This window comes from Thalia democratica, chromosome 7, assembly GCF_965202585.1.
Source record: "Thalia democratica chromosome 7, ktThaDemo2.hap1.1, whole genome shotgun sequence".
Classification (NCBI taxonomy): Eukaryota; Metazoa; Chordata; class Thaliacea; order Salpida; family Salpidae; genus Thalia; species Thalia democratica.
In genome coordinates, this window is record NC_139171.1 from 27,980,835 (window position 1) to 28,052,923 (window position 72,089).

Consider the following 72,089-nt stretch of genomic DNA (forward strand, 5'->3'; position numbering starts at 1 on the left):
TAAGCTTAGGATAAGTTTTGCTTGAGGTCAGGATTACGATCTGTCAAGAAACTTATGTGTCTCAAAATTGGTGGAAACTAAAACATTAATTAGTTTTCTACAGTTTTAACAGCTCTAAAACACTTTAAAGACCTTTTATTAACAAACTCTCAGTTTTTTATTAAACTCTAACTATTGAGGAAGGCTTAGAGCAGGGGTCGGCAGGCAGTTGGTGCTTGCGGGCCAAATTTTAATTTTCCAAAGTCTTCGCGGGCCGCAGTTTTAGTTTTAGTGTAGTTTGAATAATCTTTTGATTTAAGTTTTATTCACATTAAAGAAAGCTTTACTTTTATTCACTTTATTAATTTTAATGATATTTAGCTACACATAGAATGCCTATTTATAATATTTATCAAAGTAAAACTTACATTGACTAATATACTTAAGTCTTAATAAACTATGTACTTGTTAAACATAATTAATGCTTGACTACTCTAATAAAGTGTCTTATAAATAATTAATGAGCTTTTAACATGGTTTCCACTTTAAAAAAAAGTGCAAAAACTTGCAATTAATCAAGCTTAGACACCTAACTAGAATATAATCAGTATAAAAAATACATAATGTATAAGTAGACCAGAAAAAATTACATTTAGTAAACTACACTACAGTTACAAAAACTGTTCTGAGAATTCGAAGATTTATTTAAAGTGTTTGAAATAAAAGTTTAGCTGAGTGATTTTTAAATGACTTAAAGGGTTTAATCTAGTTTGAATTTTTCAAATTTTTAAACTAGACTGTATGTTTGGCAACCCTTTTTAAAATAAAGTCAAAAAATAAAGAAATAAAGAAGTTTATTAACAGTGACTTAAATATATAGCAAAAATAATATTTTAAGTCAGCTTAAATGGACAATTACATTTCTTAAACATTTTTAATAAAATTTAAAAATTACTAAGCCATTAATAAAATAAAAAAACTTAACTTTTTATTGAACATTAGAGCAATTTTTTATCTGCAATAAAGATGTTGTATTTAAAGAGTAAGTGTGAAATATAAGACGAGCTATAGAAATTGAAAAACGTTAATAGGAGTTATCGCGAGAAACAAAAAAAAGCTATAGTCAGTTTAAACAAAGCAAATGATTATCTTCAGTGATTACAGACTGATCAGAAAAAACTGTTAAGGCAAGTTATAAAGTAGCAAAAATAATTACTAAAAAGAAATACCTTTTAGAAAGAAATCTTTTTTTAAGAATTTATGTTCGCGGTAGTAGTAATATTTTTGTTTATTTCTTCAATGACAACAATAAGTCGTGTTTAGTAAACCTCTGAAGGTTATAAAATAGCACAAATCAAATTAGAACTTTAATAAATCTGTTAAGATGAGAGCACTTGTACAATAAATATTGCTCATCTGAGAGTTTTTATTAGAGGTAGTTTTACTGAATTTGATTTTTAAGAAGAGTTTCTAGGTTTAGTTCCAATGCAAAGCACAACAATAGGTAAAGGCATTTTAAAAGCAAAGATGCTATGCACTTACATAAAGTTTTTGAAAGTATAATTTTCTGCTTCTTTTTTAGTATAAAATTAAATTATGTGTAATAAAAAAACTGTCTTTAGTAATATAGAAAAACTAAATAGATACTGTTAAGCTACTTTTAATGTGTTTGAAAAAATTATATCGTAAATTTTCTTGTGTCAAATCGAAATTTCATTACTTTTCACGTAAAAATTGTTTAAAATTCCAGGTTTTTGCAAAAATTTTTAATTTCAAGGTTTTTCCAGAATTTTTAAGCAAAAATTTTAAATTGCAAACTTTTCCAGGATTCAATTTTTTTATAAACACTTATTGTTCACACTTCACACTTCACACCTATATGTATACTATTAATATAATTAATATTTCAAGTTTTATCAGCTGCAAGACTTAAAGTTACAATATACTATAATTCAAACCAAAACTGTAAATTGAACGAAACATACATCATAAGTTTTATTTGCCACTTATAAAGCAAAAAAGCCAGCCTAAATGACCAAAAACAAGCCTAATACTTTAGTATACAATAATTTATTTAAACTAAAAACTGAAAAAATGAATAAACTGACTTGACATTTGAATATACAGATAGTCATAATTTAAGTGTGTGGCAATGTTTAGTTGTTTATTTGCTTAAATTTGAACTATTTTGATTAAAAATATACAAACTTAATAAATTTACCATCTCTAAATTTAGTTTGTATTAAATAGGTAGTTCAAAAAAAACAGTAACTTTGTATATTAGTGCATAGAAATTAACTTTACTTGTCAAAAACTATTGTTTGAAAAAATAAAATGTATACCTATCAAAAAAAATAATTTATATCATGTATTGTTTTAAATGTGCCTTTATTTACATAGATACATGTATAAACAATAATTTTAGAAAATTATGAATCGACTAAACTTAATCTAATTTAAGTATTAATTAAAACATAGTTTAAAATGAGTACCGCTCATTTCCAACCCGCGATTATTTCCCACCCACAATCAAACCCCACATGATCAAATCCGAGAACCGCTTACCAACCAAGGGTAAGGGTTAGGGGTAAGAGTAATAGTAAAACATAAAATAATAATTAATAAAACAAAAGTATTAGAAAATAAAGGAATAAATAATTAAAGTTAAAAATATTTTCGAGTGAGAATTGTGCGCGGGTGGGATTTGATCGGTTAGGAAATGATCACGGGTGGGAATTGTAAGTATGCCGATTAAAATATGAGCATCTTTGTACATTGTGTGCATAGGAATTAGTTTAAATTGCTAAAAAAACTTATAAAAAAATCAAAAAGTGTAAAAATTAAAAAAAAAACTTACTATTATGTTATTTTAAATGTTTTTGTGCAAAATCAAATATAACTTTTAGTAATAAAACGTTTACAAAAGAAAGTTAGTTTTTACAAACATGTAAAAGATACCTAAACTTGCTGTTGTAAGAAGAAAGCTATGATGAAACTAAGAAAAAAACCTAGTGAAATGCTTATCTGTCTTTTTTACACTATAAAGCTGACACTGTAAAGTTTTTTAATTGTTTTAAAATGTTAAACAGGGACTTAAAACGAAATTAATAAAATTAAACAAAAAACCAAAATAAGTTTAACTAAAATTTTTTTTTGCTCAGCGGGCCACATTTACGTGCTTGCGGGCCACAAAATTTTCTTCCGCGGGCCGCATTCCATTCAAAAAAAAAACATGCTCGCGGGCCGCAGATTTACCCTTCGCGGGCCGCATTTGGCCCGCGGGCCGCAGTTTGCCGACCCCTGGCTTAGAGCCTAAAGGCAAACGATAAGTAGTATATAAGCTTAAATGAGAACATTAAATGTGAAACACACTCATCAGTTAGTTTTTGCGAGTCTATCGAAGAACAGTCATGTATTTTTTAATTCTGTTTTATTTTTGACAGGTAGCCTAAATAACTTGTCAAGTTTTTCAGGAATTGTTCAGTTAGATTGAGGCATTCAGGTTTTATTGTTTAACATAAAAGAATTAAAAAAATGTGTTTATTTCTGAAAATGGCTATTAGCATGAAATTAAAAAAGAAAATTCCTGTAGCTTATTTCTGTTATTATGCATATTGTTTAAAAAGCTAAGCTCGAAATAATAGCATAAAAGTTATGATATTATTTAAAATATTTTTTTAGTTTTTTATTTATTAACATTTATTTCTTCATTTTAATTGTTTATAGTATAAATTAGCTGATATAAAACTATGATTTATTTAAAGACACTATCAATACAGTCATTGACAGTGATTTTTTTACCCATTTAAAATAATAAATTTATGAAAAAACAAGTAACTAATTTAATGAAAAAAACAATATAAATAATAAATTTTTTAAGTAATGAAAATGGGTTAGAAATATGTATGATTTTAATCTAGTTTTAAGCAATGATTTTTTTGTAATAGTATATTAAATTCAAATGTTTAAAAAAGAGAAATGGCTTATGGTATATATTCGCCGCTAGTATAAAAATATGATGAGAGAAAATCTAAACACCTTGTTTTTTAAGCTCTTCATTATAAGAAACTTTTAATCTCTTACTATAATACGAAGGAGTACTTCCTACTGATTAAAAATACTTACCGTTTGTAAGAAAATAGGGTTTATAGTCTGAAATTAACTTCTAAATATTTTCAGTTTATACATGTACATCAATTGATTTACCACAAACTTTTAAATTAAACAGTGTCATGTTAATGTAGACAAGAAGCCTACTGATGTAGGATTTTTTTAGTTTAAGGCAAAACTTGAATGTATAGATTTTAAATTCATACTTTTTTGTTGCATGTTAAGCATATAACAATTAAGTTTCAATAAAAATAGTCATTTGTTACTTCAAACCAAGTTTAAATATAAAAGTAAAGAAAATCATTTAAATTTGTATACAAATTTAACAATTTGTTTTTTGTATTTTGTTGTACAATACTGTACAACAAAAATTAGATTAGAAAGAAAAAATAGTGCCAATTGAATTAATTTTTTCAATCAAACAGTTAGTACAACTTTTTTAAATAATATTTCCTTGCCAAGTTTTTCAGTGTGCTTTTTACTTAAAGTTTATAACTTTAAAAAAGGAAAAAAATAGGGAAATAATTTTTATTTCATCTATTAAAATAACAAAAAAAAATTAAATTTATTTGCTATTTTATTTGCATCCTTTAATAAAAGATTGAAAAAATGTTTTAATAGAAAAAGTAACTATTGTAGTTTGAGTTTGAACAAGATCTGTTGGAGATGAGTAGTTAAAAATATTTTTATCAAAGCCAAGCAGTTTAGGCATCATTTAGATAAAAGCATTTTAGATTTTGTTTATAGTTTAAAACTTTCCTTATTAAAATAAAAATTTTGGTAATACTCGTAACATTATGTTTTAAGTATAAATGTCTTCTGCAAAATTTTGCTAAGTTTTATAAAATATACACAAAAGAATGCTTTATGGTCGATCATTGTGGTTTAATGTTAATAAAATTTAGAAACTGAAATCCGAAAATATACTTTTTACTACTCTATCAATCAAAACACTACTACGTGTTTACACAAAACTATACATTAAGCTCTTCCAAATAAACATATTTCAGATTAATTTCACTAGTTTAAATTAAAATTTTTAAAGTTGAATTTAAAAAATGTATATATTTAACTAATATTAAAGATAGTAATGCTAAAAATTTTAAACAACAAAGTTATGTAATAGTTTTACAAATATTTCAGTTTTTATTTATTTTTTTCAAAAGTTCTTTTCTTTGTTGACCAAAGATGGAGAATTATAAAAGTTCTGCCGGCATGAACGACTCTTACAAGCGTCAGCTAAATCAAGCTGACACTCCAGCGACTTCAAGCGGCCAGTTTCACCCGCCACCTTCGAAAGTACAGAGATTAGAAAATGGAAGTTACAGAAAAGGAAGTGTACAGGCGATTCAGCAAACTTACCAAATGACGTCAAACAACAATAACTACGCGAGAAACGGCGCTGGCGTCAACTCTGCAATGGATCCGGTTATTTTTACTTTATTTTCAACACAATTGCAATTAAAACAAGAAAGTCAAAATTAAACAGCTAGTTATTACAACAAAAACAAATACTTACTTTTTTTTAAGTGCATCGGTAAATTCAATCAATACTTCATTTTAATTATATTCCAAACTCGATTTTAGTTTTTGTTTAAAAAAATTACCGATCACTTAATGCATTATTTTTGTTTTAATACTAACTATTAATTAATTTTAAACAGACTAGAAGTGATGTAGGTCAACATGATAAAGATAATACTCTATTGAAACTAGGACCAAGTAACAATTACAATGCTTATTTTCCTTCGCCCAACTTAAAGTATGTATTTATAAACGTTTATACAAATGAGATTAAAGCTAACACTTTAGTTACTATAATCTTATTTATATTCTATTCACGTTTAAATTTGTTTAAAAAAAATTATCTAGTTACTCTTAGTATTAGTTAAAATTTTTACATATTTTTCATACTAAATAATTCTTAGTTTACCTTATATTTTTACAACAACAAAATGAATTCACTTTCTTTATTGACGACAGGCAAAATATACCTTTTTCAAAATAATCAAAGTTCTACTGAATATTACATAAAAACTTTTACAAAAACTAAAACTAATTATTTGTTTAGTTTAGCAAGAAATTAGTTCTATCTCAATATAAGTTTTTACGTTTACACTGAAAAAAGAGAATGTTAATTCGTTTATGTGTTAAAATTATAAAAGCTAGTTTTAATTTTTTTTTCTATAAAAGGCTACTGCGCCCATTAAATATAACCCTAAGCAACGTTACCTCTGTTTATGACATAATGGTAAATAAACGGATTAACTTTTTTTTAGATTTGACTTTAATTTTTAATATTAGTTTAAAACTAGCAAAAGTAGTTGAAAAAATGATTAAAATTACCTTTTTTAAAATATGCTGACACTTAAAGTCTTTTTATCATTTAAGAAAATCATAATAACTTAATCAAGGGCAACTCTATAAAATTTATTTGTAAAATGTCCTACCTTACTCAGGAAATGAAAAAAAGAACTAACATTAAAACAGTGTACTTAGTTCTATTTCGTAGACTAAATGGTGACCTCAACAACTATCATATTTAAATGACTAAAACTGTATTCATAAATTATAACGTATAAGTAGAACAAAATCTACCACTGTTTTGAACAGTACTTGATTAAACATGTATTTCCTTTTTACATTTTCATACCTACTTTTATACATGTATAAAATTATTTTGTTTAAAGTAAGTGAGAAACTAATGTATATTTACCCTGTAATTAGTCCTGGACAAGACAATAAACTGAATTAAATACTGTACAACTCGATAGATAAAAGGTTTTTCGTACACAACGTACTTAGACCAAACTTTTTTGAGCTCTTTATTTTTGTTCCATAAACTATTAAAGTATTCAACAACCAGACATGGGTCTACTCAGCTTGTTCCGCAAAACCACTTCAACTTTCAGGGTTCTTATCATAACGTGTATATCCAAAATAGTTCGAATTACAATGGACGACAAAACTATACACAAGTTGTAAGTTTTTTTTTTCGACATTTGCACATAACTTAAACTAAAAAAGTATATCTTATTTTTCTTTTTTTTATAAAATAAAACTGTTGTGTAAACTTTTTATGAAAAAAATGTAAGTAAACAAATAGTTTTTTATAATATTTTGGGAAGTCACATTTCTTATTGAAAATATTACAATTAATAACAGGAGACAAAAAAGGATCTTCAACAACAACACCACCACCAAACACATCATCAACAACAACAACAACCACAACAGCAACAAACATTTCCACAACTTCAACAATTTCCACAACAACATCAACAACAATATCAACAACAACAATTACAACAACAGTTAGTTTCGCATACCTCAGAAGAATTTGTAACTAATGGCTTTAAGATTGTAAAAGTTCTTTATATTTTACAATAAATAAAAAGGGAATGTCTAGCAATATATGTTAGAACCATCTTAAAGTTTTTCTAAAATAGTTTATTTTGCAGAAGTTATTACCGGTTTTAATAAACAAACCGTACTATAACAGTGAACTCATTTGTAATTTGGTGTTTTAACTGTAGATTAACTTGGTATGAACTAATGTTTGTTTTTTTAATCAACTAATCTTTTATTAAACTAGGAAAATTATTGTTGTATCAAAAATTAATTTTACACCTATCAATAGTAGAAAGAGTTACAGTCAGCATCAAACGAACAATGAGCCTACTGAAATTCAAGAATTTTTTAATTCAGAGGAAGTTTTTAATAAAGTCCCGGGTAGACTTCGCTTGCTAAATTCAAGAAGGGAATACGCAGTTACGAATGCTGAAGTAAAAAGGAGACTGGTTGGTCCTGAGCGTCTTAATGCTTCAACGCTTGGCGCTTATTTGAGAAGGTTTTTTTTTCTAAATTTTAAGAGTTCAAGTTTTTTTCAATAACAGTTTAGGGTAGTAACTTTTAAGTTTTAAAACTTGTACGACTTTATTCAAAGTAGTTAAAACTCCAAAAGCGTGCATAAACTACATTTAGCTTTAAGGAACTTCTTAAAACGGTGTTTAACATTCTATTATAACATTTTTTTTTATTAATGACAAAGCAATTTTATAACTTTATAATAACTATACAAATACTTACAGAGCAAAATCAAGAGAATGCTTAAGTTGTCTCCGAGAAGAAATAAAAGATAGAATTCGAGTTGTTATGCCTGTAGGCAGTCGGAAAGGTCGTAAAGTAACACTGTTTACATCATTACTAGAAGGTAATTGTTTACTATTTATTTGAGTAATTCTTTATTAGTAGACTTATTTGTTATAGGAAATAAGTTTTCTGTTTCTATTAGAATTCTAGAAAGTTTTTGTAAAGGCAAACACACATTCAAATTATATATTTATAGATATATATAAAATAAGTTATTGTTATTTAAACTATTGTTATTTAAACTAAAACATCTTCTACTGAGCCACAATTGTAGGGCTTTTAGATAATTTATTAGAGAAATAAGATTTCAAAAAAACTGGTACACGTGTTTCATAAGACTAGACGCCTTAATCTTCAGCCAGCTAAATTTAAAATAAAAGCACTTTACTAAACATAGAAGCAAAACATTACGTCATACTCTTTTTTGTTTTTTTTTTACAACTTTTGCTTCTATGTTTAGCAAAGTGCTTTTATTTTAAGTTTAGCTTGCTGAAGATTAAGGCGTCTAGTCTTATGAAACACGTGTACCAGTTTTTTAAAGTATTTTTTTACTAATTAATTATATAATAATAAAACAAATGTTTAAGCACTGCTTTGGTTTATTACCTGGTTTCGGTTAGCGTTAGCTGACCTTGTCAAATAAATTCAAAACACTAAATAACATTTAGACATTGGCAGTAATGTGAATCTGAACTCATTGATGCGTAAAAAAAATATAAACAAACATTAACTATTCAAATTTTAATGAAAAATGCATAATTAGGTGAACCAAATATTGGTATTAATTAATAAATAAAAATAAATAAAACTAAAAAAAAAATAAATACAATATAAAGTAAAACACAACAAAATCTTAACAAAATTCTGAAAAAAACTAACAGATGATTAAAATGCTATTAATATTTAAATTATTAGGTTTTAAATTCATTCCAATAAAATAATAAAAACTTGTTTCTGTGTCTGCAAGAATTCATTACATCTGATCTTTTTATTAATATATATATATACACATAAAACTAAAATACACAAAATAAACTTTTGCTTGAAACAGCTGTTTCTTCGTTTAATACGCGTCTCAAGCCAAGTTTTGTTCAATGAAAAGCCAACTTGTAAAAACAGTAATAAAACAATGCAAAACTAAGTACTACGTAAAAATATAGTAGTTAGTTGATTTCAGACAAAATTATCAACAAAGTTTTTAGATAAACTGTTTTCGATAATGTATGCTTCCAGTTTGTAATTCGTTTCTTTTGTTTAGAGATTCAGATTTTTTAACTTTTAAAATTTCGATTTTTTCCGCATTGCACAATTTACATATATTTTTTAAATTATATTATTTTTCGTTCTTGTTAATATTTCCCATGGAATTTTAAAATTAACTTTTTGTATTTTTAGTTTTCAAATGTACTGCGATAAAGTTGTCGTGTTTTATGCTTATCGTGTTTGAAGCTGTACTTGTGCTTTGTGTAGTGATTCTTGAACGATAGTCCAGTAGAGCCAACATAAAACTTGGTCTTGTTTTAGGTTATGACTGTTAGTTATATATAGTATTTTCTATTAAGCAGTTTTTATTTACCGGGTATTCTTGTTTTTTTTTTCAGTCACACATTCGCCTCTCTTTGTCCTAAGTGTCTAACATCTTACGATTGTGTGCCATTTTAAGTTGTTTCATGTTTGGCATGCAGGAATAGGACATTTTTAGTGTTTTCCTGTTAAAAACTTTACAATATGGATGGTGTTCAGTAAAGTTGTTGTCCGCAATCTCTAGTAAGCTCTTCCCAACCCGCGTTGCCACACTTTAGCACAATGGAGCATTAAAATATAAAATATTTCTTCTTGTTTTTTTCTTGTTTTTTTCCTTCTCGTTTTTGTGGCTATAGGCTAACTCGTGATCGTTCCCACTTGTTTTATAGCTTCCTGGTATTGTTGGGTTGTTTCCTTGAAAATGCTTTGACTGCTAAAAATCTTTTGGAGGCGGTTATTCACTGCGACCGGTATGTGTTTTAACGCATGCTCTGGATGGCTTGTCTTGCCATTCACATAAACCGTATGCGCATTTGGTTTTCTACACGTCTTGTGGCTTTCATTTTGAAAATCTAAAGTTACATCTAAGAAGTCTGTTACAAATAGATTAGCTTCGATAGTAATATCAGAACCATTGTTTATAAAAACTTTTCTCAGATGTTTGACTTTTCTCTCAATATCTGGTCCTGGTAGAATGTCCACCACTGCTAAACCATCGTCATGGTATAAGCCAAAGTTACCATCTCTAAAGATCGTTTCCTTCTTCAAAATATCTAAAGTATATAGGCCAACCAGTTTGCATATTCTGCGCCATGGAAGCTTCCTATTGCTACATCAAAGCTGTTCTTGTTATGCTTTTCGACCATGGTTCACCTTCGTGGAGCAGTATTGATTTGCAGCAATGTCTAATTAGCTCTTTTTTGTTTTCTTGACTTCAGTTAGGCCTGCAGCAAAATTGAAGGAGTTTTCTAAAGTTGCTGCTGAGATGGCTAGATAAAAGCTAACTATATCAAATTTAATAAACCTTAAAGTTGATTTATTACTTAAGTTATTGAACCAGTCCAATACCTCATAAGGATTTTTCCATTGTATTAAACTACTTTTTGATTTTATAAAATTATTGATCTTATCTAAATTTTTTTTTGCAGGTTTACCAATAAAACTTTTGCCGGATTAATTACACTACAGCTTAGATATTTGGGAAGTTTGGTTTATGATCTTTTAAAGTAATGTAACATTGTTGTTGAGAAAGTTTGGGAATGTTACCTTTTGTTTTGTTTGTCATAACTATTTCCTTTGCTGCAATAATGATTTTTTCGATAAGACTGTTTTCCGATTTTTTGTATTTAGATGTAATGTTTTCTATAATTAAGTTCTTATATCTATCTGGACTAACTTTCTATAGGCTGTGGGATATATCTGCAAAAACAAAAACTTTTTTGGTAGCCCTTATTTCCTTTTAGTCTTTGTTGAATTTCGTGTAAAAGAATTTTGGTATTTTCGGAATTTCAATTTATTTATTTAATCGTTAAGGTCGTTTTCAAAGTTGGTTATGAGTTTATCATCGGGAGCTCGTTTTTTTGTTGGAAATAAACCGTCATAATCTGAAATTTTAGCTTCTGTGTTTTCATCCCTTAAATGGTATGCTTTCTATCTCATTTTGGTTATCAGTTTATCTACTTTTTTTTTAGATTTTAATTTGAACTCTTTATTACTACTTCTTATTAGAATGCATTTTAATGAATAATTAAAAATTATAGGTCTTAGGTGGTGCATACTTTTAATCATATTTTAAACTTTCGAGACTCTGCTTAATATATACAGTTACACACCTCAACTGAAAACATATCAAACTTAGATTTCAATGAAAATATAAAATACAAAAAATATTTTTTAATTAAAGTTTAACCTATCGTTTTAAGTACACTTTTGAATTTTGTTTACATTATATTACTAATTGGTGAGTAAAATTGCATAAAAACAAAACAATTAAAATCTATATATACAACACATATGTAACTAAAAACTAAACTAAACTGCTTTTTCTAACTCATTATTTGATAACTATCAGTAAAGTAAATGATCGAAATTCTTCATTAAACTTGTAGTTTTTAACAAAACAGTATTTTATAAGTTTGAGGACCATGTAAACAGAAAAGCTTTGCGTTTTTAATAACTGTTTTCTAAATTTAAAACATCAATTGACAATAAAACACAAACTAAATAGTTTCTTTGATTAATTTTCACAACAACTTACTTATAGGAGAAGCTGTTGATCTTGCAAAAGATTTTGGTTCCATTTGTGAGAAAGATTTTCCTGCAGAAGACCTGGCTAAATTTGTTTGTGAGAAACATTTTGATCCTCATACGCTACACACGAGAAAAAACATGATACTTACTACTAAGTTTGTTGCTTAAAGCATTATTTTAAATTTTCAATAAAAAAATGGTAACACCAATAAAAATTTACCTATAATGTTTCCACAACAATTTTTTTTGTTTTGTTTTAAATCTTCTGCTACAATAATTTATACTAATGTTATGATAGTTGACAGAACTTCGCAGAATAATTTATTTTTATTTATTATTTTATTAACTTTAAATTGATGGTAGAAATCGTTTTAAAGCCAAACAAACATAATTATTAACAAAGTCGAAATAAACAAATACATAGCCCATAATTATTTTAAAGCTTAAAGTTTTCATTAAATGCTAGAAGAACTTATTTTTTAATATTTCTATTTACTATAAATTATATATCTTTACGATTTAAAGTAAATAAACACTTCTATATATACCGTTTAAAATTTGTAAAGATATTTTTTTTTGATTCTTCATGGTTTTTGTGTTGGGACTTTTTTTTTTAATTTTCAAAAATAGTAAATTTGCAACAACCATTTACTTTTACTTATAGGCAAGTAGTCAAACAGTTACAAGACGTACTAGCGCAGGACAAATCACCAGTGATGAACAGTACACCAACACCAATATTAGAAAAAGAAATTCAAGAGTCTTTAACAAACTTTAGTTCAATTACCCATGGTTTTGGTAATCCTGCTTTTAGAAACATCCTGGATGCTTTACAGGTTGTTTGATGTATATAGTTCGTTTTTGATTTAAAATACTTTAAAGTTTTTAGCAGTCGTTAAAGACAAAATTCTTTATTTATACGATCATTTCCAAATTTTATAAATGGTTTTTTTAAAAAGAAACTCTCAGTAAGTTACTGTAAGGTAGTAGCATACTTCTTTTTATTAAAACTACTGATCTGGTTAAGTTGAAGATGAAATTGTTTTCAGATAATTAAAATGTTTAGTAGTCGTTTCTGATAGAATCTTCTTTAAAACGATTATTTCTTAACTTAATTTTTTTTATAAATACTGATTAACAGTAGTTTACGAATTGCCTTAAAAAACTACTATTAATAACTCAGGCTGTTAATTTTTAAGTTTTTTAACCTTGACCTTAACATCAGAGTATTTTTCAGAAGTACCTAGATGAAATGCTAAGGTTTCAAGCAAAACAAAGTATACCACCGCAGCATGACAGTTTACCCAAATATTAGCGATCCTTTGCAATCTGATAGCAGTTTAGAAATGATAGCAAAATACTAAAGCATTCAATAATGGACTCTAATAACAGCTCACAATAAACTGACATTTAAATATTTACTTTCTTCTCGAATTGATTAAAAATATTAGATTATTTATATAAACTTAGCTGAGTATATGTAAGAATTAAACTTAGAGTTTGTCTATTTTTTAATTAAACATAGTTTAAAATCCATATTATACAATTATTTTGCTTACTATTTTACAGTCAATAAAATGTCAGTACATATCTACAATATTTGCTTTTGTTATTAAATGAAAAAAAATACTTCTAGCTTTTTATACAGAGGTTCATTAAGTACTTATAAAAAGGTTAATGATTTTTAGTTTTATAATTTTAGGTTATATACTTCTACTATATTAGTTTTTTTGAGTTTCAGTTCAGAAACACAAGCTATAATAAAAATCTGTAAGACTATGACTATGGTTAAATGTTCTTTAATTTTAATTATAATATTTAGGCAAATGATTTTTATACTTTACACTTAAGTTTTTCTTTGAAACTACAGTTTTGTATTAATAGAATACTTAAAAATGAAATAGTGTTTGGGACTTCATAACCTTTATAATAGTACTTAATAAATTTTTAACAAAAGTAGATTATGAGTAAAATTTTATTTATTCGGATGTAGTTTTAGATTTAATGTTATTATTTAGCAAATGTAAAACTAGAGTTGTACCATTCAACATAGGTACTACAGTATATTTAAAACAGTTTATTAAACCTTTTTTTTAGTGCCGACAAATTTTTGTTTTATGGCTTGAGCTTATAAATTTTTGAAGTATTGTGACTTTTATTGTTTAAGTCGTGAGTCGTCTCTTAAGACTTTATAAAAATAGGTAGTACAATTATTAAAAAAAAAAATTTTTGGTTAGTTAAAAGTGGAATATTAAAGAGGCAGGTAAATTAAACGTGCAGTGACGATCTCGTAATTTTTTTTTCAAAAACCTATTTTTATTCCATAGATTAAAATGAAAAATTTATGATTTATTATCAAAAAAAAAACTTGAATTATTAAGAACGTTTAATATACCAATTGTAAAAATTTAAATTTATGTGTTTTTACTTCTTGTCACAAAAAAGCGTTTTATTTTTAATTGAAAATTAAAAAAATCATACATAAATTTTAATTAATAAAAAAGTTTGTTCAAAGTTTTAGTAAACCAAAAGTACTAAAAAGATTTAAAACAAGAAAATAATAAAGAAAATTCAGATAAAAACATTATCATTTTTGCGCTGATGTTTTTGTTTCTGGTAAAAGTATGATTGTCATTTCATTATAAAATTAAAAAAACTGTATACAGTTAGTTATTTAAAAATATAAGTTACTAGAATCTAGACCATAAAACTGCGCTCAACTAAAAAAAGTTTTTTCTTACAAAAACAGTAAAATTAAAAAAAAACATTATGTAACTTTATATTTTTTGATATTCATTTAGTGTAAAACTGTTGGTATTTTAAAGTCTTCTGTTTACTTATTTTATAAATGATGAAGTTATTTTTGTTTGAGTGCAATATTATTATCTAAATTTAAATTTTTTTTTCATATTTAGATATAAGATTATTTAAATATCATAATACAATACTAGAAAAAAAAATTATTGTACATTTAAAACTAATCCTACCGGTATACTATGAAAAGCTTAATTAAATCAATTAAATTAAAAAGATGACAATTAAATAAAAGTTTTTGAAACTGAAACAGTCAACAATGTTACACAACTTTCAGCATAACTGTTTATTTTGCTTAGTTTTTTTGTCTTTTATCTGTCTTAGACATGACGTAAACTGTATCAGTGATGTGTGACTCGATAACCGAAAAGTTTTTCGACCAGATCTTTAGACCAACTTTTATTTTTATCATTTAATAAGCAACCATACTAACCGTCGTTCTGGGCATGACGTTAAACTGTTCTGGTGTACGACTCGATAACCGAAAGGTTTTTTGTACACCAGGTCCTTAGACCGAACCTTTTGAGCGTATTTTCTGTCGTTCAATAAACAATATAAATGTAGAAGTTCACATTTTTAAAAGTTCTGTCTTATGAATTGCGACTTTGGAAATTTTTTTTGCCTCATTAGTTCAAGTTACTTTTTACTCAAGGATATCTTTCTGCTGTAACTTTTTAATTAATTTCTTACTAAAAAAATCTAAACCTCTCTTTGAATGGTAATAATTTTTTCTCAGTATGTTATAAATTGTTTTTAGATACTTTAAAGAAAAAAAATATGTTTTACCTTGTTTATATTTTTATTTAATTTATCTTATGTGTATAAACATTGATAACTATTGGAGTAGGGGTCTAATGATTGCGTAAAAAACTTTCTGAGATGCAAAATATAAAAACTACAAAAAATAAGTTGATCTAACCCTAAAAAAGAATTAAATGATTATTAAGAATTTTCAAAAAATGAATATATATCCAATAAACTAACCCATAACACTAGACACTAAGTTAGATTAAAACAGACTCAAACACTTTTTTTTAGAAAATATATTTAGATTACTTATATTGAGTGAAGTATTATTAATTTTGAGTATCTCCTCATTTAAAAAAAATACAAGATTTAGGAGTTTATTTATTCAACAGAAAAATATATAAAAATGTTATATATCATATGACAAGTTTAATACTTATTTTTTTGATAAAAGTATACTGTTAGTTTTGTTATATTTTAAAGTTATTAAATCATAATATTATAAAAAAATTAAATTATCTGATTTTATAACACTTTTATTTAGAAAAATGTTTAATTTAGGAGACAGAATATTTTTTTCTTTTCAAACTTTATAAAAACAGTTAGAAAAAAATAACGTTAGTTTGATAAATTGTATAAAGTCATTTTTTATATACAAAATACATTATATTTTATTTTGCAACTTAAAAGCAAACTTAACTGCTATTTTTTTGATTAAGTTAAAAATATATTTTTTTTTATGTTTTTATATTATTTCAAATTTTGAATACCTTTGTATATATAAAATAAAAGTTATTTCATTTAAACTACTAACCTATATTGATTACTAAGTATGCTTTAGTTTATTTATTAATCTTAACAACTGTTTTAAGTGAAGTATTATTGTCTTTCAAGTTTTAAGAAACGCATAATGCATTTTAAAAGGTTAGTAGGCGACTTAAATTAAAAAAACTTGCGTGGTTACTTTATATTAGAATTATAGTGTTAATACACCACCATTTTTAAAATACAACTCAAATTGTCTTGCACTAAATAAAATTTAAAACTATTATATACTACTTGTAAAAATTAGATAAGACATATAAATGAACATACCATATTTTAGATTTATTTGCAAACGCTTAAAAATGAATAACATCATACTTTTAAAAATAGTTTAAATGTAGTTAAAACAAGAATCAAATCTTAAAGCAATATACTTTGAGAATTTATAACTAAGTTGAGAATAAATTATATAGAAGTATAAATTAACAAATTAATTATAATAAATAACATTGCTAATAATAAATTGCTTATAATAAATAAAAAGAACCTAATAACACAAATATATAGTTTAAATACATATTAGAAGCAGCACAATGGTCTAGAATTTCCTCTCCCCAACTGATGAGTATTTATAAATGGCTGTGGTATGCAAATGCTAAATTGCATCGTTATAAAACGCGAACTTTCTCTTAAACGCTTAAATAAACAAACCTTTTCTAAAACTTTTATTTCAGTTTAAATAGTTATAAAATGCAGTTTGATATGCTGTTACAGCCGAATATATATTTGAACAGCATGTTAGCAGCAGCAAGGTGGTCTATAATGGTCCCCGCTTCAACTGATGAGTAGTTATATATATCTGAATTATGCAAATGCTAATTTGAAACAGTAAAATACGTGAACTTGCGAGCTTTTTCTAAAACGCTCTGATGAACAAGAACTTTCACTAAAAAATTTCTATTAAATTTAAACATTTTTTAAATGTAGGTTCATATCCTGTTTGTAACCCATATATAGTTGTAAGGATGGTTATAGCGTATTTTAAACACTATACCGATAACAAATAAATAGTAACATTAATCCAACTAATACTGATATTAAAAAATACCTAGGACTACTAGGAAATGTCTTACTGCATCTCTCTACTTAATTAAAATTAGCGTTATTAAACTTACTTAAATTTGGTTAACTTAATACTAAGGTCTGACTATGCTTGAATTATAATACATAGTTATGTCCAAGTAGATTTCTAATCAACACTAATCATATGTAAGATTTTTTACAAAAATTTACTTTTAAACTTGTAAATTAATTTAATTATCTTGCTAAATTATCTATAGTAGCTAAAGTGATAAGTTTTTAGCTTATTACACATTTTTCATTTACCAACTATATTTTTAATTAAAAATAATTTTATAAACTTATATAATTATGTTGTTTTAGATATTTTAGACTTTAAAACTAAATAAAAAAGTTTAAAGAATACAAAATTTCGTAATATAGTCTTGTAAAATCAAATATTATAACAGTATTTTAACATAAATAGTAAACATGTTAGGAGAAAAATGCTAAATTTTTTTGAAGTCCTTTGTTTATCTGACGTTAGAAATAAGCAATCTTAGCTAATTAGATTTTTTACTTATCTCTCTTTCTCTTTCTTTTCAATCTCGGAATCTTTACAAGGAATTAAACAAAATAGAAATTTTATAAACAATAAATATTATATATAGAAATAAAAAAAAATATTAAAATATTTTCTTAGGTACGGACTTTAGAGTAATTTTGTATCTAATATTAAATTCGCCATATAGATTGTTTATTTTTATATACACCCTTATGCTGATATCAAAATGTGTTCACAAAAGAATGCTAACAATATTAGTATTAAAAAATTATAAAAGTTAATAAGCTTGAAATAAATACTAATTTATGTTTAATTAAACAAATTTTACTTAAGTTTATAAAAAGTTTACTATTCTTAAACCAACCAATATAAAATAAAGAAAAAAATGTTTTAAAGTTTATAAAGTTAAAAATATACTTAAATACACTACATTCTAACACCCTCTGGTCAGCCTAAACCGAAGTCTTGGAATTCGGTTGTGAAAATGACTGAGATGTTTTTTTGCATATTTTAATATGAAAAGCAAGAAAGTTAATTAAACCTGTAAAGGTTTACAAGCAAAGACAAAAAAGTGCGATTAAAAACTTAATGTGAGATGATAAAGTAAGAAATCTGAGGTTAATCGTTTTAAACAATTACTTAATCCATACGTTAACAGTTGCTATTTTTAAGTTTTACAACAAGTATAAAATGATTTTTTTTAATTTGATTTTTAATTTTAATTAAGTATAAATAAATCAAAAAAATTATAACATTTAATAAGATTAGAATATCTATATATCTTTTAATGTTTGGAGATAATTTATTAATAAGGTGCACTTGGTGCTACGACTTAATATTTGAGCAAATTTTTTCGTCATTTAATAGGCAGTACAAAATTTGTATACTATTTATTTAAAAATTGAAACCAACAGATTATAATAAAATTTTTACTACTTTTACACAACCATATTGCATACAGATATTTTTATTAAAAAAAAAACGTTTCTAACTAAAAAGCTAATGTTATTTAATATATTTAGGTTTTATTAGGTAAGTAATTTTTAAAGAGAGTACATATATTATATTATTAGTTTTGTAACTTAAGGTTAATCAAACTAAAATAATCAAATCTTAAATCATATTACTGAACTTTGATAGTTATACAACCAAGTGTAGTTTTATAAATAAAGTTAAAGAAGTAAATATTAAAGAACTTATTGTTTATTTTCGGTAAGGGCAACATACGGATTACAGTCAAGTTGCTTACTTCTGATTGATTTTCTTTCCCGCAACATATTTATAATTAATATACAAATTGAATGAAGTAGTTGAGTTTTAAGTTTTTTAAAGACAAAAACAAAATGTGCTCTTATTCAATTTTTGCTAAAAAGTAATGCTCCACTACTTTACCAAAGTTATACTTATACTCATTTATATTTTTTTAACTTTAAAGTACACTTGTCAAGTTAAGTTAAGTGTATTTAGTATTAAGTTAAGTTTATATTATAAATAATGTTAATATCTTATAAGATTTGGCCCCAAAGCAAAATGGTGTATATTACACTATCATTTGCCTTGGCCATTACCTAGATAAAAAATTGATAAAAGGAAAAAAAAACAATTAATAAGAATGTGAATTACAACAAACTTAATTAAATATTTTAGTTAAATTAAATTTGTTGTAATTCACATTCTTATTAATTGTTTTTTTTCCTTTTATCAATTTTTTATCTAGGAAATGGCCAAGGCAAATGATAGTGTAATATACATCATTTTGCTTTGGGGTCAAATCGTAAAAGATATTAACATTATTTTTAAAATAAACACTTAACAGTTTAAATAACAAGCAAACTAAGGGAAAAAAATATATATATATATATATATATATATATATATTTGGTTTTAATACAATGATAATGAAAAAAAAAAAAAAACCTTTATTTTTGGAGGTACCCCAAACCAATTTTTTTTTTAAATTAAAGACAAAGGTGCGTTCTCTAAAAATAAAAAAAAATTGTTTAGATAGCTTTAAAGATAAAGAAAATAATTGACATTAAAGTTTTATGTTTTTTGAAAAATTTGTGAATTTGCCTATAAAATTAACTTCATGCTCGTAGGTGAGAAGTGGTAATAGTAAGCATTAACTTGATTTTTTAAGCTTATAAAAATTATAATTAAGTATCAAACACATACATATATATATATATAAATATATATATATATGTATAAATATTATAATATACATTTACTTACGAGTAGATTTGAACAAATGTTAAGTACTGAGGCTAATTTGGAAACACAATTATACTTTGTTACCGCGAAGCGTTTTTTAAAACTAAAAATTTGGTTTGCAGTAAAACAGTGTAATTTTGTTTCTTAAGATAATAGAATTAAAAATTTACTGCTTACTATTTGTATTTTATTTTGTCAATATTAATCACACTGGTTAACGTCAATATTAATGTTAAGAAACACGTTTTTAAATTTGAATATATTATTAAAAATAAAATTATTTCTAACATTAGTTTTTTTTTTATAAACATTAATCTTTGTAAACTTATGAAACTATTTTATTTCTAACACTAGTTTATAGTAGTTTTTTTTAACTTTTATAATAACCTATGAACTGTTTTTATTACTTTACACTATAAATAAGGCTTGCAGATTAAAAAATAAATTATCACTAAAAATTTCGAATTATTTTGAGATTTTAATAATAAAATTACAAGTTATGAACCTATTTTAGGTCTGTTAACATTCTGGCTTTTCTCCTATAAAAATACAAAAAAATTATTTTTAATATAATTTTATTTTAGCTTTATAAAGCCACTCTCAGTATAGCTTAAAATTTTTTCCTGAGAATTAAGGTTTAACCAGGTTGTCCTTTACAGGGTGAGTTCTATATTATTTAAACATTTTTATTTAAATCTTATTTACTGGTTTTTAAAATTATAACGCTATTTAAAGTTATACTTTTTTGTGTAGTTGTTATTGTTTTTACAGTTAAAATCCAAATTTGTTTATGTCATGTGATATTTTAAACTTGTCATGTTCTAGTTTAAATTTAATACTGCTTGTTAGTGTTTTAACAGATTTACAACCTTACATACCTTAGAACACTTAAAAAATAAAATTCTAAATAAAAAGCAAAAACACAGCAAAACCTAAAATTTAAACAAAATATGAAAAAATATTAGAACTGTGTACAAAAAACCATAGAAAAGCCTTTATTTTTGCAGAATTTTTGTAAAATTTCAAGTAAATTTAAACATTTAAAGACACAAAAAGCTTAGTACTTTAAAATGTTAATCTTTTGTAATGAAGAATATTACAGGACAAACTTAATAAAAGAAAGAAAGGCTTAGTTATCTACTGTAAAATATTTGTTGCCATAGTAATTTTTCATGTTTTAAAAATTGATATGTAGTATACTTTAGAATTTGTGTAAGAGAAGAGCTGTGAATAAATTAAAAATTGATTTAAAGTTTTGTACAGACTGCAATAAAACAAAAAGTGACAAAAAGAGTTTTAAATTATGAATATCTTTTTATGAAAACTTATTAATGTAAATGAAGGTTGTTAGAGTATAACTTTTTACAAAAGCAAAATTAATTGTAATTTTCAGCTTGAGTTAAAAATGTAAGACACTTCTTATTGAAATAAAAATAACTAAAATAGTTTTTAGGTACAGTCAGTTTTTCAAAAAAAGTTGAAATAAGTTTTTAAATAGAAGTTTTTTTTAGCTAGTTTCTTAATGTTTTTACACGGCTACCACTTACTCAAAACTTTGAACTGTCAGGTCTGTATTTTTTTTTTTTTTTTTAATCTCATGCCAAATCAGGAAACCTCAGTATTTTTTAGAGTTTTTTAAATTATTTAGATGACATTTAGATAACTCAAATTACTTGGGGTTTTTAATTATGGCGAACGCAGAAAACTTTGTTTATTTTTTTTTTAAAAACTGAGGATAGTAATTAGTATCCTGATATTTTTTTTAGATTTTAATTGAGATTTAATTAATTTTTATTTTATGTTTTGAGACATTTTATCATAAAATTTGTAAAAAAACTTGATTTTTCCTAGATTTGAAAAACTAGAAAAAAAGGGTTTAAGAATTTCACAATGAGTAAGGACAGTTGTTTTTTGGTCACCAAAAACAAATATTTTGACTAAAGGTGTGACAATTTTATTTGAAAAAAAAAGCTTAAGTCTCTTAGATAAAACAAAAGTAGTTTATATTTTTAAAAAGTATAATTTTCATTATTAACTTTAGTTAAGTGGATTAAAAAAAATATATATATCTTCTATAACTTAAATTTTAAAAAAACAAAAAATAATAAAATAAAATACAAGTTTTCTTCATTTTCATAATGAATTATTAAAACAATAACAAATAATAATATAGACAGTGTTTTTTTTTTTGTTCACAGAATATTTATTTATGATTACAAAACACTTTAAAGTAGCATTTAAGTATTTTTTCATATTTGTATACTGTTTTAGACAATTATTTAAATTTAATTTCTTTTTTTTTTAAGTAGACAGAAAACTTGTACTTTTAAAAGCCTTAAAGAAATTAATATATCTTATAAAAACTTATCAAAAATCTTTTGCAAACTTGGTAACAAGTGAGCCTTACAAATGAAAACAAATTTTAAAACTTTGAAAATGTATTGATTTTTTTTTGATTTGCTTTAACAAAATTATATTCAACAAAAGTATAAGCATTAAACTTTTAAACCTATCAAATTTTTTAATACATTTAAAAAAATCTAGTTACAATTTTATAAAGCATTATATTGTTTGACTGACAAAACTTGCATATTTTGTTTGAATAAAGCATTATGTACATTAAAAGTAATTAAAGTTTATACAATTTCATTCCTGTAGGTACAAAATTTTAATAAGATATAGATTATATGTTTAGGACATGTATAAATTACTTTATTTCCTTTTAACTCAAAAAGCTAAAAATATGCAACTTTTGAAGGATGTAACTATGTTTTTGGGGAGCAGTTTTTTTTTTCAAAATTTCAACTTTTTCTTTTAAATTTTCTTTAATTTTTTGAAATCTGCACAACTTTTTTGAACTAACTATTTTATGTAAAACAATAATCACTTAAAAACTATGTTTTTTTTACCCCATGAAGTATACATTGGGTTATTTTGTCTGTATGTTGATGTCTTAGAATCTTCATGAACTTTGAAGAAAAACTTTAGACGTTAACTTCCCATGTAAAACAGTTTAAGTTAAAACGCAAAGGTTACATTTTTTTATAAGCACCCTAATGAGTTAATGACTGTAGATTAATTTTAGAAGTAAAGTTTAGTTTTGCTGAAAAAGGAGACTAATATTTTTTTTTATATTTTTTTAAATTTCAAACTAAGAAAGTTTTTGTTTCACTAAAACTAAGATTTTATTTTTTGTAACAAATTATTTAAACTTTCCAACGTAAATTTACTATTTTTTTTTTATTCTCTTTTATAATATAGAACAAAAAGTGTTAAATCTTAAGTTCTTAGATTTTTTCATACGCCTAAAAAATTATTATTTTAAGTAGCAATTAAATACTAATATAAAGATATTAAGAATTCATTATTGACATAAATATTTTTTTAAAGAAATTGGTTCATATAAGTTATAAAAAATTCACAATTAAACAATACTTATTCAGTTTCGATTAGAACTCAGGAAAATGAGTAAATTGAGGTATTATTAGTATTATGTTAACACTAGTCTCTTAATCAGTTTTTTTATATTTTAAAACATCGCGAAATATTTTCAAATTAAATTTTTTAATTTAACTAAATTTAATATTTTTTGTTGTTTGAGAGTTTTCAGCTAAGTTTTCTATTTTTATTTTTCAAACTCGTTACAAAACTTATGTAATATACTTTTTGAACAATTTGTTTAATAAATAAAAATGTTTTTTGTTTAGATATCTTTAGACCCATTAAGTAGAAAGCTTGAAAAACTCTATCAAAATTATCTAACAAATCTGCTAAACATCATATATTAAAGTTTTTTAAATATAAAATTTATGTTCCAGGACTATTAGAAACATATAAAATTTTCTGAGTTAATACCTTTTAAAAAAATGTAAGACGGCCAAATTATTTTTTCAATAATGAAAAGATATATTACTTTTTAGTTTTAAGTAGTTTTTCAAAATTATTCATTATATAATGAAATACTAGTTTCACTATTTAGTCGAACATCAAGTATCATAAATTTGTAAATCACATAGTTAGTTAACATATAGCAAGTCTTTGTTTATAAGATATAAATAAATAAACCAGTCACAGTGAAGTTCTAATCAAGACCTACAGATAAAGTTCCAGAACTGAATTGTTTTGTTTTTTTTGTTTATTTATTTTTTTTATGATAATGCTTAATACTTATAATTAGTTTTCTGATTCTGATCATAAGTAGTTATTTTTTCAATTGAATATTGTTATACACTTTTATAGTAAAAACCTGACATATTAATTCTTGTTTTAAAGTTTTTACTACACTTAAATTATTTTCTAAAGTATGAGCTTCTTTTTTAGATATTAAATGTTCTTAAACAAATAATATAATCATTAAAAGTCATGTCTAGACTTTATAAGTAGTTCATAATACATTTATGTATCATTTAGTTCTAATTTAAGGTTAGATTTAGTTATATTTTTTAATGAGTTGTAAACTAAACTTTAATCTTATAACAGTAAAAACTTATACTAAAGATTTTTTTTTTCTAAACAATAAAATAAGATTGAGTACACTAAATTAATATAAGTTATTATGTAATGTAAACAAATGTAGTCTAATTAATATTTATTATTTTAAATGCTTAACTTAAACTTGAGTATTAATACTGACAATAAGTTGATAGCAAAACATTTTAAATCTAAAACCTATTAAGTGTTGTTTATTATTCTAATGTTTAAATATTATAATAACTAAATTTGTTTTTGAACTAATTTCTATAAAAGTTGTCTGCTTAAAACTAGAACTAAAAAATATATTCTTAAAGTTTGGTATATTAGCTTTGTTCTTTTATTTAAACAAATTTTAAAGTTATTCTACTACTTTATTGTAAAAAACTGCAATTCAGTTTCTATTAGAAAAACACTATAAAATAATTAAACTAAATCTATTTAATTATTATTTAGATACATTACTATAAAATTAAAATAAGCAATGGATAGTTCATCATCTGCTACAGCTAGTTCAGTTTTAGATAAATATTGGAGAAATTTTGGAGAAAGTAAGGTAAGTAAATCAAAAAGTATTTAATATAATTTTTTAACATTTTTAAATGTATAAAACATAACTATCTATATAGTATGTGTTATAAGTATATGATAACTTCGGTTCGCATATATAACATAAAAAAAACACTCAGGCTAGTCAATTTTTTAAATTGAGATATATGGTTTCTGTTTTCAATATTTGCTTATACTGTTTAAACTAGGTACCCTTTTAACCTAAATTTATAGTATTATTATTTAACAAACTTAAAGTTCTCATTACAATACCTAGGAAAAGGGTTTTGCTTTCTACAATGATTAATTTGTTACAACGTTTCATATACTCGTGACAGTATTTTAGTTTGAAAAAAAAAATAATTAAATAGCAACATAAACTGCAATAAGTAAATTTTCATAAAAACTTGACGTATGCTTTCTTGATGAATTCAAAGGAACCAGGCTAGTTAAAAATTACTCTAGTCAGTTAACTTTGTTTTCTATTTCAGTTTCTCCAAAACCTTATTTCACAAGGCCATTTTAAAATAAATAAATAAATCTACAGCCCCTTAAACAAGAATTCTCAAAAACATTCTTTTAAATATACACTTTTTTTATCTATCACCAGCAAAATCACAATAACTAGTGTAAGTACTACGTTATAGCCTCATAGCTTCCCTTTTTACAGCTTATGACCCCCTAAACTTCTAAAACATTCCAATATTGTCCAGTATAAGTTCTAAAATTATCGTTAAACTCAGTTAAGACTTTTTTTTTTGTTTATACTATCAACTCCAATTTATTTAGTATAAGTTTTAATTATGGCATCAGAGCCCCTTTGACTCCTTTAATGCATATGATCCCCTAAATTTCTGTAATGAACTCTATAAGGTCAATATGACTCACAGTGGGTAACTCTGGCCTAATAAGTGATTTTCTTGCAGTTGAGTAAAATAATTTATTTTTTTTTCATTGTCTTTATAACCACAGACAATAAACTGTTTAGAACAAGTAAAAAAATATACATCAACTAGTATTTTTTTTTATTACTGGTAAATAAATCTGATCATAATAACTCTAGTAAACATGCTTTAACTTAATACAAAATTTCACATCTAATATTTATCAATTTTTTAAAATATATTGGTTACCTATTTTCAAAGATAACAAAAACCTTAACACGGATAAGAATTTTGAATCTTTTTTAATTAAAAACAACAATGCCTTTTTAAGACTCAAGACCTAAATGATCCATTTACGTTTAGAAAATATAATGTTATAAGATATTGAAAATAACAGATATAAAATCTTTTTATCTAAGGCAGGGGTCGGCAGGCAATTAGTGGTCGCGGGCCAAATTTAAAGTTTCCAAAGTCTTCGCGGGCCGCAGCTTTAGTTTTGGTGACATTTGAATAATCTTATGGTTTTAGTTTTAGTCACACTAGAGAAAAGTTTTACTTTATTCACCTTATTAGTTAAAATGACTTTTAGCTATACATAAAATGCCTATTCAAATTAATATTCATTAGATTATGATTAACATTGACCAATATACATTAATAAATATGTACTAACATTTTTAATAAAATATGTACTTTCATAAGCACTTAATAAGTTAAACTTTATACTTTTTTAGTTTTACTCGCAACTTAACTCTCTATAAAAACCTAACTTGAAAGATAATTTATGGGTTAATTTTATACATTTGTTATATCATCAACACTTTTTAATATTTCTAAGAATATTTACTTGAAAAAAGTTTTTGCGAGTTAATTAAATTACACTCATTAAGAAATTTAGTAATTAGTTAACATATTAAAATTAATACTTGGTTGTATTTCAGAAAGCTAAAACAAATGATTTAACATAATTAATTTTCAAATACTTTAATAAAATGTTTTATTAGTAATTAGACTTTTACATGGTTACCACTTAAAAAGCAAAAATGTCTGAGTTGTATCAAACCAGCTTAAATTCATTATAATTTGAATAAGCTAATAAATAGTTGTTAATCAATCTTAAATACCTAGTTAAAATATCATCATTATCAAAAAGTACACACAGTGTAAGAAAACAAGAAAAAATGCAATTAGTAAACTACACAACAGTCATAAAAACTATTATGAGAATTGGAAGATTTCTTTAAAGTGTTTGAAATAAAAGCTTCACACACACCTGAGTTTTCAAGCTTTTAAAATAATCTGTTTGTGTAGCAACCCAGTTAATATAAAGTTCACTACATAAAGAAATAACAAAGGTAATTAATAGTAAATAAATTACATGCCAAAAGTATATAAGTCAGCTGGAATGGACAATTAAGTTTCTTAAACAAGTTTAACAAAAGTATAAACTTTTATTGAGTCATTAGCGAAGTAGAATTTTTTATTATTAAGCATGATAGCAATTCTTTATTTGCAATAAAAATATTGCATTTAAAAATATTAATTGTAAAATATAAGACGAGCTACAAGAATAAAGAAAGCGTTAATTAGGAGTTATTGCGAGAAACAATAAATAAAAATCACCAAAGTTATTTCCGACAAAGCACATTATTATCTTCAGTAACTACAGAATAATCAGAAATAATTGTTAAGGAAATAATAAAGTAGCAAAATTTATTACCTAAAATGAGATATCGTTTTTAATTGAAAACTTTTATAAAGAATTGATGTTGGCGGTAATGAAAAACTTTTGTTTATTTCTTCAATGACAACATGAAGTCGTGTTTAGGAAATGCATTAAGGTTATAAAGTAGCATAAATCAAATTAGGACTTTAATCAAACTGTTAACATGAGAGCACTGGTAGAAAGACTATTGCTCATCTGAGAATTTTTATTAGAGATGTTTTTACTAGATTTTCTTGGTTTGTTCCAACGCGAAGCACAACAATAGGTGAAATTTTTCAAGTAAAGCTGCAATATACCAATACCGAGTTTTTGGAAGTACAATTCCTTCTTTTATTTTTAGTATAAAGTCTAATGAAAGTTTAAAAAATGTCTTAAAACATTTATCAATATTGAAAAATACTGTTAAGCTACTATAATATATTTTTTAATAAAAAAACATTTATTCGGTAATATTTTTTTAAGTCAAATCGAAAATTCATTACTTTAAATGTAAAAATTGTTTGAAATTCTAGGTTTTTTCAAAAATTCTCAAATTCAAGTTTTTTTCCAGAATTTTTAACCGTAAATTCACAAATTCAAAGCTTTTCCAAGATTCAACTTTTTTGGCAACACTGATTGTTCATTCTTTAATGTACACAACAATATAAATAATTATTTGAATTATATCAGCTGTAAGACTTAAAGTTTTACATATATTTAAACTCAAACTAACACTGTGGATTGAGCAAAACATACATCATAAGTTTAATTTACCACTCTTTCAAGCAAAAAAGCCAGCCTGAGTCAACAAAAACATTCCTGATATTTTTGTATACAAAAAGCAATTCTAGCCAAAAACTTAAAAATGGCTTAGTTGGTCTGAGATTTGAAGTCTTCAAATAGTGATAGTCTGAGTGTGTAGCAATGTTTAGTTGTTTATATGCTTGAATTTGAACTATTTTGATTAACAATGTACAAACTTTATAAATTTACCATCCCTATATCTAGTTTATATTAAATAGGTAGCTCCAAAAAACAGCAGTTGTGTGTATTGATATGCAAGGCATAAAAAATTAACTTAGCTGGAAAAAAACAATAGTTGAAAAATGAAACGTATACCTAACAAAATCTATATTAACTTATGTCATAAATAGTATTTTAAATGTGTCTGTACAAATTTAGATATGACATGTATGAATAACAATGTTAGAAAAGTATGCATAAACTAAGCTCAAACTAACTAAAGTATTAAATAAAAAGTGGTTTAAAATATGAGCATTTTTTAAGTTGGTGTACATAGAAAACTTATAAAAAATTAAAATGTGTCAAAACAAAAATCAAATGAACCCGATTTCTTATTACTTTGTTATTTTAAATCTTTTCACACTAAAAACAAAATAAAGAAACTGAGGTACAAAAAAAATTGAAAAAGAATATCTGAGCTATAAAGAAATGACACTTTAGTTAATTATTGTGCATTACTTTTGAACAAAATCGAAAACATTTGCATTTAGTTTTTTTTATATATAGTTATTACATAACCAACTTATTAAATCTAAGCACTCCTAACACTCTTTTTTCAGATAATTACTTACTGTTGTAAAAAAGAAGTAATTATGAAACTGAGAAACATATCCTGTTAGAACTCTAATCTGTTTTTTTCACATTTTTAAACTAAATCAGTAATTTCTTGAAATTATTTTAAAATGTTATAGAGAGATTTAAAATCAAACTAATCAAATTAAGTCGAAATACCGAAAAAATTTAACTAGAAATATAATTTTGCTCAGCGGGCCACATTTACATGCTCGCGGGCCGCAAAATTTTTATTCGAGGGCCGCATTCCATTTAAAAAAATAACATGCTCGCGGGCCGCAGATTTACCCTTCGCGGGCCGCAATTGGCCCGCGGGCCGCAGTTTGCCGACCCCTGTTTTAAGGTTACCAACTACAAATCTTAAACAATAATTTTTTTACCTTATTTAAAGTTAATCCTGAAAAACTTAAAGCAATCACCCAGTTTTTATCTACTTTAGTTAACGAAAATACCAGTGACCAACAGGAATTGGCTTCCTCTTAAATCCGTACCTGGATTTTGTTTAACAGTAAATATTCTGCTGGATCCAAATCCTGTTTTAAAATTTAAACCAAGTCAGATCGAGATCTCATTGAAAAAGATACGATCGGATCCGGGCTTTATTTTTAAATTTGGATACGGTCGGATCCTAAAAGTTCTACTTTTTTTTTTCTATTTTAACAGATATCCAGAACATATAGTGTAGTTTTATATTTCCTTTTCATTATAGGTGAACTTTCAATGACTTTTAGGTAGTATCAACTAGTGTGACTTTCATCAACTTTTCCGTATTATTTAGTGCAACTTTCAAAATTGAAATGCGCCTAAGACCTTTGTTTTGCTTTTTTCAATGAACTTCAAAGAATCTAGTTTAAGTTTCATATTTTTCTGTGTTATCTAATATAACTTTCAAAACTTCTCTAAAATCGCCTTAAAATTTTTTCATGCTTTTTTACAGGAGCTCTTAAATATTTGATTTATCTTTTATGTTTTTATTAAGATTAAAAATTACTTCCAAAGTCTATATATCTATTAAGACATTTGAAGTTTTCCTGTAGCGTTTGATAGAAGTTTTAAAACTACCTTAAAATGCGTTCAAGATTTTTATTTTATTTTATCAGTATAACCCAAAAATCTATAATAAGTTTCAAAACCAGAAATACATCATTTACCTATTTTAGTAAAAGAGACTAAAACGAATTAAGTATTTTCAGAGACCTAACAGATCTTTTAAAGTAGGGTACATCTAGAATCGGTAAAAAAATTATAAATAGAGTACGGACGTATAGGGATATTTTAAAAATAATAATATCCGACCAGATCGGAATCAAAAAGGGCGTTATCCGGTTAGATCTGAGTACAAATACAAGTGTCCGATAGATCACTAAAATAAACCGTTGCATGAATTTAGCTAGTGATACTACATGCTGTATTAAGTTTTGAGGTTACTATTAAATGCTAAACCAATATAATAAAAAGAGTTTTCGAAATTTTTTTTGAAAAGATTATAAGTATTGAGTTGCAGTTGTTAAATTCAAACATATTTACATTTTCTCATGCTTAAATTTAAAGTAAATGTTAGAAAGATTTACTTGAAATGGTAATATTGAATCGTAGTTTTATACATAGTTTTGTAACTTGAAATTTGTACAAACTTTTATTAAATAAAAATTGTATAATACTCACTTCAACTAAATAACATAAATATTTTAGCTAAGTTTGGACAAGTTCCAACAGGATATTGAATTGATGTATCAAGCTTGGGAAAATTTAGTACAAGGTATCACTGACTCTGATCTTGCAGGGGTTCTATTGACTTTTATGGAATATCGAAGCTCCTGCTACACTGAGTATTCAAACAAGGTTAAGTGTGTAAGAGAGTATACTTTTCAAGTCGAAGAGGAACTGGAAGAGTTTACCGAACGCCTAGTAAACTTAAAAAAACAACACTTTGCATCAAAATTGTCAAAGAAACAAGCTATTATCCGACAAACTTATAAGCTACATATAATTAGAGTAAGACATAAGAACATTTTGAAAGCTGATTACAAACTATGGAAAATCTATGAAGAGTTTAAACAAAAGTGTGATGAAGCAGTTGATCGTCTTCGAAATACTTTTCTGAATCGACAACAAAGTAATATTCAAACTAAAGGTTTGTCTAAAGAAACAATTCAGACGTTCAATCTTTTCACAGCTGATAAGTCACATGTTCGTCATCAATGTAGTATTTGTATGGAAGACATAAATGTTGGTAGAAGAATGAAGCGCCTCACTTGCGATGGTCAGCATTGCTTCTGTCAGAAATGCATTGAAAGATGGTTTGATGACCACAAGACTTGTCCTCTCTGTAGGCACAAATTTGACTAAACATATTTTTACAACAATAAATGTTTCATGTTTTAAGTAGTTGTCATTAAGTACATGCTATTAAAAAGTTTAGCAAAGTTTCAATAACTCTTTGTAATCTTTATGATAAAATAATTTATATGCGGTTACTGAGTGTTGTTAAATATATTTTTGTTGTAGTTATCTATTCTAAAGTAAATTTAAAGAAAATATGAACTTTTTTTTAAATTTTGATTAGTTCATAAAAAAACGAAATGTTATGGCTAATAGTTAAAAATTGTTTTTTTTTTAGCTTTATTATTTCTGAAATAAATTAGGTTATGTTAAACAGATAAAAATGTTTATAATTAGAATAGGCTCTTTTTTAAGTTGTTTTTGCAGTTACTATTCGATTTTTATAAATAAAACTTGAACTAATTATATAGGACTTTTTATATCAACTAAAAAAATAGTTTTCATATAAATAGTTAAGAATTTTATCAGTTATATATACTAATTGTTGTGGAAAACAAATTGTATAAAAAAAAATATTATTTAGATATTAAAATGGTCTTCTTTTTCTTTGAAGCAAAATGAACTTAAAAACTAAGTTCAATTGAAGTCAAATTTTAATAATAAATTTTTATATTTTATAAATCGTTAACAATACCTAAAATAAGAATATGTGTCAATTTTTTATTTAAAAACTAAAAAAACAGTAGTAAGCATGAAGAATACTTTTCGACTCAATAAAAATTATTTCAGCATAATTGAAATTACATAGGTATTTATTGTTAAATATCAGACTACAAACAATAAATTTAAGTTTTTAAAAATTATCTCCTTTAAAAAAGATTAAAAAAATTAAGAAAAAATCAATAAACTTTTAATTTTAAAGGTTTGCTAAAAAATTTTGTTTCATAAAAAAAGTAAGCTATTATTAAAGCGTTCATAGGCCTATTCGTTATTGAAGTGTTATTACCTATTAATTTTGTTATGTCTAAAATTACAACTTAGTAGAAAATCAAAACAAGATTCAAAAGTTAGGTTTATAATTTAGTTTTAGTAGTACTATATTTTAACATGATATAAGTTTGTTAATTAAAAAGTAAAAGACAATAAAAATTTTAAGAGTTTTTTTTTTAATGTCAGCGTTTCTAAGATTTTTAAATTAAGTTTAAGTTTTTTAATAAACTTTTAGTAAGCTTTCAATTTCAATATTCTACATTTTGAATTTTTATATACCATAAAATCACTTAAACACAGTTGTAGTTGTGAAAAATTCTTCTTTATTGTGACTTAAATGTTTCAAGTTTATTCTTAAGTTTTTCAAGTTTTAAGAGTTTATAACTAGTATTTATGAAACTTATTTTAGTATAGATTTTTTTTACATCAAAGTAAATAGATATGTTACACCTAAGCTTATACTACTACGATTTTACTTTTAACATATTAGTTAATCAATTCACTCAGGCTAGTTTTAAAGGTTAGAATAATTATTATGAATTTCGCTACTAAGTAAAAAAAATTTCCGTAAAACAATTTCATTCAAAGATTTCGTCAAAATAAATCTAATTTATGACTTTTCGGGATCATTTCTAAACTCAGCCTTACTCAGGCTTACTTAAGTTTCAAAATGTAATTAGCCTGTATTTAATAGTTTATATATAAACGAGTCTAGATTTTAAGATTTAAAAGATGTACTTTCTTGAAAATTATACATTTTTAGTTTAAGCATTAAAACTTTTCAATTAGAGATCGTTTTAAGTGTTAAAGCATATGAATTAAAAACAAATTATCTAGTTTTTGCTTTCACCTGGTGTTTTTTAATAAGTTTAAGCTGTTTTAGTGTGTTTGTTAGGCTGACTACAGTAAAAAAGGAAAAACAAACGTTCTTTAACTTGTTGGTTTCAAGAAGCAACAACTATAACTTTTTTGGCCTAAATATGTTTAAATTAACAATTAATCTTTGTTTGTAGTTTTCAAATATGCAAGCATTTAATTCTGTATGTATTAAATTTATAAACAAAACACGTAAATTTTCAAAACATTTGTGCAGTAGAAAATAATAGTTTTCTTAAATGAATTCCATTTAAGCAAACGTGAAATTCTTTAGTATAAACTATTGAATAACATAAAAATAAAGTTTGCTATCTTTTGGTGTAAACGTCACTTTAAATTTTGTGCTAAAAATTTTGAACTTAAAAAACTTATTTTAAAAGCAAAATGGTTCTGTTACTCTAAAACAAATGTCTTGGACGAAATGGGTGAGAATTATTTTCTTTACTTTTTTAGCTACAAGGAGTTTAATAAACTGTTATTATGATTCAACTGTGCCTATGTCAATAAAATATGTACCAAAAAAGGTAAAACAGAAAATGTTTCTATCAACAAGCAGTTTAATAGTTATATTTAATATAGATTTTTAAATACTTTTTTTTTACTTTAAAAAAATCTTATACAAAAAATTAAATAACTTTAATCATCAGTCAATTAAAAAACATTAGTTAATTATTTTTAACGTCTATTAACACTTTTATAATGACACTGTAACACTTAACTTAAATAACTTTGAATATATTTTAAATTTTAATTAATTACATAAATCAATATATAGGCAAAGTATGCAACTTGAACCAAGTCAGTAATGCGTACTTTAAATGTTAGTTTAAAAATTATTAAACTTTTTCTACATCAAATAACAATATATTCAGTTATTGAAAGTAGTTTGAAGCAGCATTCAATTTTTAATAATTTAATTAAATTTTAAGGTGAATTTGTTAAACAGCATAAATGTATTTAACCATGTCAGAAAAAATCCAGCAAATAAAAATTGATGTTCATGCAAACCTAAATGACGATTCTAACAATAGTGAATTTACAGAGCACACTTATTATGCAATTTTAAAGTTTTGCAAGGAAAATGGTACAAACACCTTTCAAAATCATAGTTCAGAGAATCTTAAAGCTGTTGATGAACCAGGTATGTAAAAAGTTATTAACTACATACGTTGATTAACTGGTTATTAGATATAAATCCTTATGTAAGGTATATTATAATCAAGTTATATAAAAAATATATGGATATGCAGTACATTTATTTTGTATTTAAACGTTTAAGCGTATAAAATAATAACATCGTTGTAGCACAAAATACAAATATTTTCAAAAGTTTTATACATGTATAGTGTATAGTCTTCATACACTAATATGTTTGTTCAGTCTTAGAATATTTGTACTTAGTTTATCTATAAATTCTAACTTTCTTTAAAAAGCTAAAACTCATAAATATTTAAACGCTTTTAAATTACCAGTTAATCAATAATTAGATTTTTAGCGATGTATTTTAACTAGTTGATCATTCTAACAAAATATTATATTTATACTGTCCTCTTGCATTCTAGTTAAGCTGAAACATATTTTTTTATGAATTATCCCATTTTAAACCCAGTTCTATACTTGTCACAGTTTGCTACTATGTGCTGTAACAGTTTATGCTCGAATAGTTTATTTTAACAAGTATGCCATTACTCATAGTATGCATTTTTAGTATCAATCATTTAGCTAAACTAGTTTTTTGTTATTGTTGTTAGGTTAAACTGCTCTTAAGTAATATTATTAATAACGTTCAAATAGAAGGCCGGCTTAGTTTAGTATACTAGGTTTTATTACAAAGATAATACTATCAATGTTGCTATCAATGCACGTATTTTATAGACAAGACAAATAAACAACTTAAGAAATAAGTTAAACAAAATAAATTAAAATAAAAGTGTTATTTACGACTATTAAAAAATGCCCAGTGGACATATTGACTAAATACTAACACATTGTTGACATTAAAAAAAAGACTCGACGATAAAGTTTTCTATTCACATTCTTCATAAGCTTCGCAATATCCTATCGTCAATACGTCGTTATGTACGTTCTCTTCGCGTCTCCCTCCTCTGCCAAGACAACGATTCTTCAATGTAAGTTTAATTACAAAACTCGTTTAATTGCAAAACGCCTTAAGTATGCTTAATTCGCTTTGCCAGCTCCACTAGCCTCTGCGTCTTCAAAAGAACTTTTAAACTTACTTTCTCAGATTTACTTTACGCTTCTTTTTCTCGTTTTGTTTTCTCAATACGAGTTGATAAACAACTTAAATGATGTAAAAAAATTTACTATATCAGTAGACAATTTTACTTATTTTAACTTATCTACTTAAGTATTACAAAAATATACCTTTTTGATTTTTTCTCTCAGGAGATTATCAAAGTTTTATTTTTTCTGTTATATCATTCACAAATTCTGCCCTAATCCCATGTTTTTTCTTTTGCTTTTGACCAACTTTTTTTTAAAAAGTTTAGTCATCTTCATCTCCCCGCCAATCATTAGAGCAGCCCTGACCATGTCATTTTTGTCGTACTTTTTCTTCGGTACAGCTTCTGTTACATTCTTGTCACTTTGTACACTGCTGTAAAAATTAGTTATTTAATTAAGTCTTATAAATTTAAGGAGTGTCTATAAAAATACAAACATGACTTTTTTTTTATAATACATTTACTGTTTAAAGTGAATTTAAATTTACTTCAAATATATAACATATACATTCATTACAGTCAACATCTTTTTAATTATTTTATATTGAATTAAACCAAAAATTAAGTCAAATTTTTTATTTAGTTTTAAAATTAATTTTCCTATTGGTAGTACCAAATTTCCCTTCACATTTTAAATTTTAGTTTTTATTTGTAAAAAATTAAATTTAGAATAAAATTTCAGAGTAAAACTAAAACAAATGACGAAAAAACTATGCAACGATATATTAGCAAAGTTTATTATTTTTAAAACTAAATTATTGTAGTCTAGAAAAAAAGTTTTAAGTATGAAGTATACAACCAAATAAACAGAAATTACTGAACAATCTGTTAAAAAACTGATTTTTTATTTTAAATTAAAAAAAATATAAAAATTTTTAGTTATAAATGATATATTTTATAGTTGGTTACTTATATTTTAACGATTTTGATACTTTCTACACAAATTAATTTTGGTTATCTGAATATTATATATATCCTTTTATTGCTGTTTGCACTTCAGTAGGTAGTAAATATAATAAGTGCTTTATTATAATATTAAAAATAAAACACACTTAATGCATCAAAGGTTTATCTTGAGAAGAGGGCTGTTGAAAATTATTTCGGTTGTACATATTAACATTCTGTTTCCCAATCATTCTTGGATTTATACCATAGTTCTGCAATGTTTGGTTGCTATAAATTTGATTTCTATTATATTGCGGCTGTAGAATATTTTAGTTATAACGAGGATAGTTTGAAGCTCTCATTGCTATTGAATCTGTATTTCGGTATCTAAATGACTGGGGCGACACTGTATATTGAAGTGGTGAAGTAAGAGTGTTCCTATTTGACTTGTTCATCTGAGGTGTATCTCGCTGCATATCGACACGGTAATATGGATTGTAACCATCGTTTTCTGATTCTTAATTTATTTTGACACCTAGAATTTAATGTACAGAAATCTATAAAACTTAATATTAAAACAAAATCTTAGTAATAAGAAACTTAAATAATAAGTTTTACTTATTGAGAGAGATTGTTGTAAATTTAATGAAATATTTTTATTTAAAAACTCTTCACATATACTTTTTTAAAACCTTAAATATGTACGAACATTAAAAACTTTTTAAGTATCGCATTAGTAAAACCATATTGTATAAAAACTCAAAACTAGGTTTTTAAAAAAAAACAAAACAAACATTATGTATATCAGGGTTTTCAAAACTTTTTATCGTTGGGCCCTCTTTAGAAAAATAAAAAAGATATGCCCCTCTAACAAGATTTCTTAACTAACTAACATTAAAAACCACCTAATTATTTTTTTCCTCATTTTCATCAAACCCGGATTATCTTATTTAAGTTTCAATTTTCGCCTTGTAGCTCATCCTTTTACGGCGTGAGCATGGTTGCCACAGATCAAGATAAAAAAATTGTTTTGACTTTTCCTGACTTTTCTAAATCTAAACTATTAAAACTTGTTCTAAAATACATAATCAAACACTTGAAACTATATAAATCTTCAATCTCATTTTTATACAGGTTAATACAACAGTTTTATTGACTATTTCAATTATCTAACTTCCATTACATCACTTAAACCATCTGAGTACGATTGATGTATTTGCAATAAACAGCTCTAACAGCAAAATACTTGTAAATATTTCTAACTTAATTATTTCTAGTTTGTATGCACACATATAATCTTGAACTCTTCTTCTAGATATAATAGTTTCTCATTTCATAATTTTTAAAATCAGAACTTTGTTAATACTTAATTTAGTTCGACCTCAGCTTGGTCATTGTGCAACACAAATTATGATTGCAACAACTTTCCGAGAGAAGATTGGGCAGGAAATTTTAATGTTTCAAAATAGAATTGGTCCAAACAATCTAACCTTTAGCTTGAAGCTCTTGAATTTAAATGCGTTTATTGGACAATTCACCAAAGTTCTAAATTGTTCAATGCTAATATAACCTTCAGAGTTTACATATTTTTTACTATGAGTGCGCAATAATGGCAAAACGCCTAACAACAATTGTGACTCCTAATTTTTTAAGGCTATGCGGATTTAGGCATGACATATTCTTTACAAATACACTTCAATTAGCCATTCTACTCGAGAAATTTTCAACCGCTTTTATTACAAATAATCTATATTTTTTGTCGAAAGTTTTAGACTTTTTGTTCTTCAACTAGATCTTTTTCTTCAAATTTGCAAGCAAATTGGTTGCAGCACAACCAAGATCAAGGGCAGGTTTTAGGGAAGCTTGATCATTTATTACAACCTTGAACAACTGGTAAAGCTGAGGTTGGTAACTATCACGTCTTTCATAATATGCTTAGCAATTTAATTACCAAGCACGAAATGTTTTGATGCATAAAGGCAACAACAGGCTGGGTACTCTGGTACAATTTAAAAAAAGGATGCATAAGAGATATCATATAACCGAAAATAATACAAGAAATTGTTAGTGTATATACCACAGTTTCACTTTGGAAGTGTTCTTGCCACAGATCATCAATATGTACTAAGAACATAAAAAAACTGCTTGTTCAAGTAGGGTAGTTGTTCAATATGTTAATAAAAAAATTAGCAGTTTTACAAAGGATATTTCACTAATTTGTACCAGATGAACGAATTAGTAAATAATTAATTTTGTAAAATTCAAGGAAAATCTTGCAGTTTTAGTCTGACTTTAAATGATTTTTAACTAATTTTTTACTATTTGAAGACTTTGGAAATTAAGGAACTTTTTAAATTAATCTGACCAAAATCTTACCCTTTTTTTTAAATTTGTCTAATTTCCTGACTATTACTAACTTTTTTTTTTAAAACCCCATTTTTTCTTGACTTTTCTTGACTTTTGTCAATTTTTTTTAATTTATCCTGAATTTTCCCGATTTCCTGACTTTTCCTGACCGTATGGTAATCCTATGTGAGGCCCTCTCAGGGTTGCCAAATGTTTTTGGCAAAATATCTGCAGGTTTTCGATATTCCTCTAGGTTTTTAAAAGTACACCTTATTTAGGTCTATTATAGTTTAAAGATAAGTTTAAGATATAAAACTATTATAAATAGTACATAAACTTTGAAAAGAAACTGTAAAGCTACTTTAAATGTGTTTTTAAATAAAAAAAACTATTGAAGATGACAAAAAAATCATCTATATGATATAAAATTTACGTCAAATTTAATTTTTTTCTGCTTAAAATATGAAAATTGCTTAAAATTCCAAGCTTATCCAGGTTCTTTTTTTACAATTTCTCAAATTACAGGTTTTTAGCTTAAATTGTCAAATTTAAGGTTTTTCAAGGATTTTAAATTTTTTAGCAGCCTTACTCTCTAAGTTTTGCCATATTTTCTAGTCTAACTTTTAAGTCTACATTACAAACGTATATGACCTTTTTAATTGGCTTTTCATCATCAACTTTTAGTGTAAGTTTTAATTTATGACATCATTTTCTCCCTATTGCCCCTTTACTGCTACTTTGTCCAGTTTTGGAAACCATTTTGCACATTTTGTATACTATCTGTAATTTGAGTGAACTGCTAAGACTTCCTCAACAACACTTAGCTGAATAAGATTTTCAGTACATTAATAAATAGTTTTAAACTTCAAAAACATTAGAATTACTAAAAAAGTTTTTTTTTAGTAAATATAAAACTTATTGAAATTATTTCACAGCCCTCTAAATTTTCTCAAATCACTATTATCTAAAAACTACCATTAAAAACTTATAACACTTTTTTTCCCTTATTATCATCAATTAAAGAATATCTAGTTTAAACTTTTAATTTTGAAATCATTGCCTCCCAATGGCCCGCTTAATTTCTATAATAGCTCCTATGGGGGACACTTAGCCCAGTTTGGGAAACCATGATGCATATTATTTATGTTATATTTAATTTATGTAATCTACTAAGACATCAGTAGGACCCTTAACAACACTTAACTGGTTAGGTTTTTCAGTACACAAAAAAGTTGTTTTTATTTACAAAAATATCATGAATACTATAAAGTTACTATTTTGAAAAAACATTATATTGCAAAATATAATTTATAAAAATACCAGAAAGCGCTTTTAAATGAGTAAAAAGTAAGTTATTCTTAATAAAACCAATTCTATCTACAATTATTAACTAATTAACTTAACTTTATTGTTTTATATAAATTATGAGTATTACATGTTGATATATTGTTTAAGAATAAAAATTGAAACAAAAAACAATTTTAACAAAGTTATAGAAATATAAGCATTAAAACATGTCCTAAATTTATCAAATATCTTTAATAGGTAAATTTATTTGTATTTTTAAAGTCAACTTTTTAGCGGTTAATTAAAACGAAAAATGAATAAGTTTTAATAAAAAAGAATTCGAAAAAAATTAAAATTAATATAGAATTAGTATCACTAACTCAAAAATTTACTACTGAATTTATTTTGATGCGTTAGTATTCAAAAAATGTTCACTTTAAATAAGATGTTATATAAAACTAGTATTATGCTAATTTTTCTTTCAATTTCTTATTAAATTTATAGATTTAACTAATAAAATAAACTAAAGAAATTCTACATAACTTAAGTATATAAGTGATTAATTAAAACTTCAGTTAAAAAAGATGATTTCTAATTAATGACTAGTAGTGAAATTATTTATTTGCCATTCAAAATTTTCTTATAACTATAATTTAGCTTTGAGTAGTTTTCTTTAAAATTTAAAACAATAAACTTTAATTTGTGACTTATGGTTTATTTAAGAAAATTTTCTGATATTTATCTATTTTTTAATAAATATAACTTTCTTTGTTGAGTTCATTCACAAACTAATTACAAGAATGATAAAGTCTATAATACAAAACATAACTATAACTAGGTAAATACTTCTACATCTCCCCCGAGATTTTATCTACTAAGGAGATAAAACGATAAATTTACCTTGCAAAACAAAAATTTAATTTTAAAATAATTTGTTACAACTTAAACACATTTTTCAGGTCTAAAATTCAACAAAATTAAACTCAAAAAGACAAAAAAAATTCAAAAATTACGATTAACTTAGTTCACTTATAAATGAATTGTTAAAACAAACTACAACTTAAGCAAACAAACTTTAACAAAAAATTTGAGACTCAATCTTTACTTTTCTATACTCATTTGCTGAATACAAGCATTTAAAAACTTAATTGCTTCACCGATTTGAACTTTTCAGCTTTGAAGAACGATATCACACGTCATTCATCTAACCACCTTGAAACTTCATTTAATTTGCTAATAAACATCTTTATCATATTTTCGACTTTAAACAAAGTAGAAGGTGCATTACTGATAGCATTTAAAACTGACGAAATACTGCTACACTTATTTTCCAAACACTCGATACCAACCAACAGTTCGAGTCTTTGAAAGTCAATCTCTGCGTCCTATCAAAGATCACTTTGAACAGATGGCTGTTAGACTAGTCTGCTGAAAAGTCAACTACAAACTTTAGGACATCACCATTGGACTGAAACTCATTCATTAGACCATAAAACATTAATTTAGATAACATTCCAACTTGACAATAAATGAATATAAGCAACATCGGTATCACAAAGCTTTTGAATAGCATCGTATAGTCTTACACGGGAACGCTGCAAATAATCCGATAATTTCACATACTCATCCCGATCACAGACTTTGGCGGTCTGTTTGTTTTTATGTAGAAAATATAAGTCAAGAAAATATAGATCAAAGCAAATCCGAGCCATTCCAGTTCAACATCAATTTTGAACAAAACCATTTGTACAGAGGGAAATGTCAACATGCTTATTCAAAAAAAAATTTCCTTCTATAAAAACACAAAACATTAAAACTTTTCTTGATATCTTTTTCTTAACCTAATAGAATAGACAAACTTTTACAGTGGTATGTCTGCTTTTCTCAGATAAGGGATACTACTTAGAGATTTGCAAATAGGAGGGGTAAATCTTCTTAGAAACTTACTATTTTGAACAGTTAAGCGACCTGATCCATCAACCTTGACAACACATTGATGGCAGACCTTCACTTCCACCACCACTCCACTATTCCCCCACTTGCTATGAGAGTTACCTGTTTGATTTAGTATCACGACATGATCACCGCATTTCAGTGGCGGCAACGATTTTGTGTTCTCTTATTATAATTTCCAGAGACTTAACAAAACTAATATTGACAGATTCTTCCTTTTTATTCCAAACATCACGCCACATTTTTGAGATCTGCGGGTTATTGTAAGTCATAACACTCTTTTTGAAGTTAGGTAATGACTTCTTTAAATTTCGTCGCGATCCAGTGTGTAAAAGTACGTCTTTCTGTCCGTGTACCTCCTTTTTCTTCGTCGCGTTTTTCCGCTCGAAAATATTTTTTCTACGACCTCGGCTGCAAAAGCCATCTAACTTTTGTGTATGCAGTCCACCAACCAGAAGTGTATTTGACTCATCAGCATAATTTTGATGTGTTGATAAACTATTTTACGGGTCTTTAGCCAGCATTGTTTACAGGCAAAACAATCAATATACCTCATTAGTTTACTGCTCCAAACAAATTTATCAGTTGATTTATTACATATGCTACAAGTTGTTTTACAACTTGGTTTTTGTGTGATTTTCTTTAAGGATTTGTATACATTTGGTGTATACAATCCACCAACTAGAAGTGCATTTGACTCATCAGCATAGTTTTGGTGACTTTGATAAACTTTTTTACAGGACTTTAACCAGCATTTTTTACAGGCAGAACACTCAATATACCTCATTTCTTTACTGCTCCAAAAAAATTTATCAGTAATTTTTTACAAATGCCACAAGTTATTTTACTACTTGGTTTTTGATTGGTTTTCTTTGAGGATTTGTATGAGAAAACTGATGCTGTAACAGCGGGTTTTGACATTGCATCAAGTGCCATCTCCTTTCCTTCAATAAAACCGATTGTCTCATTGACATTTTTCTCATCTAGATTTTCCCATCCTAGCACCTCTTTACGGATATTCTCATCGGCTAAACCTTTAACATGACATCTTTTAGGATAATGTCTGTAAAATCTATTATTTTGTTACAGCCATCCTTTGGGCATTTACATGTGTACGAGCATGTACTGGCTTTTCCCTTTAAACGGGCAGCAAATGATCTAGTGTTTTCAGTCAAATCCTGTCTTGCACTAAGAAAGTCTGATCGTCGTACAACAACTGAAACAGGAATAACTGCAAGCTGCTTGATCCTCCTTAAAAGCTCTTGCTCACTTAAATTTACTACATCTTCTTGTCCCTTCAGAATAGCATCGCTTAAATCTTCCTCAGAGCACTGGTACAGTTGACGGCGTTTTTCTACATCTGTCATCTCCATGCTATCTTTAAAAATAGTCCACTTTTGTATAAATGTGTTCCAACCCTCTTCATTGCAGTCTGTCCGTATTCGAGGACGGTCCATCTTTGGCAGCTTTGGTTTTGAAGAATTTGCATTAATGTGTACATTGTTGTGAATGATAAGCAAAGAGGCAACTACAGAAGCATCGACGTTTGGTGTTTCATATGTGCAACTCTCAAGAGGGCATTTAATCACAGGCATTGTTGATTCAATTCAGCTTGACTTTATAATAAATAAATATATCTTTCTTTTTTGAGTTTATTCACAAACTAATAACAAGAATGATAAAGTCTGTAATACAAAACATTACTAAAACTAGGTAAATACTTCTACAATTTTGAAATAATGTCTATTAATTTTCATTTAAATTAAATTTAAGTATAATTAAATTCATTCCTTTATTATTTATTAGTTTAATACTAAATGGAACTTACTCCTTATATGACATGGAGCTCTGATTACTAACTAATAAAAAGTTCAAGTTTTGTATAAATAGTGTTTTAGTTTTTAAATGACTTTGAATAGTTTTTAATTTTTAAAAAACGTTCCTGCCATGATTAAAAGAACCATTTTGGTTTTTCAATTTAGTATATGTATGTGTTGGATGAGGTATATAATAATTAATAGTCAAAGTTAGTGTTAGGTAAAACAGCTAAATTGGAATCTCTGAACTATATATTTAAGTGTTATCAGTTTGAGTTTAAGAAAAAAATTACAGTTATTTTCATACAATATAGTTAACTTTATAGTTTTTTAAGTTATGTAGGGCAGACTTCACATGTAATAAAGCATTTAATATTTTTTTTATTAAAAAGTAAATAAGTGTTTATTGTGTTTTGGTATAAAACTTTTTTATTATAATGTAAACAAAAGCTTTTATTCAAAATACTTTGTGAATTTATTATTCATTTATACTTAAGTTATAAAGTTTTAATTAAAACTGTCCTTTTAACTATGCAAAAACAAATTATTAAAAATAACAAGTTTTGTGTTTTAAAATTACATTTTTTTAGTTTGTTCTAATTTGATCATCTTATTTTAACTGTGTGCTATTACAGACATTCTAATAGTGCTTTTAATTTTTTATCTAAAGTATAAATTACTATCGATTGATGACTTTCAATTTATAAAAACTAAATACGTTATGGAAACTTTTATTGATTTAAAAATTAATAGTATTTAAAATTTTTAAAACACAAAGATTTCCTTTTTTTTTAAATTACTTAACAAGTTTTAAAAGTATTCCAAATTTTTTTTTGAGGTCTACAGGGTTGCCACTTTACCTGAAAACCTGGAAAAACCTTAAAAAACCAATAATTTGACAATTTAGGCAAAAAAAAAAAACACTTGGAGAAACGTGGAATTTGAGAAATTTTGTAAAAAACCTAGAAAACCTGGAAAAACTAGGAATTTTAAAAATTTTCACATTTTCAGTAGTAAAAATATGGTTTAACTAAAAAAATATATCATATAAATAAAATATTTTTTATATATTTATATGATGGATTAAAAAACATATTTAAAGTAGCTTTACATTATCTTTACAAAATTTTTATACTATTTAACTCAGTTTTTTACCTTAGACTTAATCTTAAACTAAAAATAGATCCAAATATTTTAACTTTTTAAAACCTCGAAGAAATTTGCAAAACCTGGAAAAAAAAGCGGTAACCCTGAGTCTAAAAATTAACTTATTTTTCACTAGTGAATTAAAAAGTTGTAAACTTAAGATTCTTTTTTAATTAAAGAACATTTAGGGTATCAAATACCGGAATACAAAGTGAAGCTTCTTTATTAAAGCCTAATTTGAAAATTTTAAGTTCAATAAAATTGATGTTTACTAAAAACAAAATATACTGTAAATATATTGTTTTTAAAAAGTAGACAAAAGTGATGTATGATTAAAAATTTGTAACTTTTTAAATACGTAAAAGAAGTAAATAACAGTGCATCATATCAACTTTGTAGCAGTTGTAGTAGGATATAAAACTTCATTTGTTAACTATTTGAATTAAGTAAAAAATTTTGAGTTAAAGTTACGTGTTTTACTGATGCAAGTTTGCATTTGCATACTACAGCCATATATAAGTATACATCAGTTGGAGAGTGGATGCATTCTAGCCACAGCTTGCTGCAGTAAACATGTTATTCCAGAATAGACATTAATAATGTTTCATTAATTTGTATAAAACTTTTATTTAAGATTGTTTTTTTAAATAATTTTTTTTTAGTTTAGTGTTTTCCATTTTAGTCTTATTGTAGTTTAAAGATATCAAAAATGGAACTATTTTATTTGAAAAAATCATATAACAAATAATCTTAGTCGTTTAACTTCAGTGTTTGTTTGTTTTCAATGAATATCAATTGTTAAAACTTTTTATCTCCTAAAATGTAGTTACTTAATAAGTACTCAATAAAAGTTTTTTCAAACACAACGTCTTGTACTAATTTTGTATAGCAAAATAAATATTTTAGAGGTGAAACAGTCATAAAAAACACTTAATTTTTACATAAATGAATAATTTGAATACCGGTGACTCTAGGTTTATTTTTAAACTAAGTTTGTTCTCTTTTTCTTACTCTCTCATTCAATTACGTCATCATAAATTTACTCACAAACTGTATCTCAAACTATATGAAATATTAATAAGCATAAATCAAAATTATTACTGAAAGCTATTTGTTTTTACTTTTTGACTTAGTTTTAGATTCAGTTTTTTTTTTAGAGCAGTTTGTTTGAAAAGGTTCAAATTTTTTAAAGATTTTTTTTTCACCAATATTAAGAACTTAAGAGAAATGGGAAAATATTACTTAAAAATAAGTATTATATATTTGTAAATATATTTTTTTAAATTTTTTGAAAGTAAGCTAAAATTAAAAAAAAACAGACACATTTAGTTTCATTTATATGAATTAGTTTTAAATTTTTAGTAAGACTAGTGGTAGCTTAAAACTAATAAATTTAATAAGGATTTGAGTCCATCTCTTATAGAATCGTCTTAGTACAAAATAAATTCATTTTTTATTATTACTCGAAGATTGTGTATAAAGTATTAAAACAATTTAAAAATATTACAAATGCATAAGAGTTAGGATCTACTTCTGATACCAAGTCGACTTTATGAACGATATTAAACTGCATTTGTTAACTGTTTAAATTTAGTAAATATTTATAAGTTAAAGTTTTTGTTCATCCAAGCGTTTAAGAGAAAGCATGATCAGATGTTTACTGATGCAACTTTGCATTTGCATACTAATGCTATATATAACCACACATCAGTTTGAGAAGAGATTCATTCTAGCCAAAGATTGCTGCAGTAAACATGTTATTCCAGAATAGACATTTATACTGTTTGATAATTTTGTATAAAGCTTTTATTTAAGAATGTTTTCATCTAATAAGTATTTTTGTAATTTAGTTTTATGCACTTAAATCTTATTTAAATTTAAAATTTCCCAAGGAAAAATTATTTAAATTTATTTTTTACCTAATAGTTTAAATAGTACTCTAATTAACTTTAAAGCATAATTTTTTTTTCACATGGTTTTTTATTTTTGTGAGTCTTTACAATGATTTTCAATATAATATGTTCATTAATTATGAAGCCAATTTTAATATAGATCATCCCTAATTATTTATTAATATCAGTAATAGTATGATCAAATTTATTATTTATTAGGGTTTGTAATGTGGGTGTAAAACATACTATAACCTTACATTTGTTCGTTGTTTAAAATTTTATTGCACATAGTTCACGAATAAAAAAATAATTATATGTATTTCATCCTTACTAAAAAATTATTACATATTTAATATCTTGGTAATTTTACATTTTCAACCAACAACGAAAATTTTAGAGATTTAGATTACTTAATTTTATTTTTTATTCCTAGAAAGCTGAGTAGTTTTTACCTCAATCTAACATTCAAAACCTCAGGGTATCAATTTTCGCTTCAAAAATAGATAAAGTTGATAAAATAGAATAAATCGAATTTTAAGTTAAATAACCATAAATATTTTCTGTAGGCACTTGGTGATATCACTTGCTTGTAGATGAGCTAGCAATAATAACCTAGTATTAAATAACTACTTAGGGTAGAATTTTATTTATTTAAAGTCAAGTTACACAGATTATAGTATTTGAACTGTTATGCATTTTTTTTTTATTCTTAAGTTGTTGTCAAACGACTTATATCCTACGTTTTAACTGCTATTTAGTTAAATTTTTATGTATATCGTATTGTTTTTAGTTATTATTTGTATAGTAACTAGTTTAATATTTCAGATACTTAAATAAAACATAAAATATGGAAAACGTTTTGAGACTAACCATTGGAAAGAATAACATTGATGAATGTTTATTAAAAGCACTTCTAATAAGCATGTGGCCTAAAATCGAGAAAGTTTACTTAACTCAAAAGGCCAGTTATGTGGTATTACCAACTGTTGAAGAAGCAAAATTAATGCTGGAGTCCAAATCAATGAATCTTGAAGGTTACTTTGTAAAAGTAGAGAAGCTAGATAGAAAGACAAGAAAAGATTTCAAAAGTTTAAGCAAGACTGCTTCAACTGAAAATAAATGTGACACGCTATCTAATGAACTTACCTGTTTACAAACGCAGAATGAAACAGAGACTGTTCCTGACAAAAGTCATCAAAACAGTAATGAAAAGAAACCTACCTATTCATCGGTAAGCACTTACATGATACATTAAAGTGTTAAAGATTACTCTAAACATCATAAAATTGTTTGTTTTCCTAATTCTTTACAGTTTATTAAATCTATATAGTCTATGTCTTGTTTAAAATATTAAATCCAGACTAAAAATTTATACTATTATGTTTAACATTTAGTAACGCTTAACACTGTCTTATATACAATAAAAACAGGAGTAGAATTAACTTTTATTTATCAAACACTATATCTCCAGATATTACGAAAAAATACTAAAGCAATGACAACACCCAAAGTTAAGAATAGACGTATCGATAAAAACTATACTCAGTTATTTGCAAAACTAAGAAGAAACAAGTATCTTAAAGAAATCGAAACATCAATATGGTTGAAATATTTAAACTACTCAATGAAACAACTTACTTGGGAGCAAACTGCTATGCAAAGTTTTGTTAAAAAAGACCAATTTTCTTCGATTCAAATAAGTTGCAGTGATCTTTGGTCAATAGCAAATGAACAAAGCTACATAGAAGATCCAGTTTTAGACGCAGTCCTAAACGACAACTTCAAAGATCATGAAAAAATAGGGTTCATTGAAACAAGTGTTTTCAACGCAATTGAAAACCCTCACTTCATTGAAACAACTGTGACTCCATTCAAAAATGACAAAGACGCGTACGTTGCCGTCAAGAACATAAACAACAATCACTGGATATTCGTTTTTATCAGTTTCAAAAACAAGACACTTTATGTTGTGGATCCAAGGCAAAGTGATAAGAAGATAAAAACTGCAATAAAAATTTTGAAAGCTTTTAAACGAGTGCACCATAACAAAATCAATGCGAGTGAAACATCGAAATGGAACTTTATGAGCAATGAATGGGAAATTGATTGTATTCAGCACAACATTCAGAGAGATTGTGTCAACTGCGGTATTTATTGCATTGAATACGCTTTGAAGGTTAAAAAAGAATTTCCTATCATACCTTCGTACCTACTCGTTGAAAGTTACTTTGATGACAAAAGGCAGTTTTATACTGCAATGTTACTAAACGTTTCAAAACCAAAGCTTAAAGTCAATGATGAAACAATTAGAGAAGAAGAAAACAATTTTATTGAATATCCTTATTCTGTGAGTAAAACTGTAGATGAAGACGGATTCGAATTGGTTACAACATAAAAAAGAAAAAAACTTGAAAAAAAAAAGAATTTGAAGGAGCTATTTGTAAACTGTTTTGTTTTATTATGTTTCCGAAATTAAACATTTATTTATTTTCGCTACAATAAACAAAACAATTTACCAAAATAAAAAACATTTGTATTTTTTTTACTTGTATAGTATTTTACAGTAACACAAATAATTGCACGATATAAAGTATTTTGTTCCTGGATTAATTAAATGGGTAGTCAAATGTTTTAGAAGCGAAACAAGTTTAAACTTAAAACTAGAGCTATAGTTATACTTAATCTAGCTAACTTTTAAATGTACTAGATGCCAGTAGCGACGCGGGGTAGTTTTGGCAGGAGTCGCGGAAATACTATGCAATCAGGCGAATCCCCTTACTTTAAATGTTTGTCTTTAGTTTTGAGTTTTGCCGATTTACCGATGTTAAATCCTTTTGCTTTAAATGTTTGTTTTTAATATAGAGTTTTGTCGATTTATCGATGTTACGCGAACCTGGCTATTAATTGACTTACGCGCTATAACAATATCGATGACGGTATTTTAATGTTTATAATTGACTTAGCTAAGTTATTTAGCTAAGTCGAGTTATTGAAATGCGAATTGACTAAGACTATAATTTAAGCTTAGCCTAATTAAGTAGTTAAAATGTTAAAATGCAAAAACTAATTGTATATAAAGAAATCGAGTCTTAGAAACAAAAAGCTGTATTACGATGAATAGAAAATGCGATAATCACAATAACGAACTGTACAAATAAACTACTTTAATTCATAAGTTCATATAAAAACCGTCGCTTTCGTACAAAAATGACGATGCAAACACAACACTTACAGTATTAGCGTTAACACTAGCACACACAAAATACGTATTTACGTATTTTGAAATATGCCAGCTTGTTTGATACTAAGTTATGTACTATAATAAAAACATTACAATGCCTTAAGCTTAAATATACAGTATAATACCTTCAGAAAATTAAAATAGTTTAAGTTATAAATAATATTTTTTTGGTTAATGCAAAAGTATATAATTAAAAGTATAACCTTTATTTAAATAAAGCATTTAACTGTTTACTGATATAAAACATTCTTACTTAGTTTTTCACTAATTGGTTTAAAATATAGGCAGATAAGTATTTTCTAAATACTACTACCCTGGCTAACTAAGGAAAGTTTGAACTTGTTTAATAGTCAGGTTAGTTTCAAATTACCTAAATATATAAATACGAAATAGTCGTAAAGAAAAATCAAATCATACACTTTTAAAGTAAAATTTTTCTAAAATTCTTTGCAGCTTAAATGGTATATTAAGCAAATAATTTAAGCTTAGTTATAAATTAAATAAGCAAAATTTTGGCTAAATTGTGTAGGTTTTTATCTGTCAAGCTAGTTTTAGTACTTTTTCCGAAAATTACATGTTTAAACTTGATAACAAAGTTTATGCTTGAGTAGGTGTATGGCAATTTACTTATAGAAATCGGATGATTAAGATGTAAGTAGACTGTAGAGACTACTGTAATGTTTTGGCTCTCATTAAGCAAAAAAAAGTTTCTGTAAAAATCATTTAATGAAAAATATACATTCTTAATTAATTGTAGAGTTCTATTATTTTAATTTTAACAACTAAAACAAAATGCTGAAGTAATATAATAATTATTAAGTAGTATTAAAGTTTTAGTTACCATTGAAATAAGGTGGTCAAAGTTTTTCATATTTGATTTAGCTTAAAAATAAATGATCAAACTTCTTGCTCAATTCGGAAACATCAGTATTAAACAGATTTCATAACTGAAATCACTTTAGCTATACAGTTAAACAAATATCTTTTTACTTATTAAGGTCAATGACTAAAATTTAATGTAACCTAAGTTAAGTATAAGAATACAAGATTGTTTAAAACTGTAGTAATTATTCAAAATTAAGTTTTTCTAATCACTGAAAAACAATAAAGCTTATAATATTTTTGTTACATTGTTGATATAAACTCGTGAAATTAAGAAATTATTTAATTAAAAAAATATTGTAAATTTTCGGGCAAAGATAAACTTAGTTGTGTTTATTTAAAGTAAAATAAGGTTGGGAATTTAAAGTTAAGAACCGAAAATTATCTCCATTATAATTCATTAAAAAGAAAAAATTAAAATTTGTAAAAATTTAATTAAAAGGTAAAACCACAATGATAAGTTTATGAAAAATTTAAATTCCAGTGTTACTAAGATTTTTTAACCAAATTAAAGTTTTTGATAAGTTTTGAGTAAATATTTAGTTTTTAAATTGTACAATAATTCCTATATACTATAATTAAAATCACTTAACTAACAAACAGTTTGGTTTTGTTCCAAACCGCTCATCAACCATTCAACTGTTAACATGCTTACATTCTTGGTTAGTTGCTTATCTCAAAAATGAATTTACTAAAGTAGTTTATACGGATATTCAAAAAGCCTTTGATTCAGTATCACACAAAAGATTATTAAAAATTTTAAATCAGTATGGGCTACATGAAAGCTTAATTGATTGGTTTAGTAACTTTTTAAATAATAGATCACAAAGAGTACTCATCAATAATACGCTTACTGACTCTTTAACAATCTACAGTGGAGTACCACAAGGTGGTGTAGTTGGTCCCCTTCTCTTTTTAATTTATAAATAATGATATTTGTTCAAACATTGATATTAAAAGTGAGTTAAGCTTATTTGCAGATGATGCCAAAATCTTTAGTCAGTCAAATACTTCATTACAACTATCTTTAGATAATATTTACATATGGTTAAAACAAGAAAACTAAACTTAAATCCTAGCAAATGTAAAATTCTAACCATTAACAAAAAAGAATCTTCTCCAACTGACCTCTTAATCAATAACATCAAGTTACCAGAAATTAAAGTTTTTAAAGATTTAGGAATTTATATTTCCAAAGATTTGAAATGGAATGAACATATCAACTATTTATATAAGATTGCAAAAACTACATGTTATCAAATATTGAAAAGTTTTAAAACTAATTCTGCTTCATTTCTGACAAAACTATTTAAAACATACGTTCGCCCTAAACTTGAGTTTAGTACCCAAATTTGTTCACCCCATTTAAAAAAGGATATTAACAAAATTGAATCTGTGCAAAGGAGTTTTACCCGTCATATTTGTAGTCGTTGCAACATATCTTACACGTCATATAATGATAGAATGATTAAATTTGGCTTGAAATCACTGGAATATAGAAGATGGGAATTTGATTTATTAATTCTTTACAAAATTATCAATGGCAAATATAAAAGTTTTTTTAACCAGTTTTTTAATTTTTCCCAAAATAAATATCAACTAAGAGGAAATAATTTGAAAATAAAATGTAAACATGACTTTCAAAACAGTCAGTGGCAAGGCGCATTTTTTCACAGAGCAAAAGCTATGTGGAACAGACTACCTCAGGATATAGTATCTTGTGAGAGGGTAGAACAATTTCGTTTAAAGCTAAAAAGATTTGATTTAAATACGATAAATACCAGTAAAATTAACTAATTTTCCACTGTAACAAAAGGAAAAATATTCGTTTCCCTACGCCTCCCCCCTACAAACTATTAGTTTACTTATATATTTTGTAGTTATGAATTTTGTTTTATAAGCCATGATTTTAGACAAACTTCTTTACTGTGTGTACTAAGTAATATATAAATTTAAATTTTTTGAACTCAATTTTCAATTTAGTTCATTTGTTTATCATATTGTGTTTAACTTTGTGTTTTCATTTAAATTATGTTTGTATATATATATATATAATTTATCTTAAAGTTTTGAATATAAGTTTATTTTCTTTTTCTCTTTTTGTGTGTCCTGTTTAAGTGGCTCAGGTTTTGATGCCTGAGTCCAACATTGCACAATAAACAATATAATAACAATATAATAACTTAAACACAGTTGTAGTTTTAAATTGTGTTAAAAGCAGATTGCAAAAACCTGCTTTTAATGTGGCTGAACATTTTTAAGTATATTCTAAAGTTTTTCATTTTTGAGGAGTTAATAGCTAAATCTATAAAACCAATTTCAGTATAGGTTGTTTTGACAAAGAAGATAAATATGTCTCAGCTAATCTTATTTTAAAGTAATTTTATAATTCTAACAGGGTTGTAAAACGCTTAAGCTAATCAATTTGCTCAGGCAAATTCAAAGTTTTAGAAACCATCAGGATAACTGTCGCTTTTTAAGTCAAGAATTTTTATATTAAAGAGTTTCATCCTAAAATTGTGTTAAAATATTAAGTTAATAATAAATTAATATTTTTTTTCTAAAACAGTCTAGCCCCGGCTTCCTTGAGTTTTAAACAATAACTAGGTTCTATCTTGAATGTTTTCTATAAACAAGTCTAGTTTTTAATACTTATAAATTAATATTTTCATAAGAGTTGTTGTTTTTATTTTTTGTACTGAACTTATTACAATAAATTAAAAACATTTTTAAATGTTTAACCACTTATCAGTTATCACATAACTTTTTTGAATTTAATTTTTATAAATCCAAGCTTCTTTAATGTAACTTTTAGACTGGCTACCATATAAATGAAAAAACATTTTTTTAAATCGATTGCATCCAGAAGCAACAGTTGTGTGTTATTTGGTCTAAAAATTTTAAGATTAACAGTATTCTATAGACTTATCTTTTAAACTGTAAGCATTTAATTTATTGTGTATTAAGTTTTTATATATAATCTGTGAACTTTTTTAATAAATATTTGTAGCAGTGAACATTTTTTTCTTATTTAAATTTTCTTTCAACAAACGTGAACATATATGATATATAATATTAATAACTTAGAAATAAATTTTGATCTACTTTTGGTACAAACGTCGTTTTAACTTTATGTTTAAAAACTTTGAATTTAAAAAAAATCTAATTTAAAAACAAAATGTTTTTTTATTTGAAAAAAAATTTCGTGGGCAAAAATAAACTTTGAATAATTTTTTCTTTTCTTTTCCGGCTTACAAGAGTATTTTAAACTGTAATACTGTTATTATGATTTGTCTGTGTTTTTTTCAATGAAAAATGTATCAGATAGGTAAAATAGAATTACTTTTAATCAACAAGCAGTTGAATAAATTTATGAGTTATGGTTGATACAAATTTTGTTTTGTTTTCTTAATACTTTATTACTACTGATACAAAAACTTATTTAATCAAAAAATATATAAAGCGTTAAATCATTGTTATACGTATATTGACACTTTAATTATGACACTGAAAAGTTTTAATTTGCATAATTTTAAATACTAAACAAATTTTAAACACTCATACAAACTATTAGATAGATATTTTATGAAACTTGAACCTAGGCAATAGTGCGTACCTTACATAAAGTACCGGTTTGAAACTAATTAAACCTTTTCTAAAGCGAATGACAATTTATTACATACTTAAAATAAATTGAACCACTGGTCAATTGATAGCAATAAAATTTAATTATCAGGTGAATTAGTTATATACCTTAAAGTTATTAAGTCATGTCAGAAGCATTACATCAAATAAAAACTGATGTTAAAGCAAACCTAAACGATGATTCTTACAATTTCGGATTTTCAGAGCATACTAATTATGCTTGGGTGAAGTTTTGCAAGAAAAATGGTACAAACACCTTTCAAAATCATAATTTGGAGAATCTTAAAGTTGTTGATAAACTAGGTATGAAAATGACTTTAGGTAACTGACTATTAAGTATAAACTGTTATGTAAATCAATTTATAATTAAGTTGTAAGAAAAACATTTTTTTGATATTAAGAAAAAAGAAATTAATCAAAAAGTTTAAGTGTATAAAATAATGGTATCGTTCTAGTACAGAATAAAAATATTTTTCAAGAGTTATATGTCTGAATTATAATATCATTTAAGAGCATACAGTTCTACAAGTTTTGTTGAAACACATAAATAGATCCTTAAGTTTAATTTGTAACTAAAGTTAAATATAAGTAAGTATAATTAAATACAGTTTTGTTCTACACTTTATTTTATATTATTAATTTCATATTTCGTATTATAAGTTTTCGCATATTATTAATTACGGGTATGCTCTGCACGAAGGATCACTATTGCACGAGTTGTCAATTTTGCTTGGAGTCATCTTCGCACTATTCGTCACTTTTGCACAAACGTTCCCTTGCACGAGTCTTTGTTAAAATCTGGGTTAGAATCAAAGTTTTATTATACTTAGTTTCAGGGTAAGGGTTAGTGTCATGATGAGTAGGGGTTAAATGACGCGGTGCAATAGTGACTACTAGTGCAAAAGTAACTACAATGCAAAATTGACGTCGTGGTAAAGTTATATCTACTTGTTAAATAGTGACACTGTGCATAAGTGTATCTCGTAAAAAATGACACAAACCAAAATTTTGTAAAAAAAATTTTTTCAATTATGCTTTAACAGATATAAAAAAGTAAAATATATAAAACATTAGTAGCAATAAAAAAATCGAAAACTTTAGTGAGAGTTTTTATTAGATCTGACCTTAAGTTTTACAGTTGAAAAATAGAAATTTAGTTTTAAATTAAAACTTCATATTTAAATAAGTACGTTAATTAAGAAATATGCTGAAAGTTATCTCTAAGGTCATTCTTACGCTCTAGAAAATTGATTAGATTATTTATTTTTAGATGATACAAACCAAGATAACGGCAAACTAGTTTCAAAAATGAAGTTGTCAAAGTTTTTATTAGTTAACAAAAAAAGTAATGAAAAATGCGTATTCAACAGAGAAACAATGTCCACTGAAAATGCTGCATGTTTTTATCAGCTAGCAAATATTTTAAATTTACTAACTCTTCATAAAAAAACGTTTGAATATATAGAACGCTTTTTTTTTCTATAATAGTTGATAATAAAAATCTTTAACAATTAGATTACATTTGTGTTTCAAAAATACTTGCTAGTTCAGGACTTCTTATTACTTCAGAACTCGAAGTCTATTATAATGCTGATAGATGGTTAAGCTATAATATTAAAAATCGTAGCAAGTAGTATGCTGAAAATGTCCTTAAAAAAGTTCGCCTTTAGTTGCTATCCGGTCCTACTCTAGAATCCTTACTAAATGAATTGACATATTTTTTAAGAAACGATGAATAAGTTAGACTGTTAAATGATTTTTTTGATTGTATAAAGAAGTTAAGTCTAAATAGTTTAAGTGTTTCAAATTCAAGTAGAAATTATAGCCAAAGTGAAAATGGTTGTTTTACTTTTTCAGGCTGTGATGTACTTAAATTAAGTGCAGTTAAGGATGTAAAAGTTGTAAATATAAACAGAAACACTAATGTGACAGTTTTAACACATATGTAAACTGAACGATACAGTCTACGAGTTGTTTGTGTAAAAAGTGAAATTTATGTTTTTTTGAGGTTTTGATACTAACAACAGTTGGATAACTTAGTTGATAAATATTCACCTGCACCTAAAACATGGAGTGAGGTAGCTCAATTGTACGACAATATTACTGGTTTTTGTGTATGTGAATTCATGAAAAGAATATACTTTTTTTGTGGTAGTACTGATGAAGTTGTGATAGATTCATGTATAAAATTTGATACAAGTGATTACAGTTTGACAGAAGTTTCTACAATGAACGAGGTTAGAGATTTTGCAGCTTGTGCAGTTTTTGAAGAAAGAATTGTAGTTTCTGTTGGTTGGGATGATAGAAACATAAAGTTAAATACAGTTGAATCGTGTGATATCCTACCAGATAAATGGTCCTCAATGCCTAAGATGAACTTTTGTAAAGGCAGTCACAGTTTAGTCAAGTAAAAAACAAGTTATTTGTAATATGGCAAACAACAAAATCTTTTGAATTTTTTACAATATTTTTAGAAGGTTTATCACACTCAACCCACCTAACTCAAACTGTTATATCATTTCTACTTCTATAGGAAATAAAATATACACCTTTCGTGATGCAGAATTAAACTTACTTTCTGATGATGTTGATAAAAATAAATGGTCAAAAGAATCTTGTGAAGTTACCGAGAACCTAGAAAAGTTTTCTGTTGTGAAAGTACTTTGTTTATGAGAAAACTGCTAATATTTCATACTCTGTATTCTAAGATGTATATTTGGATACAGTTTAGTCCAGGAAAAGTTTATATAAAAATTAAGGTTTTTTTTGTTGTATATAAATAAAAATGTTGATCCTTAATATGTAACAACTAAAAGTTAAAATTTAGTTTATAAAACAAAATTTAATAAATGTTTTATAAAATACGAATTTTTATTTTATTTTATAAGATCTATTGAAAACTTTAGATTTCTAAAATATATTTATATTAACATTATACTAATTTAAAAAACGTCACAGTAGAATTTTATTAGGTCAGTAAAAAAAAACAAACACAGGTTTTCTAGAAAAAAAACAAAAACATTGATAACGACGGATTCCGTATGAATAGAAATATGTTTGGTCTTAATAAGATGACCAAATATTAATTACCTGAACATTAGTGACACTAGTTTAACAATATTTATATAATAGAAAAATAGTTAATAAAAGCGTCAAAATATCTTGACTGCTCAAGGAAGATAAAAATACAGTAGCATTCTTTATAGTTTCAGTTTTCCAATAAAAAATATATATAAATAAAAAGGCTTATTTCATGATGTAAAACTCAAAGGACTCGAGTTTCGTGCTTATGTACTCATCAGCTTCAAAACAAGCTTCAAAACAAATAAAGCACAGAACAAAACACACAAATGAAAGTTAAAAAATTTAGCATAAATAGATTATGACGTAATTTTGAAACTATCAAAAATCACGCAAAACGGCTTGTGCAAAAATTAATTTACCAATTGACAATAAACAGGCAAAAATTCATAAAACTTCAGTGAGTAACTGTATATTAGAACAGATAATTGAAAGAGATAAAGATAAAATTAAGATAAAAATTGAAATTTAGATTATTTTAGGATGAAATTAAAACTTATTAAATTTTAAAAGCGATTTTTTTTATATGTCTACAAGACGATACAAACTCGCTTCTTTTATTTTGGCATCTCTTGTCTTTCAGTGCCAAATAAATTTAAGAACAGATCTACGGAGTCTCAAAAATCATTAAGAATTCTTAGAGCTCTTAAGATTCTTAGAGCTTTTGAGACTCCGTAGATCTGTTCTTAAATTTATTTGAGAGTAGTGAAACGCCGTTAGTTGAAATAAAGTTTTAGCACAAGAACATCTGTGGTTTATATATATATTTTTTTTTTGCATCTTTGTTTACCAAAGTGCTTTTTATTTTAAATTTGAACTGGCTGAAGATTAGAGACAATCTTTTTGTCTTTATGAAACATATGTTCCAGAATTTTTAAAATCGCTATTTCAATAAATTTTTTAAAAGCCCTTCAAGTGGGCTCAGTAAAAGGTGTTTAAGTTTGAACATTAGCGTTATTTTATATATATATATATATTTATAATATAAAAAACAACTAATTTTCAAATCGTTTACTTAGTTTCGATGCTTTATGCATCTCCTCAGAACGAATAAAGAACAAAGTAAAATTTTTAAAGAATAAAACAAAAAAATACATTGTGACGTTTCAACTAAAATTGAATAATTTTAGTTAGCCTATTTTAAAAACAACTTATGTACAAGTTAACTTATCTTTGCTTTGTTTGTTCTTGTTTTTGGATTTATTTTGTTGTTATTTTTTTGTTAATATTTAGTAGTTTTTGTTCTTTTGAAATACATATTTTGATTATGTATATATATATATATATATATATATATATATATATTAACAGCTGCTTATCTACAACTAAGCTTGTATAAAAAGTTCAAAAGTTTTTTCAAATTAAAGATGTTTTTTAAATAAAAATACTTATGTATTATAAATTTAATGATATGAAAATATTAGTAATGATTTTAAACTATTTTTAAACTAGGCGTATTAAAAATGTTGGTTACTTTAGTAATTGTTTAAATGTGCATACATTAAACAAGAAGTTTACTATCATTAAGTGTTTAGTAACTATATGAATTGTTGCTTAGAAATAAATAAATTTACAATCAGATAGCTTCTGTTTGTTTAAAACTACACTTTTTAAATAATAATTGATTTATGATATACGTATCTGATACCTTTTTATACCAAATTCAGGGACCACATTAAAGTTTAGATGATTTTTACTTTATTGCTAGTTTATTTAGTTTTAATCATGTCATTTTCACTAAAATATGAATTGGATAAAATTTCGTTCGATTTTAGTTTATACTTTTTGTTTAATAAACGTATACAGACAGTTTATTAGTATACTAAAATGTTAACCATAATTTTAAAGAGCTGGTTGCAGTAGTAATGCTAAAATATGTGTTTATTGTTAGTTTAATTAAATTAACTAAAAATACTTTTGTTAGATGTTTTTTAAGTAAGGTGGGCTAGGGTTAAAATGTTGTTTTTTAAAAATAGGTTAAAATGGTCAGGAATAACAGTTTATGTACTAGTACTGTTATGCACTAAAATTACTGGCTCGTATTTAATTAAGTAATTTTATCAAGCTTTAGAATGGATTCTAAATTTACGGATCCGGTTTAACTAGATGTCTTTTGAAATTTGAGTTGTTGAGAGCCATAAATGTTTTTATGAAATTTTTCGGAGAATGTTGAAACTTAGACTACATATATCAGCAAAGTTTAAACTATTTTAAATAAACCGGGTAAGAAGTTTGAAATACAAGATGATCTAATCCAGGCGAATCTTGATTTTAAAATTAAATTATGCCCTATATACAATTGCTGACTGAAATTTTTAGAAATCCAAACTTTAAAAATTGATCCGTGTCCGGCCGGATCCTAATTTTGTGAATCAGGTAAACCCTAAAAATACATAACTAGCTATTTGAAATCGCAGCCGAAACACTAACTAGTAAATTAGAACGCTTAAACAAGATTTCTAGTCGGCAATCTTATGTATTTGAATGAATTTTATCTTATGGAAAAAAAGTAATACTTTTACTGGTAATAACTAACAAAATAGGTTTAATTTTCAATCCTTAATAAATTTAGTTTTAAGCCGTATAGCATGACAAAATACTAATGACTTAAATAAAGTAGTTTTTTTTAACTTTCACTTAAGTATATCGTTTAAGTAACTTATTTTAAGTACTGTAATTTAAGTTTCCTTTAATTGTCCTACCTAAAGTACAGTTATATAAACTTTAAAAAAATCTAATAATTTACAATTAAATGAACAGTAAATTAGCGAATCTAAAGGAGAAAAATAATACAAACTACAAATATATTATAACCGATTAAGTTTATTCTAAAACAAATTAACAAGACGTAAACTTATAAAAAAATAAAGCTCACATGACAATGTAAAAACAACTTATAAACAAAAACAAAGTAGTATATAGTTTTAGACAACTTTAAAGTTGTCACTCGAAAGGGAGGTAAAATGACATATAAATACCTGTTTGTGGTTTGTCTTGTTTAAAAAAACTTTTTATACATAAGCGTCAAAAAATTGCTCACTCAAAAGTCAGTATAAAAGCATCTAAACCGTAAACTAAGAAGAAAAACTACACCATTCATAAGCTGAAATATTCAGAACTTCTTTATGAATTACAGTTCAACGGCAGTCATCAATACTGCAATAAAATTGTCAATAATGAAACAATTATGTTTGCATATATAATTTTTTCTTATACATTATTCGAAACTTGTACATAGACACAAACATAAAAACAATCATGCAAGTAAAAACTTCTCAATTTATTTATTTTAATATAGTTACCTTCAACCATTCTATTATGATTTTATGTCGACTTAATTTAACTTTGATAGTTATGCAGTTAAACTTGATAGATTATAAACTAAAACTTTTTTTTATGTTTGTTGATAGTTGAATTTAAAATAACCACAATAGTATTTGAACAAAATTAAAATCTTTTTATCTAAAACAAAAAAGATTTAAACCTTAAACTTTGAAAACATTAATATAATATAAAATTAAGGAAATATAAGTTTATTTTAAAAATAGTTGTCATTAGGATAAATGTAAGCTGATTTTGGTGTAAAACGGATAGAACTACTTTACTATGTAATAAAAATTTGTATTATTAAATAAGCTTCGAACAAAAAGAGTCTGATATTATTAAATGACAAATTCACCGAACGAATAACAATTTAATGACAATTTAACTTTTTGTTGTTTTTGTTACATTACAAAGTTTGAAATGACCATTTTTTATTTTTAATAATTTTTAGTTAATTTTCGTTTAAAAAGAAAATTTCTGTTTAAGTTACGAAAGATTCAATGTTTTTGTTTCAAAATTGTACTCAATCATTTATTGTTGAATAAATTGAAAAAATAACAATGTTTATGTATTGGATGTTTTACGATTTTTATTTATCTTATAGAAATGAAAAAATCAATTTTCTTTACATTATATGAAGTTTAAGGTATTTTTTTATTCAAAAATTTAAAAAAAATCATAATTACTGCAAAAGTTCGAATTAAATAGGCATTACTAAAGTAAAACTAAACGCTAGACTACTTAAACGAATTAGAATTTAATTACGAATTTTAAAACTGGTTTAAAATTATCAAAAAGTAACATATTAAAGCGTATCTTTACATCTAAGGATACAAAAAATTATAATTTTGTTAATAAGATGATAGTGAAAAAATTACTTATTTAAAAAAATTAACGTAAGGTAAATTATTTTATTATTATAACGAAGGTTTTATAAGTTTGATACATCTACTGTTTTTTATAAACTAGTAGAGATTAGAGTTTAGCTTAGACTATATTAAATAAAAGACAAAAATTGATTAAGTACATTTTAATTTTAAAGCAAGTTAAAAATTGACAATTGATCTTGTTCTATCAAAATAGGTTTAAACGATAACTTGATTTTCACCAGTTAAAAATGTACTTTAACTGTTATTGAAAAACCTACGAATCTTTTTTTTTTATTATTCTAAAGAATTGTTTTGTTATAAATTGATAATGTTTAAAGTATTTTAACATTAAAAGTAATTTTTCAAGTAGTTTTTTATATACCGTAGTTTTATAACTAGAGTTTATTTCAATTTAAAAGATACAATGTAAACACGGTTTAAAATATGACAAAACCGTTTTTCAACTACTTGTAGAAAAGTTTAATTAAACAAACTTAATAACAGTATTAGCATTAATTGCAGTAGCATAAACGCAAAAAAAAAGCAGATGAAAGCTTATGAAATTTAAAAAGTTTCAATGTTTCAGTTATTTTAGAATACAATAAAAGATTTAAATTTATAGAAGCTGGTCGAGAGCTGCAACTAAACTTTTTTAATGTAATATATTCTACTAAATTAATAATTTTTTTTTTTGATTATAGCTCACTTAACCTTTAGATTTCAATTTTTTTAACCAGTAGAAGCAGTACAGTTTAATTTTGAAGTAACAGTTTCTGCGTTAGTCATTTTACTTTTAGTCTTTAAACATAAATATAATTTATCTAATCTAATTATCAATATTCCTAAGTTTATTAAATTACATTGATTTAATTTATTTTTAAATTGTTTAATTATTATGGTCTGTATTTACTAAAATTCTTCTATCAATTACACTTATGATTTTGAAATATATTTCCTGCAAAAATTTAAAAACTAACATAAGAGATTTACCACATAACCAAAGTACAGTCAGTTTTAAACAAGTTTGTTTCTGTATTCACAATAAAGAAGCACCTTTACTCTAAGTACCCTAAAAGAAATAACAAAATATAATATTTATTTTTATAACTATAAATTGCTTAAATTATAGGGTGGTTAGTTTTTTTTTACTAAGCTTTTATTTCTAGAAAGTTAACTTAAACTTGCATTAAATTAGTACAATGCAGTTATGTAATGATTATAAGTTTTTGTATTACCTTAAGTAGCTACATACTTTTCGAACAACAAAATTATAAGTTGTTGTATTAATATCTCATAAGAACAATAAAACTAAATAAAAGTTGACGTTGATGTTGTTTAGAAAAAAAAATAGTTTTTAACTTTATAAAAACCTTATACATTAATCTTTAATTTGTCTTAAAATTTAATTCAAACTTGTCTACATTTAAAAAAATGTGCCATTAACCTATAACTTATGTACCTCAAATGCATCAAACTTATGGGGAAAATTATAATAGATATAGATCTATTTTAGCAATTGTTTAAATTCAGGTAGCGTAAGCTTTTTATTTTGTTCAACACAACTTAGTTACAGATGCTGACAATTCATTTTACAAATCAACATTCAATTTTTTAACATGAACAAAGTTTGTATGCAGATAAGTTTGCATGCAAGTTGTTAAATGTCATACAACTTATATTAAAATTTTACATTTAAATTTACGTGTTAATATTATTTTTCTGCTGACTAACACTTTACTGTTTATTAAAATATATGTTTAATGTTTTCAGTATATGTTAATAAAACTTTTCCTGTAAGTTCCATAAGAATACTTATAAAATTCACTTAACTATTTAAGCTGAAAGAACTTCAGATATTTATAATGGTAATGTAATAACATAGAAATTTAGAATTTTCAACTAATTCCAATAACTGTTTTGTTTTTATCTTTTACTAAAGACGCATAAAGACTATATTTTCAAGTATGTTTAATCTTTATAAAAACATGACTATGTACCTCTTTTTATTAAATTTTTTATAGAAATATATTAACTATCTATGTATAATAAATTTACATTTTAATAATAAAATAATTAAAAAAAAAAGACATTTTTAGCTTAAACTGCATACATCCAGTTTAATTTATTATATTGTCAAACAAGTGCAAATCGTTTAACAAATAAAAACAAACTTATTCAACATAAAGTAAACAATGTTTTCAAAACGTAATTTATTTAGTAAAAACAATATTAAGTTATGTTGAAAATCATTAATATTTAGTCTCGAAACGTTATTTTGCAAACAGCGATACAACAAATAAAATATGTACTTAGTTTTTTTAATCAAAAAAAATATTTTAAAAACTAAGTGCTATCAGTATAAAATTCAATATTAATATTAACCTATTTTTTAAGTTGTAACAGTAAGCAGTTGCTAACACCAATTCAATAATAACAAAAAACTCTACTTATAAACCCTTTTAGTTTATACTAAAATATCCATAACGCTTTAATTCTACATTAAATTCGAGTAGTAAAGAAAATTTTACATTAAAATCATACTTTATAAATGTGTAACACAAGAATAAACTTTAAAAATCAACAAATTTAAACTTCTTTTGCATGAAATTGAAAGAAACAGCTTGATGTTTTTGTAGCAATGCTTGTGTTAGTAAAACGTAAAATGATTGATAACTTTTAAAAGCTTTTGATAAAATTAAACATTTTTAAAGTTTAAATTTTTTAAGTGTCTTTAAATATGAACTTAAACTGTATTGAATTGACGTTGTATTAAAGTTTTACCATTGATGGTAAAAACTTTTTAATTGAAAAGTATATCTAATTATAGTTTAAGTGTTTATTAATTTGTTTGTATAGAACAGTTTTTATTTGATTAAGTTTGAAGTTTGCTCCTTACAAAATATTTTTGTAAGGAGCTATACCGTAATGTATGCTTTTTATAAATGCTGTAAGTAATTAAGGTTTCATTATTTTTAGTTATTAATCAATTTTTAAATTTACTAAGTTATTGTTTGTTTTTCAAAATGTTTAAAAACAAATTGTTTTGATGTCAACTATCAAGTTCTTAATTAAACATGCAAATATTTTTGAAAACTATCATAAACATTTTGTATGCCTTTAAATAAGTATCTACATTTTACAAAAAGATAGTTTTCTATTCTAGTTGTTTGAACATTAAATTCTTTTTTCATTTAAAGTTTTGATAAAACATAGTCATACGCATATCTATTTTATTATGGTTTTAGTTTTAAGGTTTAAATTTTTATAAGTATAGTTATTTTTGTTAACAGTTAATATATATTTTATGCAGTATTTGTTGATTAGTATTTAGTAATTATTTTAACAACTATAATTACTTAGTAATAAATGTTTAAAATTATTAAAGCTTAACCGATTGAACATTTAATATTGATATTATTTGTAACATTTTTATCTTAATGAAATACACTTTATAAAAGTTTAACTAAAAAAATATTTGTTTTTGTTACTGTAATGTTATACTACATGTTACATTAATAATTTATAAATAAATTCTTAGTTTTGTTGTTTATTTTAAGCCTAAATTGACTTTTGAATGATAAAATAAATTTATTAAACAATGTTAAGGAATTAAACCGTATTACAAATTGTTATGTTTTAATAAAAACGTTGCTAAGATTTTTGCGTAAATATTTTATAGGATTAAGCTATGATAGTACTTTTATTGAAATATAAAAAAAATATTATATTTTTTTAATAATAGTTGTAAAAAGTGGTATGTCTTTAACTTACAAGAATATAACTTTAAAATTTTAAGAGAGTAAAAAAATGAAAAAGGTTCAAATAAACTGTGACATTTCCTACCTATAACATACTTTAAACTTTATTTTGTTATAACGGCGTATCAAAGCTATTCTACATTGTTGTTTCAATTAAAAAAAATACTAAGTCAAAATCAGAACTAATCTTTTTAAGATTATTTGTTATATTGTTTATTAATATTATATTGTTTACGATAACAAAGGTGTAAAGTACATATTTTTTAATTTTTAAAATTATTTCTTTTTTGCATCAAGTAAACTTATTTTAAAATAGTTTCAATATGATAAATTTTAAATCATATTTAGAGAACATTAGCAAGTTATTTTGAGAAAGTTTATGTGATAAAATGTTTTTCAGCTTCATTCGCAAGACTGTTGTGTTAAACAAAATAGTGTTTGAACGATTGCTAATTAATAAATACCTATAAATATTTAAATAACTACTGATAGGTTAAATTATACAACAATAAATACTACTTTCTGAATAATTAAAACACAGATCTTGTTTATGAATACAACTCACTTGTTATGTTTATTATTAAAGCAGTAATATCACTTCTAGTGTCTTTAATTGGATTAGTTGGAAACGGATTGAGTATTTTAATCATTTTGGTGTTGAAGGAATACAAAACATCTGTTCTACATATGTTAGTTTTCCTAGATATAAGTTGGAATATGTACTTGATAATTATAAACTACTAAATTACTCATTACAAATTTAAAACTTTAGGTGCTTGATTTTTTATATCAATAGTTTAGACTTTTTAACAGCTAATTCTAATTAAATTTTGTAAATAATTTAGTCGTTTTTTAATTAACTTATACTAGAAACATGGTACGCAATTTAAATGATACTGTTGTTAAATTCCCAAATTTTGAACTGAATATTTACAACTAAGTTTAAGAAAAAAAATTTTTTTGTTATAATTTTTAGACTATCTGTCAAAATTGAATGTTGTAAGAATTTTAAAATTTATAAAGTTTTTCAATAAAAATTTGCCTACTATTCAAAGTATAACTTAAAACCTAATATTATTTTTAATGTGTAATTTAATTAACGAACTAAAAATTCAACAGTTCACTTATCTTAACTCGAAGCTTCAATTTAATTCATTTTACGATACAAAGTAGTAACTGATTTTTTTTTTTTTTTTACGCAGGTATGTATTACAACTTGCAATAGCTGATACGCTGTTTTTACTTACTATTCCATTAAAAGTTTATGAAGATATAAATCAAAGTTGGAACTTACCCGATTTTATGTGTTCTGCTAAAGAAACAGTAGTTTACTTAAATTACAACGCCTCAGTATTGTTTCTAATGGTTAGTGAACAGTTTTAGCTAACTTTTTAAAACCTGTACATTGCTGTTATTAAGTTTTTTTTTAAAGTCTTAGTGCAATTTAGTTTAAAGTTTTTATATGAAAAATAATTCTTACGTTTTAAAAACTGGTGGTCAAAAAAAAATCAAAACAGTCTTACAAACCTTTTTACAAGTGACTATTCTTTTAAATAACTAAATTTTGTAGGGCGATCTGACTGTTTTAATTATCTTAAACAATAAATTTATTTAAACAGCAGCAACTTGTAATGACAGGTGATGAGTTTAGACCGATACATAGCAGTTTGTCAGTCGTTTTCAATTCGTTTAAAGAAATTTAGAAAAAAATCTTCAGTAACTATCATAATACTGTGCGTTTGGATAATTGCTCTGTTACGCTGTATTCCAGTTATTAAAAATACAAGAAGTACAGGGCTATATCCTAATTGTAAATGCGGGTTCGTATAATTTTATTAGTTTGAAAAAAATTGTAGTAAACACGAGTGTTAATGAAGCGTAATATTAACTCAACAATCAACTTACTAAGTAAGTTACTATAGATGTGTTTAATATATTTACACTGCTGACTAGGTTTCAATTTAGCAATAAACTTTCTGAAAATCAAGATAGTTCAAAATGGTGCTCTTACGCAGAAAACTACACAGCTTGTATTGGAAGTTATTTGAAATTACTACAAATACAATCCATAAGCTGCAAGTTAGTCTGTAAAATTGCCTGAAAATTGACTTTAATATGAATAATAAGTTTTTGGAAGTAGAGAAAACTTTGAAGATGTTAAGGATTTTTAGTTCAGAAATTACTTCTATGATATCTACAACAATTTTAGTAGAAATCTAAAAGAAAAATATAAAATAAAATAATCTAATTACTAAAACAATAACGCAAAAAAGTTTTCTGAACTTTTTACAGGAAACGAAAGATTTTAGATTTAATAAATGTTAATATTAATATTTTCAAACAACTTTGCTTATACTAAATACGTTATAAAAAAACTTGTGTAGTACAAAGCTTTGTTGTAACTTTATGTAATGAAACTTACAGAAATAAAACGAACATTGAAGAGATCGAGAATTTAGTGTATGAAAATGATTTTAATGAAATATACACGAGCTATAACGACAGTCAATATACAAATGTTGATTACAATGACTCTTACTTTGAATACACTTACGGCGACCACAAAACAGAAGATTTATCTGATTTTTTTATAAGTGAAAAACCCCGTTCAATACATTGCAACTATTTAGATGCCCATCAAATTTGGAAACGTTTTCTCATTATAAATTTTGTAGTCTTATATTTAATTTCAACTTTCGTAATGTCTGCATCATATGGACTTATAATAAAAAAGGTATGTATTTGATATAATAAAAATATTTTCTTTATTAAGAAATTGTTGAATTTCATTGATACTTATAGTATTTAAATTAAACCTTTTTAGTTCTAAGCGAACATGTTCCCTCCTCGCACACATTATAACATTCTGTTCTAACTTGTTCAACAAAGTATTTGCTCTGCGAAAATTACAACTGACTGTTGTTAAAATTATACAAACTTTTATTTTCTATTATTTCCTCTTAACTGTTAATAACGTAAACAGATACTTAACACAACAATGTATAAAATGGAACTAATTTAAGCGTTACACTTCAGTTCTTATATTTTATTAAAAAAAAGATGTTATTTTTAAAATGTTCTATAAAGGATTTATTTTATGTTTACTTCTTACAGATAACATTTGTAAAATAAGTTTGTATTGTAAACGTAACTTTGCAACACCCAAACTTTGTTTTGTTATATAATGCTTGTTTTATAAAATAAAATTTTTTAAGCTAAAAATTTTAATTATAATCCATTCAGCTAAAAAATAAAGTAAAGACTCATGAAATAAGTTACAAATATTTTTGTTTGAAGCAATAAAAGTTTTATTTAAAATTGTGTAATTTATAAACAAATACATGGAAACAATTATAAAATAAATTAAAACTTTATTTTACTACATCAACAGGTAAAACAAACGAATATACAAATAAAAAGTTTAAATAAATCCAAAATCATCAAAAAGTTTAGAAAAACTCAAGGTAAAATAAAAGAAAGCAACAAAAACAGAACAAATAAAATATGCATAACATTAGTAGTCACTTTTATTGTTTGCTGGTTTCCTTTTCATGTTTGGCATTTTACTAAGTTAACGGGAACTTCGATTAGTATAGATAAGGTGATTTATTAAGTTTAAATTTAGTTTTCTTAATAAAAAAAATTTCGAAAAACTATTTTTAATGTATTCAAATACAATTCAAGATATATAATGTAAGGGTGACAGTTAGATTAGTTTCAAATTTTATTTTACAAAAAAAGATTTAATTTTTAAAAATATACCAATTCAATGAGAAACACATTCTAAGTTTAAATGCTCTTATGATAAAAGTATCCAGTATATTGGATTTACTTTACGACCATTAGTAGATAGAGTTAAAGAATATCTAAAAGGCAAAACAGCTGTATCTGACCACATTAGCAATTGTAATGTTTGCAAAAATGAAAAAATAACAATAAACGTGTAAAAACATATTTGAGACCCTGATAAGTGAAGCATTGCTAATTAAACGTTATAATCTAATTTTAAATAAACAAATAACTAAGCCAGGTAATACCCATACACTAAGAATTTTTGATTAAATTGATATATATTAGTTTAACAATGTGTAAATATTTATGTAACATATTATTTTGTTGTAGTTCATAATTTTAATTTATAAATGTTTATAAATTGTACTACTTAAAATATTTGTATACTTAGTTGATTAACACTAGTTAATATTTATTTATCACAGTATTTTGATAATGACTGATGAAAAGTTAAAATGTCTTCTGTGAGTAAATATTAGACTTAGAATGTGTTTCTCATTGAATTGGTATTTAAAAAGTTCAAGTATCCCCACCTGTTTTAAAAATTAAAATAAATTTTTTTTTAACTAATATGAACTTTATTTTAATTACTTATTTAGACAGAACTTAGTGAAATTATTTTAAATTTAGTAGACATAAGAAGATAAAAGTAATTAGTGTGTCATAAAATTTAATTTGTATTTTCCAATTATATTTCCATTATATTCAATTTATTTAAAAAACACATTTAGCTTACTATCAAACAATTTTTAAATAATATTTCTAACAGGAACATATATGCGTTATTCTGAGCACAATGGGTACTTTATTAGCTTATCTCAATTCTCTTTTGAATCCTTTATTTCATACATTCTTTGTTACTGATTTTTCTAAAAGATGGAGGTTAGGAATTAGTTATTTGTCAGCCTATATCAAGTTAATGAAATTGTATAAGTTTTTATTTATTAAGTAATTTATAAAAATTTTATTAAAACAAAAAGTACATAAGATCTGCCTACTTTAGCAGAAGGTATTTAAAAACTTAAATTAAAAAAAATATATATTAAATCTAGTTATCATAAAAAAATGTTTAATGACTATTTCGAATAAATATTAAGGTTTTAATACAGTTTATAAAGCGTTTACTAGTTAAAAAATAAACTTAGAAACTCTTAACGTTTTAGATTAAAAACTTGTTTAACTTTGAAAAAAATATATTGTAATCAAAAACGTTATTTTTTATACTTTAATCATTCAGTAGATATACCTCTATATAATACTATATACTAAGTAGTAAAATTATTCAAAACAGTAAACTGCTAAATAAGCACGTACTTCCTAAGTACTAACTGCTAGTATATTACGTTTTTTTACCCGAAAAACGCTATGTTCAAAATGCAATTTTATTTTTTACTTTGAAATTTAGAAAAAAAAAACTTTAAAATAAGATATAAAAATCTTTTATATTTTACTATAAGTTGTAGTGTATAACACTTGAATTAATAAAAACGAAGGGAAACATTAAATAAATGAATATTAAAACTTTTATACCAAATCTAATATTAAAAACAAACATACTATAGTTTATTTGTTTATTGGAAATAAAAAGTATCGCAATTGACATTTACATACAAAATTACTGACACAGAATAAGAAAGCTTATAAAAAGCAAAATTAATGATATCAAAGTAAACTAACTTTTTTTAATAAAAACATTTAATTAAAAGAAAGACCAATGTTTCACATGTCTTCATTTATTTTTAAAAACACCAAATAACTTTATGTACTATGTAAATTTTAAATGTCCAAGGTTTTACAATATAACTTTTGAAACTTTTTGGATTGAATGTAAATATAAATAGACAATTATAAACAAATAATTACTTATAATAACATATATTAAACAAATACTTATGACGTTTAAATACTTTCAACAAATGTGTTTTGTATTTATGATGAATTACGATTTATATTGATATATGACTTTTCTTTTGTAGTCATTTGTTAATTTTAGTCGCTTTTTACATATTAGTACTAAAACTAATTTAGGAATCTAAAGACCAAAGCTTTCAAGGTTCGTACTGCCTGTTGGGTACGTAATTTTGCGCTGTGTTAAAAAAGCGTATTTAATTGCAGGTTACTGTGCTATTAAAATTAAGCCACTTTAAACACTTATTTTCAAAAGCTTGACATACAACACTTTATTTTTAGAACTACTCGTCTTACAATAGTCAATAAATTTGGAGGTAAGAACAAAACATCAAGAAAATCAATACTGCAAAAAATGTAGAAGTAAAAAGCCGTACAAAGGTTACCCCTTAATTGAAAAATACAAACAAAAATAAGTTAAAATTAGTTATCTTGTTATAAAATTAAATGATTAAATTTAAACTTTGCTTAAATACAATAAAAATAAA